Source organism: Fundulus heteroclitus, chromosome 17, assembly GCF_011125445.2.
Source record: "Fundulus heteroclitus isolate FHET01 chromosome 17, MU-UCD_Fhet_4.1, whole genome shotgun sequence".
NCBI classification, from domain to species: Eukaryota; Metazoa; Chordata; class Actinopteri; order Cyprinodontiformes; family Fundulidae; genus Fundulus; species Fundulus heteroclitus.
Window position 1 is genome coordinate 3,062,298 of NC_046377.1, and position 53,040 is coordinate 3,115,337.

The 53,040-nt window shown below is 40.2% G+C and overlaps 1 protein-coding gene and 3 long non-coding RNA genes across 4 annotated transcripts; all 4 read right to left on the reverse strand.

Annotated features, from left to right (window-relative positions):
- Positions 1 to 12,364: 12,364 nt before the first annotated feature.
- On the reverse strand, positions 12,365 to 23,383 carry LOC105929833 (ankyrin repeat and SOCS box protein 13). Its single transcript, XM_012867750.3, has 6 exons — positions 23,234 to 23,383; positions 21,366 to 21,553; positions 19,848 to 20,004; positions 19,610 to 19,744; positions 19,246 to 19,437; positions 12,365 to 16,841 (listed from the first exon to the last, which is right to left on the reverse strand). The coding sequence occupies exons 1-6, from the start codon at positions 23,274 to 23,276 to the stop codon at positions 16,714 to 16,716; spliced, it is 843 nt and encodes a 280-aa protein (XP_012723204.2). The 5' UTR covers positions 23,277 to 23,383; the 3' UTR covers positions 12,365 to 16,713.
- Positions 23,384 to 24,532: 1,149 nt separating this feature from the next.
- LOC105929806 lies at positions 24,533 to 33,456 on the reverse strand. Its single transcript, XR_004933171.1, has 10 exons — positions 33,181 to 33,456; positions 29,676 to 29,751; positions 29,466 to 29,582; positions 29,234 to 29,384; positions 28,958 to 29,098; positions 28,605 to 28,662; positions 28,221 to 28,316; positions 25,183 to 25,268; positions 25,054 to 25,090; positions 24,533 to 24,922 (listed from the first exon to the last, which is right to left on the reverse strand). It is a non-coding gene; the product is annotated as an uncharacterized LOC105929806 (long non-coding RNA).
- A 221-nt stretch (positions 33,457 to 33,677) lies between these two features.
- LOC110367784 lies at positions 33,678 to 34,977 on the reverse strand. The gene is made up of 3 exons (XR_004933159.1): positions 34,239 to 34,977; positions 33,903 to 34,012; positions 33,678 to 33,832 (listed from the first exon to the last, which is right to left on the reverse strand). It is a non-coding gene; the product is annotated as an uncharacterized LOC110367784 (long non-coding RNA).
- A 142-nt stretch (positions 34,978 to 35,119) lies between these two features.
- Positions 35,120 to 36,186, reverse strand: LOC118566632. Its single transcript, XR_004933172.1, has 3 exons — positions 35,990 to 36,186; positions 35,648 to 35,765; positions 35,120 to 35,150 (listed from the first exon to the last, which is right to left on the reverse strand). It is a non-coding gene; the product is annotated as an uncharacterized LOC118566632 (long non-coding RNA).
- Between the last annotated feature and the right edge of the window lie 16,854 nt (positions 36,187 to 53,040).

A 53,040-nucleotide genomic window follows, 5' to 3' on the forward strand; every position in this document is an offset into this window, starting at 1 on the left:
GAAGAGCCACTCCGACTTCCTCCCACAGTCCAAAAACATGACTGTTAGGTTAATTGGCTTCTATAAAATTGTCCTAAGGTGTGAGTGTGTGTGTGAATGGTTGTTTGTCCTGTTTGTCTATGTGTTGCCCTGCAACAGACTGGCAACCTGTCCAGGGTGGACCCCGTCTTTCGCCCAGTGAACGCTGGAGATAGGCACCAGCGACCCCCGCGACCCCATAAAGGATTAAGCGGGTTAGAAAATGGATGGATGGATGGATGGATGGATGGATGGATGGATGGATGGATGGATGGATGGATGGATGGATGGATGGATGGATGGATGGATGCAGAAGAGCCCAGAAGAGGTCTGAAAACCTTCTGAACATCCTGTTACAGGTGAACGTTCTTCAGAATGAGTTCAATAGGCGTGTGAACCCCTGTCTGAGTCCACAGCTGAACAGATAACGTCATTTGATCTCATATAAAACAGATAACTTTATTTCACCCGCCAGCTGAAATCCCGTGAAATTTCTCTCTTCCCAGTTATTCTGGGTTTCAATTCAAAGAATTCTGGAACAGAAAACCCAGAGTTTTAGGTTAATCCGCGTTAACCTACTTCAGTTTAATCTTAACCCACGTCCCTGACTAAAAGGCCACTCAGAGACGAAGAAGCCATTACTCCAAAAGCCACATAAGGTTCCTGAGTTTGCAGCTATCCCTCGTCCCGAGATAAACATGTTCCAACAGACAAGCTTGTAGATGAAAAACAGAGAGCATGTAGTTAGTGTTAGCAACTTATAGCACTTTAGCTGCTTTGCAGGTATTACATGGAAATATTGAAGCAATATTATCTATGTTTATTATTATTATAATCATCTCATTATTATCTATATCTATGTCTAGATATTTCCAAAGACTTTATCCCTCTGTACTTAAAATGGAGACTGGTCTCTCTAACGCTGCTTCCTGTTGGAGGATGAAACGTTTTGACTTTCTTCACCACAACAGACCAGAGTAAGTCCCTCGGCCGCTTGTTGTATGCAGCTGCCATTTAATTAGGCTCAGGTAGGACGCTTCTGACATCGCCTCTGGCTCAGCAGTGGCTTTACACGATGAGCGCGATAGTTGTAAATCATGTCCTGGATCTGCCTGCGTGTGTCGTGGCTCTTGAAGCACTGAGTCCAGTTGCACTCCACACCTTGTGAAGCTCCCGTCAGCTCTTGAACAGGTTTTGATTGTAATTACTCTACATATATAAATAAATGGCTGAAACAAATTAACTTTTCATTATCACAGTGATTTATTTTAGATGCACCTTAATCAGACGACTTAGTTAATGGCCAACGGATGAATATCTGCTACTTTTAGCAGGGCAATGCTCTCTGCTGCACTGAAAAAGTAAAACTTTACAGATCAGTTTACAAAAATGTAGCTGTTGATTTGGAGTCTGAGTTCTCCAGACCTCGGATGTCGTATTGTCACACAAGTGTAATCCACAGATGATGTTGAGCTGACTGAACGACGGATTCGCTGCAGATGGCTTGGTGGTGGGAAGCACACTAGACCCTGGCAGGGCTAACTGAGTTCATCGATCAATCAATTAGGGTGGTTTTATAGTAAAACTGAGCGGGTGATATTTATTTCACTGTGCTCTAATGAAGCAAAGGAGAAAAGAGGCAGGACTCTTGCCCAGTGGCCCGACGTCCTCTTTTGAGATGGAAGTACAATTTGTGCTTCCTTTAGAAATCAAGTTCCCAGGATCTGAAGGAAGGGTGGAGAGGCCTAAATGTGACGTTTCAGTGATGGTCTGTTAGCCGTATCACCGGCTGGTTTAGGTCCACGTTGTTGTTTTTTTTAAAGCCAAAGGAAGTGCAGCCGTCTACTAGAAGAGTTTTGAGCTCTTCATGCTTCCCTCTGCTGAGCAGTTTTATGGAGATGCGGATTTTATTTTCCAGCAGGACTTAGCATATGGCCACATCGCCAAAAGGTGTCAAAATCTACTTTAAAGACCTTGGTATCACCAGGCTTGACTGGCCCTGAAATAAAGCCCACGAAGAATCTATTCATCTGTGTGATTTGCTCTATTCATATAAATCAGGTTATTGATATAAATCCGTGAATGGCTTAGCACCTAAATACATCACAGACTTGTTATCAGTGTATCAACCCTCCAGACCACTAAGGTCTTCTGGCTCCAGCCTACTCTGTATACCTAGAACACGAACCAAACAAGGAGAAGCAGCATTTAGTTCCTATGCTCCACTTATCTGGAACAAACTTCCAGAAAACTGTAAAAGTGCAGAAAGCCTAAGTTCCTTTAAATCAAGATTAAAAACACATTTGTTTAGGACTGCCTTTGACTGTTCTTGTTAAACTGTTCTACTGAAACATCATTAGTTCAACTTTTTTAGTCCAACTGTTTTTAATGTTCTATTTTGTTTCTACATTTTATTCCTGCTTGCTTTTATTCTGTGTTATTTTTCTATATTTTAATCATGTAAAACACTTTGCATTGTCTCTGTACTGAATTGTGCTATACAAATAAATTTGCCTTGCTTTACCTTGCCTTGCCTTGCCTTGCCTTGCCTTGCCTTGCCTTGCCTTATGTGAAGCAAATGCACACAAATATCATCTGAAGGAACTTTACAAAAAAATAAATAAACTAAACTCAGAAGGACATGTGGATCTATGGGCTGTTGTCAAGAGAAAGATGAGAAAGAGCAGAGCCAACAACGTGGATGAGCTGAAGGCTGGGGGACTGGATTTCTCAGGAGTTCGGTTGTTGCAGATGTGACAGAAAACGAAGTGACAGCCATGGAGCGTTTAGTAATCCCATCCTTCCTTCTGCTGCTTCCCCTCGATTTGACAGTACATTAACCCAGAGGATTTCCACTCAGCCCGTAGCTGATCTTTTGAAGTTCGACTCTGAGTCATTAAAGCTGTCCGTTGCAATGGATCCTCAGACATAACCGAAGCATAAAGTATCTGGGGTTATAAACAGGCCACTTTTAGTCGGAGCACCCCTCCCCTTCTGTAAAGAATGAATCAGTGTGCACGGACCTTTGAATCCTCAAGTTAAAGGCTTATTTGCTGCACTAAAGCAGAACAAATTTAGCCATTGTTTTTTCCCAGAAAGGGTTTTATTCAGAGGTCGCACTGCGTATGCGCACGCGTCGGCAGCTGAAGAACCGAGCAAGGAGGGAAAATGTCTGCTTCCTTCATTTACACTGCAGCACCTACGTTTGAGACAGGGGCCGTCTGTTACAGGGGACTCCCTTCAGAAACTCCAACCAGATGTTTTAGTCATCTGGCAGCTTTTGAAGTCCTCCTCTGTCTGTGTGTGTGTGTGTGTGTGTGTTAAAGTGTGCCTAACCATCAGCGTTAAAATCCAGACACACGTGAATGTGATTTTCTCAGACCAAAGCGCCGTGAGTAAGTGTGGGAGTCGACCAGGGGTGGAGGCCACACTCAGAAGCTGAGGATAATTTGGAAGGCTTTCATTTGACTGTGCAATCAATAAATCATCTCTGTGAAAAGGGGTAATCTTCCAAGTCGATGTTCACCGAGGTCTTTCCAGCGATATCTGTGTGCTGTAATTTAGAAGGAAGATCCCAACCTTCTTGGCCTGTGTTTGCTGTGAAGTGAAGCTGCCATGTCGACTTAATGGGAATCTGTGCATGAAAAGGATTTGGTCAGGTTGAGGTGCTTGTTTTCTTTTCCTTGTTGTTGTTTTTTTTTTTTTTACAGAAACCTGTATTAATACTAAGGCTGTCAAAATAACTGATATGTCGATATAATGACATAAAAATTAGTTATTCAGAAATACCCATTTGCATCAAAATCTATATAAACTGTCCCATTCACCTTTGTGCAAATGAATAATAATAAGAAGAAGAAGACATTTAATTTGAAATGCACTTTATATTTATGCAAATCCCAAAGTGCTACATGATAAAACAGGAAAGTGCTAAAATTACAAACACATGGAGAGCATGAAAATAAAAAGATAAAATAAACCAAAATTACAAAGAAAAGGGGCAAGAGTTCAATCAAAAGCTCCCCTAAAAAGGTGGGTCTTAAGGCCACGTTTAAAAGCATCCACTGTCACTGGTGGGTAAGGAGGGAGACATTGTACTCAATCCTGAGTGAGACAGGAAGCCAGTGGAGTGATTTGAGGATGGGGGTGATGTGGTCATATTTGCGCACCCTTTAGCAGAACCCTAGCAGCTCTCTTCTGGATGTACTGCACCTTCTGAAGGCATTCCCAGGGATCCAACCTGGAGGAGACAAAAGCCTGGACAAGCTTGTCCGTATCTGCAGGTGTGAGTGTGGGACGCAGTTTGGCGACGTTCCTGAGGTGGAAGAAGGAGCTCTTGCAGAGACGCTTGACGTGTGCCTCAAAGGTCAGATGAGAGTCCATTGTCTGACGTCTCCCAGCAGCAGCAGCGCTGCAACAACAGGGACACTCAGCCCCTGTCACCTCACCTGACCGTACCAGTGATCTGCTGCTGGAAGTTTTTAAATTCTGCCAACATTGCGAGTGCATCCACGAGAAAAACACATGCAGCCCTCTTTATCGACAAGACAACAACAAAATCATTGTTCCGAGGTAGGCGGACAGGAAACACCAAATGCCAAAGCATGCCATGGGCAAGCTGTCCTAATGTTACAAGCTAGCTCTACAAGTGACACTGACATAAGGTTAAAAGGGCAGGAAAGCTCATGTGTCTGCAGCAGTGAACCTCCCAGACGTCAAAAGTGGTGCAGGAGCAAGGAGTCCATCCGGCAACTGGTAAGATGCCTGTTCGAATTTCCTCTCCAACCTTCTCAGTCTTTGTGTCCTTGGACGAGACACTACACCTGCCTTGCCTGCTGTCGGTGGCCAGTGGGCCCGGTGGTGCTGATTGCATGGCAGCCTTGGTTCTGTCAGTCTGACCCAGGGCAGCTGTGGCTACAACAGCTCACCAGCATGTGAATGACTGAATGCAGTGTAAAGCACTTTGGGGTCCTCGGGACTCAGTGAAGCGCAATACAAGAACAGGCCAGACCGCTATCTATTTAAATATTAGCTTCAGAGACACGGACCTTCCAGTGGCCGTGATTTGTTGGTCTGAGATTGAAATGTGCTTCGCAGGAGCACAGTTGTGCACCATGCAACACTATGTTCTACTGTGGTACGAATGAATGCAGGAAAATGTTCATCAGCTGATGTCTCAGTCAGCTGATATGTTGAAGCAAGATCTCAAACCAGTGCACTCTCCATTATTGTTTCATTTAGTTGTTAAAGCAATTGGACAATAATGTGGCTAATAAGAACAAGTAAATGTTTAAAAATGGTGGAGCCATCCTGAAGCTAATAATCAGAGTAGAAATGATGCAGGGCTGCTGCTGAATACATTTGAGTGCACCAGATTTATCCTGAATAAAAGGTAAAAACGTCCATAAAGGATATTGAGCTTGTCTACTGTTTTGCCAACCAGGGAAGTGAGACTTTAAGATTAAATATTTTTACAAATGAATTGTCCCCTACTTATTGGTATTACCCTAACTGAAGAAGTTAAAATATTGTGATTATTGTAATTCATCATATTTATTTCTCTTAAAGGTATACTATGCAACCGGGGTTGATTTTCTAGCGAGGCTCCCCCCAGAGGGTGAAAGTAAAAGTGCACTGTCATAAAGAAGCTCAGCTGTTCTGGTTTCTCCGTCAAGCCAGGCGCGATTGTTATGAGCTTAGCAGACAGGCGAACGCAACGAAAAGTGGAAAAAATGGCAGTACAGTCAATGACTAACACAGTGAAAGTATGAACATCAGGGTTTCCCGCAGTGCTATCTTGGCGAGGTGGTCGCCTCGCCAAACTCACGCTACCGCCTCGCCAACATTAAAAAAATTAATAAATAAATAATAATAATAATAATAATAATAATAATAATAATAATAAAAACTTGATATGCTTGCATGTTTATTTGACGTTAACACGCGGTTCTTTGTTGTTGCTTTCGCGCGTGCATATAGTGAATGGCAGGGCAAAAACACATGGAGTTCTCGCGGTAAAGCTAGACCGACTCTCGCTGTGTTGCACGAGATTTCTAAGCCTGTGTGTGCGGGCCGAGGGCTCCTGCGTGAGCTCTTGCAATTGCAAGTGCGGTATTTCCCCCACAGACCACCAGGGCGGCCGAGAAAACCTTTGTTTGACCTGAAATGACTCATTTAATCATCCAAAACGGTATGGAACACATTAATTAACTGAAAAATGTTGCATAGTATGCCTTTAACTAGAAAGAATCCTGTGCCTTTAAAAGTAATTACCACAATTTTGAAAATGGTATCTGTTTGTTAGAAAAATATGCCTGTGAGACATTTGTGATAAAGCTTTGATTCATGGAGGTCTTTTTATAATTACTTTATGAAAAGGAAAACATATCAAGATAAATATTGAATATTAGCATTGAGCCTGAAAATATCGCAATATTGGTTTTGGTCCATACTGCCAATCCCTAGTAGATACCATTATAAAACTAAGAAGATTAATACCCCTATGTTAAAATGCTTTTTCACAGAAACCCCTTTCTTCAGCCAATATGTTTAAGAGTGAAATAGTCTGAATTAGTGGGCTTATTATTGTCCCTGTTAAAACAGATAAAATGAAATGAAATATTGTAAAACTCCAAAACCTGAGTTGTCTGAGAACACAGCCATGAGAAACACCATATGTTATCTCCGTTTGCTCAGATTTAAAACTGCCAAATGACACAAAGTAGTCCCAGCCTGCAAAGTAAGATGGAAACCAACTCAGCAAAGCATCCGGCACTCCCGCAGCCCTCTTAGAGATGGGCTGGAATTTTATAACTAAACCAGTAATTAGCTTTCCTGTCTGACATTAAACTGAGCGGTTTCAGACCAAAAACACTGCTGTTTCCTGATCACCGAGATTAAAGGCAAGCAGAATACATTATCCTCAATTACTGTTGCTATTTTTCTGGGGTTTTTTGTTTGTTTTTTTACTTTATACAAAGTGAGGGTCCTATGTTGTTGCCTTTTTCTGGAAGATTGTTGATCCCAAGAGAAAACAAAGAAGTTTTTTTTTTTTTTTTTTAGATAGAGACAGCTGTTATAGCATGTTGTTCTCACCTCCTTTAACCTCTTTTTAATTATTTTAATGGACTCTAAACCGCATTGAAGTAACCTGAAACCATTTTTAAAGTAAATCGTATACCATAAAACAGACTTATAGGCCTCTACGCATCATGTCTTAATTGATGGGTGGAACCCACCCTTGATCTGCAGCTCGTTTCAGGGGTCTTTTTGCAGCTGGTGTGTCTAATGGGGGAGCATGGCACTGGACCATCACACCATCCAGCTCTATGTTTATCTGTCATTTTCAAACAGGAGCCTCCTACTTCCTGCCTCAAATGCACAGCCTCCCCTCTATTTGCCCAGCCACCCCAGCAATCCCATCACATTGAAACAACTAACACCTGATTCTCAGGAGGTAGATGAGTGATGAGAGGAAGGATGCATGGTCAGGTTAATTATCTACAAAGTGAAAAGAGTTGCGGAGGCTTATTTACTTTGGGCCTGAATACAAAACGGGGAGGAAAACTGAGCCTTTGGAAGTTCCTCCAAAGCAAATGTGGACAGTAGATGATTTCTTTATTTCTGGCACCACCTAGTGGAAGCAGTGTGGAACTGAGCTGAAACTGAAAAACTGTTACTTTCTTAGATATTTTAATAAATTCCTGCAGAATGTGTTCATTCAAACGAGTGAGAAGTTGGGTGTACACAGATGGTTTTAGCCAAGTGTTATTATGGAAGGATGAGTGGAAGGAAAGCTGTGGTAGAAAAAATAAAAAGGTGCACAGAAAACAGGGAAAACTGTGAGCCTTCAACGGATTATAATGCAAAGAGCTTTAAAAGGTTTGTGGGAGATTTATAAGGTGTACCGCAGCTGGAGTCTGACTTTCACAAGTCGCAACAGTCAGCCAAACCCAGGATCCACGAGCAACAACCGTCACATTCCCAGTGTGACGCTCTTACCTGGACTATTGCGTCATCTTTTCAGATGAAAGTACTTTTCTTTTTATTTGAAAGTCAACGTTCTAGATTGTGAAGGAAGGAGAGACACACAACCCAACTTGATTGAAGTCCCATGCAAAACGTTCCCCCAGTCAGTGATGGTTTTGGCTGCGAAACTCAAATCTGTAATCCATACCCACTGTGTTTAACTAAAACCAAATGTTTTAACATAACTATGTGTGAAATGAAGATATACAATATGAGTTCCCTATTTGGAATGATTTTCCTACCGCTTTATAATTATACACCACTATGAATTGGTTTGTTACACAGAATAGTAGGAAAAGTTTAGTCTTGCGTGGCACTGTGCTCATTTGAGGGGTTTAATAGTTTTTTGTGGTGTTGTGAGAAAGGCTCAGACTTGGCATTCATCTGTGTTTTTCATATGTTAGAATTCAAATTTAAACCAAATGAATCCCTTTCCTGTTACTTCAAAGTATTACCCCTGTAACCTGTAACTAAACTAGGGACATTCTTTCCTACGTTCCCTTCAGGGTTTTTATTTCATTCCCCACTTTAGCCTGAGGTGTTTTTAAACAGAGCATGTTTTCCACATGATTATTTTCAGATCTGCTTTGGATCAGACATTTTATTCATCTTTAAAGGGCCCCAGATCACCATTTACAGCCTGAGGTTTATTGACTTGGACCATTTTCTGAGAATGACTAATAGTCAAAGTATTTTAAAATGGGAAAAACTTCCATAAATTAAAGATTGGATGAATCAAACTGGCCCGACTTACAGGTAAAGTGCGGCAGACATAGTCGGGCCAGCAGATCTGTGCAGCTCAGGCACGTTTCGGCCCACAGCCACATGAGAGGGGTGAACCTAGGGGTTTGGACAGCAATCAGAGACTAGGAGTGACAGGCTTTGGAAGCTTGGTGCGGGTTTGTCATGCAGAACGTTCAAACCCAGGTGCAGCTCTGAAGGAGAGCTCTCAGACAAGCTGATGCTCAGCCTGTGCAGCGTTATCCTGTACGCTTTTGGCTCCAGCTTGGAAGACTAAACTTCAAACGCGAAAGAAGTCTGGAGGCGAACTCAGTGGACTTATATAAAAAAAGAGACAAAAGATATCAAACATTCTGGCTTTTTGTGCTTTGCTTTTAGCATTGTCCCTTTTGGTAATTACTTAGTTCATTGGGCAATTAAATAAATAATTAAAAAAGCTTCATTCATTTATTTAAAATAAACATAAATCCAGATGCACTTTTATTCGTTTTAAATAAAATGCACCTGCTCACTTAATTCTATTTTACTTATTTTTTATTTATAGATCTACGCAATGGGGTTTTTACTTTGGGCCACCCTTCTATTGGAGGGTGGCATGAATGTCAACAAAAATTCTGCTAAGTCTGACTCCTAGGGGAGTTTCAGCTTGTATGTCTAGTTAGTGGAGGTAAAGTTAATGAGTTAAAGTAAATGGACTGAAGTTATATAGCGCTGACCACCCAAAGTGCTGTACACTATAGTCACATTCACACAATTGCTCTCACTAACTAATTCATACACTGAGATGCAGCTCGGTAGGCAACTTGGGTTAAAGTGCCTTGCCCAGGGGCACATTGACATATGGCAAGGGGAAGCTGGAATTGAACCCACAACCTTTTATTACCAGACAACTACTCAACCCATCAAGCATTGCACAGTCACCCCAGTTAAGTCCACAACCATTCCATTGTAACCATTGTAAATAATTTTCATCCGATCAAATCGTTTGTTTCTGGTAGAAAATAAAACAAGCATCTCTGAAAAGATAAGTCTGAACTGATCAATTTAAAAAAAATTTATGTTTTTAGATTTATTTTATTTAAAACAATGACAGTAGAAAATTATTTATACCCTTTCTAATAACCAAGGCATGCTTCCAACAAGGTACAAACTTAAAGGAGCACTTTGCTTGTGTTTCCAGGAGGAGGATGCTGCTACCAGTGGTGAAGATGGCTTCATGGAGGGCATCCGCTGTAAACTTCCCATTGCCATCCAACCCCAAACGTTTTGAATCCAATTTAGATCAGGGGAACTCACGGTGGTCCAAAAGAGAGATGCTATTTCTCTGGAAGAAGTCCTTTGTCAGGCGGGTATTGTGAATTGCAGCATAATCCTGTTGAAAACCAAGACATTACCACACAGACAATGGTCATGAGGGATGCCCCCCAAAACATCCCCACATCGCCAGCAGCCCTTTGATGCCTCTTGCCAACCTGAAGCTCCATTGTTCTATTGAAGAACAAAAAAAGAAAAAAACAGTTCATGATGGCACCACCTCCGCTGTGTTGTGTAGAAAACATCTCAGGTGGGATCTCCTTGTCATACCAGCAACGTTGGAACTTAACCACCAGGACTGTCAGGGTTAAATTTTTTTTTCTCATCAGAGAATAAAACTTTCTTCCACCTTGTAATGTCCCATGTTTGGTGCACACTCCAAACAGGCAATTTGTGGCGTTGAAGGAGAAGAGGCCTTTGAAGATGTTTTTGGTTCCTAAAACCCTTCATTCGCAGATGCCGTCTGATGATTATGGGACTGCAGTTGGCACCAGTGACAAGCTTACTTTGGACCGAGGATCGTCTCGTGTCTTGACGGACAGCCAATTCCTCCGGCTCAGGGCCGGTGAAATTCTTTTGGGTCTACCGCTTGACATTTTATTTCCATAACCCTCAGGATCTTTTAAGAAATTGAAAATGACAGTCTTTCTGCGTCCAACCTCAGCAGCAATGGCTCGCTGCAAGAGGCCTTACTTATGCAGGCAAGCAAACCGACCACGTTCAAAGAGAATGTTTTTTCTTTTGCCTCGAATGAGTGTGAATGGCTGACAGAAAATGACACCGAACCCACATTTTTTAGAAATTCACAATATTCAAATGTTCTGAGCTGTTGACTCCAGCAATGCTTTGTTCATCCACTGCAGGACATTATGTTACTATAACAGATACATTTCAACAAATTGTAACATCAGAGTCATTGACTCTCTCCACAAGGAGGGGAAACCACAAAAGGTCATTGCTGAAGAAGCCGGTTGTTTACACAGTGCTGCATCCAAGCATTTTGAAAACTGAGTGGAAGGAGAAAGTGTGGTAGAAAAAGCTGCACTAGTTACAGGGATAACCACAGCCTTGAGAGGTTTGTTAAGCAAAATCCATTCAAGAACTTGGGTAAGTTTCACAAGGAGCGAACAGGGGCTGGACTCACCACAAGAACAACCACACACAGTTGAATCAAACACACGGGCTACCAGCATCTTACCTGGGCTGAGGAGAAACAGAACCAGACAGTTACTCAGTGGTGCAAAGTACCTTATTTCCAGAATAAGGTTTGCATTTAATTTGGAAATCAAGGTCCCAGTGTCTGAGGGAAGAGTGGAGAGAACCAGAATCCGCATTCCTTGAACTCCAGTGTAACGTTTCCAGAGTCGGTGATTTGCGATGTCATCATCCGCTGGTTTTGGTCCACTGGATTTTCTGGAGTCCACAGCCAACAATCAGGTCATTTTAGAACCCGTTATACTTCCTTTAGCTAACCATGGTGATGGGCCAGCAAACTGGCAAGACCTGAACCCGATGGAGTATTGCCAAGAGGAAGATGAGAGACACCAGACCCAACGGTGCAGATGAACCGAAGGCTGCTATTGTAGGTGAATAGAAGGGATGTTATTGTAAAAGCTTACAGAGGTTTAATGTTCTTTTAAAACTGCTCAAAGACAGCGCTATTATGGTTGATAGATAATATGCTTCCTTTTAGGTCGCTTTAACCAACATAACTGTTATGATTTCTACATATCTGTAGACTACCCGATAAACAACTAATCAAGCCAGCGGACTGACGCCAGACACAGACTGGCCTGTGATTGGTCAAAATGTTTCACATACACAACTGTTTCCAATCATTTGTGCCTTTTTGTATTCCGTTGTTGGACATAAGATGTTGTGTATGATTTCCCGTACGCTAAATGGATCTCTTTGGTCCGCTGGGTCTGGAGTCTTTGGCTGAGTTGTCTTTGATAATATATATTTTTAGAAGAGATTTTTCTGTACCTTTCCATCCTCTTCCTTCACACTATCAAAGCAACCTGGACCTCCTGAACACTTCAGCAGAACCACAGGCTGATTGCCTCCATTGTTGCAGTAATTCTTCCAAAAGGAGGCCCAACCAAGTATTGAGTGAATAGAAAAGAACATACTTTTATGATATTTCAGTTTAAAATATCCTTTTTTAATTGATCTTGCATAATATTAAATTTTTTGATACACTGAATTTGGGGTTTTCAAATTTACAAAAATGAAGGCTTAAAATAAAGCATTCCACTCTATGTTTAATGAAACTTTACAAATTTTACTTTGTAAAATGAATGACAAAATATAGTAAACATTTGCACAATATTCACATCTTTTGAGATGTTCCTGTAGCTCCTCCAAAAAGAAGTCCCTACAAAGCATTGGGTCCAAATGCTGTTCAGTACATGAACATATTTTCAGGAACTCCACAACTCTATATTAAAAACAAATAATATTTATTAGTCTTACACAATACAGACATTTTCTGAAAGACAGAATTTTGGATTTTCATTAGCTATAAGCCACAATAACTAAGTTAAGTTTTGTGAGATGTGGCCTAGAGGCTGACCATTACGTCTGACATCTTAACATTCTTTTTCCAATGTTAAAATTACTTATTTCCCAGCATTCAATTTCATACTGATTACTGGATTAAAAAGTGCTAGAATTATGTATACAGACCGTGTTTTAAAGCAATCTGGTAATGATATAAAATACCAAAAGTTGTGGTGAATTAATCTCACTGATATTTTGATATACTACGATCACTGGATTAAAGACCCTAAAATCCTTTAAATATTGCCATTAGAGATGACATTCAAACATTTTAAATTCCTCTGGCAAAAACTATAAACATTTTTCAAAAACAAAGTGACAAAAATGTATTGAGGCCTAACATTTCCTTTTAGGTAGAGGTTGCTCAATATAAATGCTGCCTACCTCTGCATTATGCAAAGATGGTCAAGAAACATCCCTTATATTTTAATATAAGGGATGTTTTTAATACTGCAAACAGATTTAATCTAAATAATGGTTTCCTAAAACAGTTTTAAATGCAAAAGAGAAAACATATGGGTAAAGTTCCAGGAAACAGTCTTTTTTTAAAGGACTTTTTCCTGCCATGTGGGGAGCTGACCTAAGTGCAATTATAAATAATTAGAAAGCGTACTTGTCTCTTTCAGATATTTAAGTTGAGTTCTCAAACTAACACGATCCCTTTTGGAAATTGCTCATACATAATGACTACTACAGCATCTGCATAACAAACAGAAAACATGACTTAAGACATATTGCTAATGTGCATTTAACTTCATTTAAGAAGAGACGTACGAATGTAAATCTTCTCTGCACAAAACCTTCAATTTCATATCCAAATCCCCAAAAATGCATTTACTGTGTAAATGCAGTGTAAAAGCTCAGTGCTGAACTGAAGCAGAAACGCTTGGAAAGTACAAAGCGGCAGAAATATTAGAAAAGCAAGAACTGTAGAAGAAATCTGTTGAAAATTAGGGTAGAAACTAGAGTTGCACCGATCCAGTTTTTTCCAATCCGATACCTGAGCTGAGCGTATTGGCCGATACCCGATATCGATCTGATACTACTGTTGAATGAATGAACTCTTTACCTTGCCGTGTTTGTGGTGTTGAATTTACCAACTTTATCACCACCCATCGCAGTTTTCACGTTGCAGATATTGCATGCTACAGTCGGACTTGTTGGCGTATCAAGTTTCAAATGTTTCCAAATAGCAGACTTGGCTCGGTCCGGCACTTGCTTCATCTTGCTCTGTTTGCTCATGACTAGCTGCTGTGTGTTCTCTGCGTGACGACATAACCAGAGTTGCAAACATAGAATTGAAGTAACTAGATCATCATAAATGTATTGCTGTGTATGATATTAATTAAAAAAAAAAAAGAAAGAAAGAAAAGAACTGGATCGGAATGGCGGATCGGTGTCATTCATCCAATATTCGATCCAGGTAATTAGTCGATATCGGAGCCAATATCTGATCCGGGTATCGGACAGGTGCATCTCTAGTTGAAACACACAAATAACGGGGCTAAAGTAGAAACACTTGTTAAATAGTACAAACTGACAGAACCTAGCGTGAAAAGTGCAAACTGCTTTAAGCAAACAAATCGATGAACTACTGTACACACAAATGACCTAGCAGAAGCTCAATCAAAGCAGGCGACCTTTTTAAAGCTGATCTGTTAAAAGCGGTTTTAGAGCAGAAGGAGCATCAGCGACATAGTAGAAAAACTACCTACTTCAAGGTTAAACCTGTCAGAGAAGCAACTGGTAGTACATCCAGAAGAAGTTAAAAATCTGAGCTTGAGGAGAAAACCAACACGTAAATGTAGTTTAGCATGCTAATAGTAGTACTTCAGCTAAAAGTAGGTAGGACTAGCTACTGTTACAGTTTTTCCCAAGCGCTTTGGTACATTTCTCAGATCCAGATTAAAATTCTCTAAACTGATTAATCTTCAAATCATTGTGTCAGTTGTGCATACCAAAAAAAGCACTTTGTCATTTCTTTGAACCAGCTACAAATGCTTCGGTAAATCCATGCCAATGATTACGTACAATTGTCTGCTGTCTCCTACATTATCAATTCCTCATGTAATAATGCATCAAAGTGTTGAGTAGTCTCTGTTGAACAGTCTCAAGGAGAAAAGAGAGGCAGAGGAGATAGGAGCCAAAACAGAGGAAGACAGTCCTGTTCCACACCTGAACAGGAGGCTATTTGCACCGTGCTTGTAGAAAACAATGCCATAAGACTAAGAGAGATAAAGAGTGCCATTAAAAAAGACAAGCAGCATCTTTGGCAACATCCAAACAGTAAGCATCTGAACCACTGACCACTGAAAAAACAACAAATTAATATGAAACAGCTGTACACTGTTCTATTTAAAAGAAACTGTGAAAGGGTGAAGCAACTGTCCGTCCAGTATGTAAAGGTAAAACATGTATGAGCATGCAGTAACTGTACGTCGTTTAGTGATATATGGTAAAGTGTGACCTTCACGTATTTGCTAAGGCTGTTGAAAAGAAGATGCAATATGTGCTGCATACATTTGATGCAAAATGTCTTGACCAAATTTAAAATTTTAAAATGTAATTAAATGAGACTCATTTAGTGTCTTCTGGAACCACTGCACAACTTCATCTCCATGGATGAGGCTGGCTCCAACTTGCCATAACACAGAAGGCGTGGTTGAAATATCATTGGCCACAGAGTCGCAGCTGATGCGCCAGGCCAACGGGGTGGGAACATAACAAGCGGCATGGGGACTGCCATCTTTGAGAACAGTGTGCTAACACATTCTGAGTGCCTTGTCACCTTTTAGGACATTCTGCACAGGGATCTAATCCCTGAACAACGGAGGGGTCTGATTAGAGATGACTTGCCAAAATATGTGATGATTTGGGACAGTGTAAGTTTCCATTGCTCCAACATCAAGAGGAATTTCTTTCAGCAAGGAGATGAAAAGTATATGATTGCCACCATGGATGTGGTGTATGACGACATCACAGAAGATGCTGGCAGAGGTTGGATAAGACACTCCAAAAACTTCTTTCCACACTCTCTTGCAAGAGAAGATCTCCGTTTTGACGGGGATGAGAACTGTAGCCTAATAGACGGGAACGTCAGGAGGTGTAGGAAGACTGCACTGTAATTCCTGTAGAACTGCATGGACAGTGTTTCTTTCTGTATCACAATGAAATGGTCTGTCAACAAATTACAGTACAAAAAGGCAATAGCATACATGTGAATCTTGCCCAGTTTCTTGCAATCAATCTCCCACATATACCAAGGTGTAACTAATAATTTACAATAAATGTCGCGAATACTTTAGCCATAGTTTACATCCCTCCAGAGTACACTGTTATACTAACAAGACTAAGCAATTTGACTGTCTTATCCGTACACAATGACAGAAGGAGTTCTCCTTCTGTTGGCACAGACATGTTCATTGACAAATATATTTGAGAATTTAATTTGGAAAGGCAATTTTGAGCATGAGACAGGCTTTTGCTGTTATTCCGTGGTATCCTCTATTTGTACGAATTATTTTGAGAAATGCAGTTACTGTTCTGCAAATGTCCAGGAGGATTTGAGAAACAAAGCGACAGAGAAAAACTGTAATAGCATGTACCAGCGTTAGCTATAATGCTATGGTCAGTTAAGATGCTAACTTTAGCATGGATGACCGCCACAATGACAAGAGCAGCTTACATACTTCCATTGGGAAAATTCAAACATTAGCTAATATGGTAATTTTAGTACATTAGCTAGCTAACATTAACTAACAATATGCTACTCTAACAGCATCTGTTACCACCTAATGCTGCTAGCAAAGAGTTAGTTAATTTTAGCTAACTGCACCACGTAGGCCATCTTTTGCTAAAATGCTATCATTAACTAACATGGTTATATTAGCATTACGCTTAGAGCATTCACACAATAACAAAGTGCAGTATTGGACAGAAGAAATTGTTGATGTGATGATTGGCACCGTGTTTGTCAGTGTACGATTACATCTTTGCTGCTTTCTAGACAGTAGTTTGAACTGGCACCCACTCTTGAAGCCGGTGTGACAGTCACTGATAGCAGAGGTAGCTGATGATTAGCTTTGGCATGTCGAGTTGAGCTATGACGTTCAGAGCCGTGGTTCCCAACTTCCTCCTCACTGCCAACCTGCTGAGCTGCTGCAGAGTCAATGGAGTGGCTACGGCCAGAGTAAAAAGAAGAAGAAGGGAAAGCTTCATGAGTTTACAGCACGAACACAAAAGATAAAAAGCGGCTACACAGATTTCAGAGCTGCGCTAAATGGGTCCCACTTGTTAATCCTCTTTCTTGTTAGAGAATGATGGACCCAAATGCCGTCCCCATGTTGATGAGCAACAACACTTAAATTTAATCTGCTTCTAAACAAGGTAATTCCTCATTTTTACCTCCTGATATTGTGTTAACATGGAGTATTCTAATTTGCTTGAATTAGCAGGCTGTTAGCGATTCAGCTAGTTTTCACACACTCATTCTGTATTTTAGCTTGTGTTTTTTTAGGCCATTGCTGTATTTAACTTTTTTAAAACAAATAGAAAATGTAAACCTTAGAATTAAGGAAAGTATTAAGCTATGCTTAACAGTGACGTGCACTCAGGGGAAGCAGGCGAGGCAATGCCTCACCCGTCATCATGACAAGTAAAATACTAACACTGCTCAGGTAAAAATATATTTGTCCACATGACTGTTCTATAAATGTATTTATTTTTAGAATGAGTTCAACATTTTTCAAAAAGCTCTGAATTTATGCGTTCCTTGTTCAAATTACATGGAAGAATGAGGTGAGGCAGTAAGGATCTATGCCTCCACTCTGACGGCGCTGTGTATGGGTAATCGCACCAAAATGTTTAACAATACACTCGTTTAAATTTGTTCCCACAAAATTGAAGATCTAACATCTCTAAAGTAACGGATTTTTCTAAACTGGACCTTCAGTGGAAACAAGATGTATTAAAGGATGGCAGCGAGCTCCAGACCGCAAAGATCTGCTTCAAACAAGTGAGAGGAAGGTTGCCTACTGTTTTCAATCGGAGGGCTACACCTGAAAAGACTGGATGTATTACAAGACAACACCCTTGTCTGCTTTACATGCCTTTTATTTTCATATTTCATTTCCATTTATTTTTTTCACGCACTTAAAAAGACTGAAAACAGCCATTTGGGACAGGAGCAGTCCAGGATGAATCTCCTTGGTGATTGTTTCCATGAAGCAGCCAGACTTTTAAAGACGAAGGCAAACAAGGACAATTTTTGCAGCCTAGTAATAGAGATATTCGTGGAGGATAGGCGCATTACCTTTTTACACGAATAAAGGTAAATCATGTAATGCCTCACCTTATATTAGATTCGGACTTAAAAATGCAATAAAACTGCACCGTGTTTTGCATGTACTGATGATCAGCACGAGTTCTGCATATTCATGAAGGGAAACGTGCTAAAAGGATTGCTCCTGCTATTTTGCTCATGTTGCTGACAGTCCTGGTTGCACCTGGTCTGTACATCAGATTTTTTTTGTTTTTACTTTCAAGTTTGCATGCAAACATGATGAAGCTTAGGCCTTACATTACCAAAAGTTTGGCATTTCTTGAACAGAGATTCACAGATTTAAATGTTTAGGATCCAACAGGACAGTTATGTATTGATAAGGATGAGCAGAGACTGGTTTTGTGATCGTTTATTGCATAATGCTCTACATCAGGGATGTCTGAACTTTTTAGTTTCTAGTATTCAAGGGGCCAAAATTATTATTATTATTATTATTATTCAAAAAAGCTGCTATCTTCATCAACCATCTGTGCTGGTGGGCCAAACCTTTCTTGAAATGACATCGGGGGCCGCACAGAATCACTCCAGGGGCCACAATTGGCCCACGGGCCGCACTTTGTACACCCCTGCTACATCATTATTTATTTTGAAATACATTTTGCTGCGTAAACTAAAACACAATGCATTCATGGATTTTTTTCATTTTCATTTTGCAGCAGTTTTAGTGACATTTTATGTCATTTTGAAGTCCGAATTTATTACATTATATAAACCGGAGTTACAGATAGGCTAAAAAAAAAAAGAAATTTTAAAAGATCGAATTTGAAATTATATCAAATATTTAGTTTTTCTTGCTATTGTATTGTTGAAAAGTATTGACTGGGATTAAAGGATAATTAAAAGTGTCTTAAACAACTAAATGGTTAAATGAAGGTCAAAATTAAAATATACGATTTATATAGTTGTACATCCCACTTCATTATGTGCCTCACCAGTCATGACCCTCACCGCAGGTCGCTGAAAAACTGCCCTCAGACAATAATAAACCTGAGTACATTTTGGATTAATAAAGATGCTTTTCAACTTAATGCCGTGAAACTATGAGGCAAAAATTAACACCATCTTAATAATTTTACAGGCTTTAAGTTCGATCTTAAGCTGAGATTTCTACACTGTGTTCATCAGTCTGCAGTGGGTGACCCATCTTAGCCTGCCATCTTCTGGTGATTCCCTGGTACTGAAACATTTCTAGAACTTGCTTTGTTTTCCCACGCGCCCCTCGATCATTGATTAACACTCACTCTCATAAAACCGCAGACAGGCTTCAGGAGGAGAGCCAGGTGTGGTGTAGTCCACCGGCTTCCTGTTGTGCTGATCTCTGGCGTAGATGTTGGCCCCAAACTCCACCAGGATCTCAATCATCTCAACTCTCGTGTGTTTGGCTGCGTGGTGCAGGGGAGTCTCATGTAGCCTTGCGGCGTTGACTTTAGCGCCTACAATCGAAAGGACCACCAAAGTCAAAGTATTTCTCTAGTCTGCTCGTTAAAAAAAAAAAAAACACTTTTGCTTTTCTAAACATTTAGAAATATCCAAAATATTGCCCATTATACTTTTTTCCCCACATCCATATTTAAAAAAAAAAATCTCTTTTGCAGTGACACTCACCTGCATTAAGCAGAACTTTAACACAGTCCGTGTGCGCATTAACACAAGCTACGTGCAGCGGAGTGCCGTAGTAAAGGTCGTATGCCTCCAGGCAAGCGCCCATGGCGATCAGCAGCTTCACACAGTCCGAGTTACCTGTGACAAAAATGGGAACCCCACCTTAAAACATCCTTCGCTTGGGTTAATACAAAAAAAAAACAATATTATACATGTAAAGAATGCAAATGAAGATTTTTGCCTCCCATGCAGGCTTCATGAAGTGGAGAGGCCGTGCGGGAGGTGAGGGCAGGGTTGGCCATGGCGCCACGCTCCAGCAGCAGCTTCACGCACTCCAAACTACCAGCTGAACAGGCGTCGCACAGCGGGGTGCTTCCGTCCACGTTCCTGGCATCCACCTGAGGTCAAACGTGGGACGCACAATTTGATCACTAGAAAATAAAAAAATCCACCCGCAGCCATTTTCATTCCAGTCATTTCCAGGGACCGGTACTATCGTTTCCCGCGTACTGTGACCTCATACCTGGTGAAATTAGGTTTTTTATTCAACGTAGATTACGTATATTCACGCCCCTAAGAAATGATTAAGACTGTCTGTTGATCTGTTGCAAAATATCTGGGAGATTTTTGGCTTTTTTTGTGAAGTGCCTTGTGAATTACTGCTATAAAAATAAACTGAATTAGGAACCGAATGAAACTATTCCACTCACACTGCAAAAAGAGAACTAAAAATAAGTAAAATTTTCTTAAAATGAATGTATTTCTCCTTGATTTGAGCAGGTAAATAAGATTATCTGCCAATGGAATGAGTAATTCTACCCTTAAAATAAGATAATTAGACATACTGCACTTGAAATAAGATGATAGAGATGAATTGTTCCTATTTTAAGTGTAAAAAATCTTATTCCATTGGCAAATAATCTTATTTACCTGCTCAAATCAAAGAAAAATACTCTCATTTCAAGAAAAAGTTCCTTATTTTTAGTTCTATTTTTGCAGTGCAAGCTCTGGCTGAGTGTTTAGGGTTACTGTCCTGCTGCAAGGTCAACCTCTGTCCAATTCTCAAGATGGCCAGCTCTCCCTTGGGAAATAGGTTTTAATCTCCAATTGTATATTACCTGGTTGAATAAGGATTAAATAATCCTCGCAGGATTAGGCTGCATTTAGCTCCATCCTATAAACTCTCTTCAGTTTTGGTGGCCCAACTGAAGAAAAGCGTCCCCACACCATGACGCTACCACTACCCTGTTTCACGGTTGAGGCGGTGTGTTCAGGGTGACGTCTAAAGTTAGTTTTCTGACACAGACATGGTTGTGCATGTAGGCCAGAAAGGTCATGTTGGCATAATCTGACCAGAGCCACTTATTCCTGGATTTAGATTAGATCATCTCATCTAAATAGTGGCTTCTTTTATGCCATTCTTCTGCAAAGGTCGCATTTGAAGAGCCTTCCGGTGGGTTTTCCTACCCGACCTAGAGATCGATGCAGATCTAGCCATGTCTCCATAGGTCTCTGCAGCTGGTCGATCCTCCTTGGCGTTTCCAGACGACGGCTAAAACAGAACTCTGGAAGACGTTCAAATCTTGGGACATTTTATACTCTATCCCTGCTTTAAACCTTGCCACAGCCTTCTCACTAAGGTTTGTTCTTTGTAATGTGATGGAGCTTGAACAAGTTCGAAGGGTGTGAATACCTTTTGTCATAAATTAAATGATAACACTGTCCTGGATATGGTGTAACCCCCCCATCCCAAGGTCACCTGGGCTCCCGCGTCCAGCAGTAGCTGCACACACTGCGCCTGGCCACGGAGGCAGGCCTCGTGCAGCGGCGTGATGGAGTCCACAGCCACCATGTTGACCGACGCTCCGCTTTGTATGAGGCGCCGCAGCTGAGCGGCGTGCCCGAGGGACGCCGCCTTGTGCACTTCTGTTCTCTCAGCCCAGCAGCCTTAAGACACAGATTGAAGCATGCTTCATTTTAACATTACAAACAAACAAAAAAAAAAAATGCCCCATCTACATAACCACTTATTACACTAACAAAAAAAAAACACAGTACTCCTACTTAACACCAAAATGTCCATACATTCTCAAGTCGGTGTAAGCTCTTAATGTCAGCCTACTTTATCCATGCGTGTTTGAGATCACTGTCCTGCTGATATTCCTTTTTTTTATTTTATTTCCCCCATTGTGGGGCAATTAAGGAATTTCTTATCTTATCCTCCAAGATTTTAAACTGTTTAGTTGGTGATTTCAGGTGTGTTGAAGGATTTGGGGGTAGTCCTACTCAGTCCTTATTTCTAACATGTTGGCCGATGCACCACTAGCACTGAAGCAGACCACAGCATGATCCTGCCTCCACCGTGCTCCGAGGTTCCACCACTGCGCTTTTAGCTTGGAAAGCCTTACCTTTAGTCCTTCAAACCTAGCTCTGGCTCGGTCTTGTCAGATCATAAAGCTGGTTTTCCACCAATCATTTTGCCAGCTGTAAATTTCATTAACTTATAGATTCTGATGTTGGAGCAGGGGCTTCTTTCTTTGTCGACACCTGGGTTTGTTGCTGCACCATAACAACTAGGGTCCACAGTCTGGGTCTTCTTCCAGACCTCGGATGGTGGTGTCCCCTTTAAATAACAGGTACTGACATGCAATTGTTTGAACTGGAGATCTTGGAATGTGTGAAGCAAGAACTGTGCAACCTTTTTAACCCAAACTTTTTAACCCAACCTTTTTAACCCAAAAAGCCATTTTCACCCTTCTACCAAAAAGTACAAATTATTTAGCACCAATTATAAGGGAAAAAAATGCAGAAACTTGACACAGTTAATAAACGCACACTATATAAAATCAAGTTTTTCTTTAAATTGACAGAATCAAATTTGTTATTTAATTTGTTTTAAGATATATGTAATTTAGGTAGTCCACCTAAAAACATCTAAAACGCACACTGAAAGTTGAAGCAAACCACCAAGTATTTATATATATATATATATATATATATATATATATATATGTGTGAAAATGAACTGAAAATGAAAATGAATGAGTGGCTGTGTTTTGAAACATACATACATCCTGTCAGAATATTCTATTACTTTTAACCCCACTAAGATTATTTAAACGCACTGGACCATTTGTTATAATAGCTATAGTTTTAAAGTTTTAAGCAAAAACAAAAAAAACAACAACGAGAAAATTACTTCAATATTCAACGAGTTACAGTTGATAAGAATTGATTCTGCCTGGTCAACACATTACACTGAGCTGAGCTGTCGACCGCCCCAAGATGGCGCCTCCAAATCCCGTCAGCGCCTATAGGCGAAAGCGGTCGATGCGGGGTCTACTCTTATATTATGTCTATGGTGTAAATCCTCCAGAAGTCAATACCCAATCCCAGACATGATTTACATAGGAACCGGAACATTTCCAGAGCGATTAATATCCAGCGTGAATTATAAAAGTATGACCTGATCTTCCGCCAGTGACGACGGCTCAGGCGACCTGCTAGCAGCGCAGTGACTGACCCAGTACTTCTGAGCTAGCTAGCAACACACGTCGGAATTTAAACCGGGTCAAGGCTCGGAACGTGCGGCCGTCTCTCCAGCCCCGCTGTGCGTCCCACACTCACCGATGTCCCCCACGTAGTAGGGCTGAGAAACCTCTATCTCCATGCTGCTGCTTCGCTTCCTTTAGCCGGTGGAGCGGCGCTAATGGACACCCAGCTGCGCTTGTTTGTAAACAGCCGCGTCTTCGCCGCTCGCGTGCTGCAGCAGTCACGTGACCCATGGCTGCGCGACGACGAGCAAGCTGGTACTTGTAGTTTTTGGAAACACTTCCCGAAAAAATATAGGTTTTGATATCAGACGATGGAAACATTTAACTGGTCAGGATATATATATTTATTTAATTCCCTAAATAAGAAGGTATCTTTCTCTACCTTCTTAAAATATGACGAATATAGCTTGGGATGGCCAGCGACGACCTCTACACATCCTATTAATTTGAGTAACTACATAATTGTCATTATTTTTATTCTTTTTTTTATGTCTGGTAGCACAATTGCAGTTCAAGTCAACTTTACTGCCAGTGTGATAAAAAAAAAAAAAAAATCACCCGTAATTTACCTTGGTGTTAGTCAACGTAGACAGGGTAATCCATGTTACACAAACATTCTCTATCATCAAAATGACAGCATGAGACATTTCTTAATAACCAACAGATAAAAACAGTGCAGTGCCATAGAAAAGACTCAGATGAGGGATGGGTACACGAGATTTGAGGAGTAGTCAGTACCTGAGGATATGTGCTGTTGTGGAGATGGATCATTTTCTATCTCTCATAAAATTTTAAAAAGATGTAACTAATGTGTGTCATCTATGTCTTAGGAAGTTATTGGCCAATAATTCTGTATGCTCCTCTGATGGCCTTGTTTAGTGCTGACTTCTCAGATGTTTGCCAACTGGACTGCTGTCAATACTTTGTTTAACTCATTTTAGCCAACAGGACAGTATTTGTCATATTCTCTGTAACATTTCACACAGTTACATACAGTTGGGGTGGGGGGGTTACTTCAGCTTCCTCACAGGTCTTCAACTGGCTTTAGGTCTGACCAGTCTCTCCTCTCCTGGAACCTGACACTTGTCAGTAAAATACTCTTTTCAAACCATGATATTGCTTATTAACATGTGTAAAACCTTTAATGATGTGGCTGCATTTACTTTGGAAGCAATGGCGTAAATAGTGTTTTCTATGTATTTAATATGCTGCAAGGAAAGAGGCATTCCACACACTGATGTGTTGCACAGAATAGTTAGTATGACATACATAGCCATTCTGAAAGCACCTGGCCATGAGGGTGTCAGAGAACACTGTGAGTTGACATCGTTCCACAGAATACTGGAGGGTGAAAATCAGGTCAGGTTGTAGTAGTTGTACCCAAATTCTATGCTGATTAGTATGTGTCTCTCCTTAAATCTATCTAAAATCCAGATAGGCTGCAGCAATGAAGATATATGGTTACTTGTAAAAGTCTTTATTTACCAAAGTTCTTCAAATCTTGCAAAAACTTTTAGTTTTTTTACATCTACAATGTACAAACAGAACTTCTATAGTCCTCCTTCTTTTCAAAAACAAAAGTAAAATGCTCTGCTGGAGAATATTCATTATAGTCTTCATCCCATGTCTTGAGGGCTTCGAGAGCTTCTGCTTGTTCTAGCTCGTCCATATCCAGAACAACAGGAAGTGTTATTCTTCCACTAAATTGTTGTTCTCTGCACCAGTCAGCTGCAGCCTGACTATCGACAATGAACGGGCTTCCCTGCAGAAAATCATAGGAGATTAGTTACAGATTGCTAATTTAGCCTACATCAAGGGATCATATTTCCTTTTACGTTTGACAAAAACAGATTACATTCAAATAGCTATGTAGTTTAACCCTTTTCTGTTAACCTTTTCTGTGGCTTCTTCTTCCTGGGCTTCCGAAAGTCTGGAAATAAATGAACAAAAAGAGAGGAGGGGGGTACGGTATCCTTTAATGACTGCAGTATATGTAGTTGTGCACACACAATTGTTATTTACCCCTCATTTTCCTTCACGGTATTTATGAGCATCATCTTGGCTTGGTAGCGGCAAAGGTTGTTATTTTGCAGCCACTGGCTGACAACCTAAAAAAAATACAACTCATGTACAGCAGTTGTAAAACACTAAATCAGTCACAAATAGAAAAAAAGGAGGTCCAAGGCACTCTTCTTCAAAAATATAAAAAGCCTTTATTTAACTGGCTTATTCATAATAGAACGTTTTAAAAACATGAGGAGAAGCAACCCACGCGTAGCGGCACAAGCAGCCTTCTTCAAGGTGTACTTCAAAAACAAACAGTTTCACCTGTTGTAGGCAAATTTGAAACAACTGAGTGATATGGTTGATTACCACATGAAACATGTCAGAACTGTCCACTAGGTGGCTGACTATAGATGTTCACATACAAAAAAGACAAAAAAGTGAAAACAAAAAATAATCCACTAGGTGGCTGTACATCGTAAATATAAGCCTCCAGAGAGAGTACAAAGTATAGAAAAGGACTGTTACCAGTTAAGCCTAAGCAAATACATACAGAAAAAAGATGATCACAAAAAAGGACTGAAATCTATTTCTTCATTCAACCCAGGCTAAACTGTGACCTGTAAATTGTATGTGTAGAATGTTTCTCTTTGTAAAAGTAATTTTAAATCGGTCACCACCCCGAATGTTACTTTTAATTGTTTCTAAACCCTCTACCATGAGGCCTTCTGGATTGCAGTTATGCACATTTTGGAAGTGTTTTGCCATAGGATAATCTAAATTAGCTTTTCTAATGGCGTTTTTGTGCTCACATACTCTGTCTTTAAGGCGTCTCTTGGTTCTACCAATATAAAAGCATCCACATTTGCATGATAGCCTATATACCACAAAAGTAGTATTGCAATTAATGAATGTTTTTATATTTTATGCGTCTTGTTTGTCTTGAAATCACAAAATTGTTTGCATTCTTTAATGTTGGCACAATGACTGCAAGATCCACATCTGTAGGTACCTTTTAACTGTCTATGAAGCCAAATAACCTGTTTTTAGCAAGGAGATGACTTGGTACTAGCCTATCACGTAGTGTGGGAGCTCTCCTAAAGCTGATTTTTGGTGGTGCAGAGAACACTTCTCTGAGTACCAGGTCACTCTCGATGAGATTCCAATTTGAGTGTATTATCCTTTTTATAGGATTAGCTAAAGAGCTATATTTTGTAAAAAAAAAAAATAAGCCTGTTTTTTGTTTTTTTTCTCCAGAGGTCCGCCTTTTCTTTTTCTGGAGTAGCTCTGATCTAGGAATGGATTGTGCTTTCCTATAGGCATTTTGTATAGTTTCTGTGTGGTAGCCCCTGTGTAAAAATCGGCTAGACATTATATTTGCTTGCACTTCATATTCATTATCAGTATCACAAATTCGTCTAAGACATTGGAACTGACCAAAAGGTATACTATTTTTAAGCCAATTTGGATGGAAGCTATCTGCTTTCAACGTGGTGTTCCTATCTGTAGTTTTACGATATACAGTAGTATGGAGCTTACCATCATTACCACTAGAGGTGGTTAGATCTAAAAAAACGTATTGTAGTTTTGGAATGTTCCATACACAATTTTACATTTCTGTTATTGTTGTTCAGAGGATCATAAAACAGCAACAGTTCTTCATAAGAGCCACCCCATATCAAAAAAATATCATCGATATACCTCCCCCACCATTTTATCTTGTCACTGTATTCGTTTGAATAGACAAAATCCCCTCTCCCATAAACCTAAAAACAGGTTAGCATAATTAGGGGCAAAGCACGCACCCATTGCTGTACCCCGAACCTGAATGTATAAAAGGTCTTGGAAAAGGAAAACATTGTTTTTTAATGTCCATTCGGTGAGCTGGATAATAAATTCAGAGGGAGGCAAAGAGTCTGTAGGCCTATTCTTCAGAAAATGCTGTAGGGCTTTCAGTCCATCGTCATGAGCAATATTAGTGTAAAGAGACTCCACATCTAACGTGACTAAGAAACAGTTGTCTGGAACATTCAAATCACTTAAAACCTTCAACACATGAGTAGTATCTTGTATGTAGGAAGGAAGCTGTTGGGCCAGCGGCTTGATGTGAAAGTCTATGAATTGCGAGGCTGGCTCTGTAAGAGATCCATTGGACGATATGATAGGTCCAATAAATCAGTTACATTTCCATGTTCAAATTTAGTTTTATATAATGGATACTCTTATTATCACACAATTTTAGTATTGGTTATTATTCCCCAACACCATTTATAGATGATACATAATTTAAGTTAAGGGCATTGCATCAGGACAAATATTTTAATGTGTGTCCACTGTAATATTTGTCAATTGTCTATTTACATTTGCTTTGTTTTTAAAGTTTGTTTTGGTTATGCAGACCAGAAATCACCTGGAGGTGTTGGAAGCCATTGTAAAATTGGTACCTATTTTTACAGAAAGACTCAAGAGGGAGACATTGTTCAAGTTCAGTTGTTATTCAAGTTGTTGCTGTCACTGAAATATTACATTTTTTGTGCCAAGTTATTTTTGGTAATGTTTTCTGCTTTGTTGTGTTATTACTCCATCGTATGATCTGTTCAGTTGTCTCCATCTCAATCAAATCAGCATTTGTTGTCTGTCTGCAGGTCATTTTGTGTTCAGTTAATGTTCAGATGAGTACATAAAGAATCAAACCCCTATGTAAAACTCAAATGTTACCCATTTCACATTATAAAATCCTTCTTTAACGCTTTCTGAACATTTCTCATCCTTGATAGTTTTTGGTCCACTAAAAATAAAAGATGGACATATTCTTTCCAAAAATGTTCCAAGCTTTTATACTAGTGGACAAAAAATGCCTTTTTATTGCTTAGATAACATGGAAATTAAACTGAAAGCCTTTGTAAAGGGGAGTCGATGATCTGGATGACTGATAATCTTCACCAGCACAGATGGACATATAAAAGTGTTGTTTTGTCACCAAGCCCATTTACACTTACAAACCTATGCCATTAGTAATTGCTTTGTCTTTTTCAGTTTTAGGGACTGATGCTCACCTCAGGCAGAATCACCTCTGTGACCATGTGTTGGTCAACAACTCCACTGCCAGGGACATACAGAATGTTTTCAAGCCGTGTGATGAGAACCTTTGTCTGTAACAACAAGGCAAGGCAAATTTATTTATATAGCACAATTCAGTACAGGGACAATGCAAAGTGCTTTACATGATTAAAATATAGCAAATTAAAACAGAATAAAAGCAAGTAGGAATAAAATGTAGATAGAAATTAGAACAAAGAAGTGGTGATTCAGTTAACTAGAACAGTTGAAGGCAATCCTAAACAAATGTGTTTTTAATCTTGATTGAAAGTTAAATTCACAATTTTATTTAATTTCCTGAAAAATATGATTGTCTTCTACATAATAATAAATGTCATCACCTTAATCTCAGAATCAGTAAGAATATCTTCTGCTTTGACGGACTGCAGAATGTTGTCGCTGTTAAAGAAAAAAAATTAAAATGTTGCTTAGGTATTAAGCAGAACTAAGCTTCCTTCACTTTCTTGCATTTTTCTCTCCATATAATGTCCTAAAAAAAATAAAATCACATTATGGTCAATTTCCTAAAAGCAAATTTCTTGTATTTTTATTAAAATTCATGTAGACCATAGGACACCAAAAGGCTTTACACTGCACTCAGTCATTAAAGCACACACTCAAAGGAACAACTACAGTAATTTAAGTTTGTTCTAACTACTGTTTTGAAATTCAATAATTCTTAAGCAATTCTTACATATCAGGGTTTAAACTGCATCTACAAAAGAAGTCCTTTTCATTCCAGTCTTCTGGCAGACCAGCACACTGAAAATGTAGCCTGTTTTTACAGGTTGTGCATTGAACCCACTGGTATTTTCTTATAAGTTCGTGGAAAAGGCTGAGAAATGAAACAGACAGAATAGATTAAATGCAGTTTAAAAGTACCACGAAACAAATTTTCCCATATCAAATAACCTATTACTTCCCAAAGTTTACAGCATGTGCCGCAAGACTGAATTTATGCAATACATACAACGTTTTCCCTGTTTCTCGCTGAAACAAGCATGCCCTGACCTTCCAGGCCAGGCAATGGATGCTGGATTCTTTGTTCTTTAGATCAGTTTCTTGAATATTTTTTCCTTGTCTTTCATTGCTGTAGTTTCTTGTAAAGTACGTGGAAAGTCCTATTTGTCAAAGAAAAAAAGTGTTTCCACACAACATTTTCCTTTATTGTGCATTTAAAACAAGAGATGTAATGAACTAACCTCAGGATCAATGTTACTGATCATTTGGCTGGCATGATGTACATGAAGAGTCCTGCATTGATTAAGCGTCAAAGGCTCTGCAGTGACACTATACTTTTGGACTTCATTTTCTACAGCCTAGTGACAATACCAAAAAAAGGCTTTGTTTAACCCACAGACATAACATGTTACAAACAGTAACATAAATATTCCAGAAGTAGGTCAACTCACGGAGACTTGCTGCTTCCATTGTGGAGGATATGTTACAGTCCAATCTTGAAGACCACCAGAGGATCTGAAGACATTTCTGCAAAACAAAAAGTTATACTAAAAGGCCCGTTTACACTACACTTTTTTAACCGACCCGAGCTGAGACCAGTCCGAGCTTGGATCAGTTAACCAAGCCGAGACGACCGTTTACACACCACACTATCCCGGTTCCTTGGTTGCTCCTCGCCTCCTAGTGACAATCTGCGGTACTGCTGCTCTCTGGGATTGAAGGCGGGACCGAGCATACAAAACGGCGGTGCCCGTAACATTCAGTATGTTATGGTTAGACAGAGGCGGCTTTTGGGACATGGATAAGTCAAACAAACGTCTAATAAGGATTTACAGACGCAGGAAACAACAACAGACGCTGAGGTTCATCACACTGCTAAGCAGAATCATCTCTGGAAATCGTGTGGTACGGTAAGGAAGCTAGTATTATTATGAATGTCTGAAATTTGTCTGAATGGCATGTGAATCGGGACGTGCAGCCAGACACGGCGGAAAAACCGCGTACAGTCAGCTGACTGTAAGGGGACGATGCGGTCTGCTCATGCGCTCTTCGTTGTCAGGTAACCGGGATAAAGAAAAACAGTCCGAGACCTACTAAGGAACTGGTCTGCAGTTAGCGCGGTCCAGTTATGTCTAGCGTTGTCCAGTTCAGTCTGCTGACCATTTATCTCGGTTACCGAGCTCGGACTGGTCTCAGCTCGGTTACAGTTTTTCTCAAATGCTAAAACACATTTCACAAACGTTACGTCCATGTTCTCCAATGTCTAAACACAACACCCTTTTCTAAAGCTACATAAACACAACCACACCTTCTCCCTTCAAAACTAAAACTTTCACACCCAAAGAGCATCTCGAAGCTTTCAAAAATGTAAACACTATACACATCATTACACACTACAGCAAAACAATTGAAAACACAATGCTCTATTTGTGAGAAGGTTCTTTGTTTCTTTACTGCCAATGCATATTTTTAGAAACTTTACAATTCTGGATCTTCTTAGAGTTCTGCAGAGGATTGGGCATTTAGATTTGTGAGTTTCATATGAAGGGTATAAATCTATAGTAAATTCTGTACACTACTGGAACACAACTCACTGCAAAAGCAGAATCTATTGCACACAACAGTACTCTTGAAAACATGATCAGGGTGTGAAGTTTTTTTTATTCATTTTACAGTATTTACACCACAATCACTGTGCGGCATCATGTCGCTGAGCTGCATCAGGCCACATCACCTCATCCACATCACAGGCTATATTGTCTCTTGCCAGGCACCATGGGAAAAACGCCCTGGAATGGCGGATCCATCCTTGGAAGTTCTCCACTGGGATGTCAACACACGCCAGCTCCATTGCCCTTAGGAGGTTTTCTCTAGTGTATGGTTGTCTGTCATAAACCTTCCATCTCCACGATGAGAAGAACTCCTCTATAGGGTTCAGGAAAGGGGAGTAGGGTGGCAGACAGACGTTTAAAAAGTGGTTACTGTTGGTGGTGAACCACTCACTGATTTGGTTTGTTGTGTGCATGCGTACATTGTCCCAAATGATCACATAAATGGGATGTTCGGGCCCAGGATGGTGTTGTTGGCGGTCCAGGAGGATATCTTTTAGCTCCTCTAGGAAGGTTAGGAGAAGTTGGGTGTTGTAAGACCCAAGGACAGCCTGCCGGTGGACAAGCCCCTCCAAACCCATAGCCGCACAAAGAGTAATATTACCCCCCGTTGGCCAGGAACCTCAGTGATGGCTCTTTGGCCAATGATGTTACGGCCTCTTTGCCTTCGTTTGTGCAGGTTGAAGCCAGCCTCATCCAGGAAGAGGTACTCATGAGGTCTGGCCATCGCGCCCAACTGTAATATCCTCTGTGAAAATGTGAAAGTGCACAGGTGTTCAGAACAACAGTCAATCAGGTAGCATATTACTGTATTGTCCAGAAGTAATGTAGGCCACTGAGCAACACAGTATGTTTACTAACTGTACTGTGAACATGGATGTATACTTACTTGCACATACTCGTAACATAGGTCTTTGTGTCGTGCAGAGTTTCGCTCAAAGGGAACCCTATAGACTTGTTTCATCTGCATCTTTTGGCGCTGGAGAACTCAGTCTATTGTGGCCAAGCTGACATCATCAATGCCCTCAAAGTTCACATTACAGTATCGTCAATGACTTTGTCTCTGATCTCCTGGAGTCTAATGAGGTTGTTCTCATGAACCATATCCACAATGGGGGTTTCTTGTGCCGCTGTAAATATGGCAACCCGCCCACCTCTATGTGGCATTCTTTCAACTCTAAAGAAAGAAACGTGTCGTCAATCGACATGTTTTACAATACAGTAACAACTGATTTGAAACTACTGTAATAGACTACTTTCACAGGCTTGTAAAATTGTATTGTGACAAAGAAAGCAATAGAGTACAATACCTGTTGTGTTGTCTGAATACCCTGATAATGGTGGCCACGGTGAACATACTCAGGTTTGGACGGACTCTTAGTCCTGCTTCAGCCATTGTCATGCCATGGACAATGACATGGTCAATGACTGTTGCTCGCATCTCGTCCGTAATGATGGTACGAGGTTGTCTTGCTCTCCCTCCTGGACCTTCTCTCCCTTGTTGGCCTGCTCCTCTTACCATGGCCTGCTCTTCTCCCACCTCGCACGCGATTACCTCTTCCCCTGACTCTGCCTTCATCCATTGTGTTTGTTTGGAATCTTCAGCAAACTGTGCACTCTGAACTTGCTTTTATACATGTGGTCACAGCATTAGCAACAGGTGTTTTCAATTTTGAGTCGTTGTGTGTAATGAATGAAGCCAGGTGTGTTCATTTTGTTCAAATATTGCTGACTGTGGCAAGCATTTTGCATCACATGAGCTTTCATTTGAGAATATGATCAGAGTTCTTTTGCAACTTGTGTTTTAGCAAGGAAAAATGTGTTAAGATTTATGTGAATGGAGGATTGTGTTTTGTGAATTGTGTCTTCATGTGAAATGTGTTTATGATATTGGAAAATGATGGCTAGATTTAGTAAATGTGTTTAGACAACTGGTCATTTGGTTTAGAGGATTGGCTTTTGTGTTTTAGCATTTGAGAAAAACTGTAAAAAAGTGTCAACGGGCCTTATCGTTTCATTGAGTTACGCATGAAATATATGCATATGTGATCCTGTACCTGAGGAGAGCCATGTCATTATCGCTAATAGTCCTGTGTAGTGATAGGGAGTCATATATCCAAATCTCTTTTAAAGTGAAGTCAAAAACCGAAAAAGGAAGAGCATACTGTAATCCACTGGTTTTGAGATTTGAGACTACATTGGCAAAGTTGGCTTGCAATTATTGCAATTATGTTATGTAATTTGTTTTTTGGAAGTAGTGTTGGTAATCAAAACAGTCTTTGTTCTAACATGTCATTACTTGTAAAATTATGAACAACACAAATGACACCACTTTCTTGTTGCTCACCCAAAGAATGAAGTGATTCCCTGTCTCAGGAGAGGAATGAGCCACAATCCTTGGAAGGAATATTTTTTCTCACAGCTGTAAGAAATATTTCAGTTTGAGAAATTATTGTACTTTAAAAATTTAAGTTTAAAGCCTTATCTGTGCTAAAATTAAATATAAACACTTGCTGGTATGGTCTTGAGAAGTTGGTCTTTGACAGTTCCACTTTTTGTCCACTCACGGTGCCATAGGATGAAATCAAATGTACCCAAGGAAGTACACTGCAAAAGTATAAACAATGCATGTTTATACTTTATTTGTAGGGTTTATAAAATATACACATATGTAATATGTGTATATTTTATAAACCCTACAAATAAATTTTATACATACCATACTTTCTTGGACCAGTTGATAGTTGACAGCCTAAAATTAAAAATATTATACATCTTTTATTAAAGATTAAACCCAGGGAGTTTTCATGATATCACTAGAAAAATTAAGCGACACTTGCATCATATGTCAACCATGACATAACCAAAGACAACTTTTCCAACAGTTCTCGGGGGCACACACTTGCTATGTCTTTTATCGACACAGGAAACCGTCTCGTAGCATGTGCAAAGGCTTGGTTTTCATCCCGATGTCCAGACAACAAAGTCTTGAGTTTTTCCTTGTTACATGGATTACGACAGACATGTTAGATTTTTTTTATCAAGACAAAACATAAGAAAGTTAAATACCTTGCTTTTATCATCAACAGTGTAACGCTGGTCCACAAAGCTGTATGTTACATTGCTGTCAGGGTTGTTGTTTGGGGTAGAATGTGGAGATATGGTGGTTTTCATCCACTCTGAAAAAACAAAAGATAAATTTGATTTTTTAACCCATTTATTTATTTTGTTTATTAAGTTTAAAGCTGTACTGCAATGCAAGAAAGCATTCAGAATTGTTTTACATGATACTTACAAGGCAAAAAATGCAACAAAACAGCAGGGACCACAGTTTACTGTGCAGTAGGAGCCAATGAGAAACGGAAAAAAATGTTGAGCTTAAATATTGTTGCAAATCAAACTTACCAGGAGGCTGAAGTCCCAGCATCCCATGAAGTCCAACAGACAGCTGGGCATTGCACATCTCCATTTCTTTTTTAAAGTGGCTGTTTATCTTGTCATTATGCAGATGAATCAAGACCCTCAAAGTCTGTTTAAAATGGGTTTCTGTCATTTGGCACAGCGAGTATCTAACAGAAGCAAGCTCTCGATTGAACTGTTCTGCAACAGCAGAGTTGACCTCTTTTCTAAGGTCAGGGCAAACGTTGAGACCTCTCAGCTTCTCTTCTAGTCTTTTCTGATTTTTTTGGTGAAATTGATCATACAGAGAGTATCTTTCACATGTCCCTGTGATTGCATGTTGTACTGTAATTCGATCAACACTGTTGCTTGTATGCTGTGGCAATGGAGACCTCAGCTTCTTTACTCACTCCAACTGAATGTTTAACTCCTTCTGGGTCGCTTTCTCTACATTTTCTGGTGTCGGAGAACAAAGTCTTCCATCATGTGATTGTAAAAAAACGCTGTTTGGTCCGGTTGTTGGTGTGGCGAGCAACCTGTCCTGCTATATCAGATATGTAGCAGGTAGGCAGATACTTGAAGCTCAACAGCCCATCGCCATGATCTCTTGCGGACTCCATCCAAAACAGAACGTTAACATAGTACACAACACCATGCATACAAGAGAAGTGAAGAACACCACCTACAAATAAAGAAATATTTTATCAGAAAATGTTCTTTATCTTAATAATTAACATCAATAAAAAATTCAACTTCTGAAAAAATTGAAGAAGGCGCCCGCCTGGTGGTGCGCATAACCGTCAAAGGCAAAGCTTCCGTGTTCCTTGGTCGTAGGCTTTTATTGCTTGGGGATTTTAAATCAAATCTTCTGAGTGAAAAGAGATTTGTCTTCATCAAAACCAGCCGACAGGAGAAGGTCTGAATCAAAGCAGCATGGAAAATTGGTGTTATTAAAACAAGATTAAATACTTCAATGTAGTATGAAAAAATGAAATATGAAACAAGTTCCAGAATAATGTCTTCATGTATTCGTTTTGTGAGCTGTGTTGTGTGATCTGGTTTCTTTTTCAAAGCCTATTTCACTTCTGTTTTGGGAAGAATATTTCCCACTTGAGTGTGCTGCCCCATCCAGGGTGCCAAAGTTGAGTGACGAGTGGATGTGGAGTATGGGTTAGCAACAGTTGTTCCTTCAAGTAAAATGTGTACCATTAAATTTCTTTTCAAATGTATTCTAAAATGCTTTATTGATCTCAAATGAAAATTTTATGTGTAAATTAAATGTAGAAAAAAAAAAGGTCAATCTAACTTTTTCTAAAGCATGACTTTTGTTCAAATAAAATCTGTTATGAATCTGATACTATAATATGGTGACGTTATACACAGCAAAAAAAAAAAAAAAAAAAAAAAACACATACCTGATATGAGGCCTTCTGCTACAACAGATTTGTCTAAATCTGACCATGCCTTAACTATGTCAATTTAAAGATCTTCGTCAGATATGGTATCTGGATCCGGTCTTTTAAAAGGTCCCAACTGCAAACAAAGATGTCACTCATAACACATGCAAATCTACCAAATAAACATCAAAATTACACGAGGGTACAATTAATGCTAAAAATTCAAAACAAATATCACATTAGGGTTCCTGTCTTTGATAATAAGAAGTCCTTAATGTAGTCAAATATTTGCACGTTTCACATCAGTGCATTTAAAGATTTTGCATGTATTAATTACAGATTCCAAACCAAATGTCTTACGTGGTATATCAAAGGCCAGTTTCCAGTTGGCGTCAGCTATTATCACAGATGGGTGGTGTCCACACTGATAACATGAGAAGTCAAAGTCGAAGTCTGTCAGTGACAAAAAATGATGAAAGGCTTTTCTAACTGTTTGATGATGGTAGCGGTTGTCATTGAAGAGGGCTAACGTCTCCAGCATCCGTCCACTGGTTGTCTTGTTCTGGAAGTGAACCAAGAAAATTTACACAAATTACTTTAAGTTTAAACACATTCATAAACGCTTTTTATCTAGTAATCTAATAGAATATCTGGAGTTGCCTTATCACCAACCCTGACAGCAGAAGCTCACAATAGCAGCGTAAGCAGGACATCGTTGTTGAAATTGTGGAAACCACAACGATATTCTTGGAATCTCACAATATTACCAGATCTTGGGCATTCTTTTTCAGCAACCGATATACCTACAAAATATATGTTGTGTTAGTGTTCTGGCAATATTAAGCATAGCTGAATACATATATACATACATATAGAAATCTTTGCAATGACAACCTAATCCCAAAGAAAGAAAAACATGTATCCAAAAAACAGAAATCAGCATGATTTATAGAGGCTCACCTTTCTTGACATAGGTAATCCCATACAACATGGCTTGTGTGGTCACTACTTTGGAGTGACTGAGTTCTGGGTAAGTGGGCCCTGGACAGTAGGGACAGGTGTTTTCAGTAGGACAAAAGCAAGGTGGTGGGGGGGGGGGGTCGTCCTGTGTTCGGAGCTTGAAAGGCAAGTCCTGTAGGAAAGGGATCCGCTTATGTGTGTAGATGTAATTAGTCATTGCAAAGATTTTTTGAGTGTTCATATTTTGTAGAACAGAAGAGATGCCACCGTCCACCATGTGACTTTCTAAGTCATCAATGTCCTCTACCTACACATCAGACATGGCCATGACTGTGCTCGGCGACTCCTGGAAAATCCACCACATTGCCATCATGCGATGAATACAGCGATGTGTTTTTCCACTTCCCTTACATTGACAGTTCCACTTTCCAGCCAATGTGTCAAAAGTCACTCTTGTCCTTCCAAACTGCCAAACTGACACCAACTTTCTGTTTCATTTGTGAAAACGGGGGGGGGGGGGAATAAAATAAAACAAAAAAAACACCGTTGAGGTAATCCTTTGCCTCCAAAAACACAGGAAAAACACTGTCAACTCCACAGGTTTTGGCTGCAATGTCCATTTTCTCACATTTTCCACCCCAGTCAGAAGATATCAGCCCTTTGCTAAGCATGTCTTCAAGTGAAGCAGATTAGAGTACTGCTGGTTTTAAATACTGTTTAGCATGTTTTGTCCTTTCAAGGTGAACACATTCTTTTCCTGGATTCCCTGATGACCATGCTATCTGCATGAACTTCTGACAATTTCCCACCTCACAGTCAATTTTAGGTGGGTTTGTTGATTTCACCACATGAATTGGAAAAATTGGACTGTGTTCATGCTTTTGGAGTGACAGAGTCCATTTACAACGGCCATACAAATCATAGGGATGGTTTCAATTGAATGCACATCCCTAATATGCCTTTGTAAGTTTTTGTAAGAACTTAGCAAAGCTTTGCAGTGTGGACAGTCAAATTGGTCTGGTTTTGAGTCCCGATTGTCTAGGTCAGGGATGTCAAAGTCAAATACACCGAGAAATTTGCTACAAGCCGAGGGCCGGACTGGTTCAACGTTTATTAAACATATTGAAATAATTACACATAACCTACTGAACCAAGACCTAACACAGTGTATATTATTTAATAATTAAATTAGTAAAGCAACATTTTCTAATGGATCTGTCAGTAATTTCAAGTGAAACAATTTTCAACAGCAAAAGCAAACTTCCTTCAAAACGAAGAAAAAAATTGCATGTTCTGTACAATAAAAGAATAAAGCAATATTTTGTTATGGTTCTGTCAGTAAACAATTTAATTGTTTTTAAAAACAAAATAGTAATGATCTGAGTGGGGATGAACCCGGTATTCAGCCAGACACGGTCTCCATGCATTTTATGGAGGGAAACAGATGGGTGAACAGAATCCAACAGATCGTAAGGCAGACATCCGGACAACAAACTGGCAGCAAACAGAACTGGGCAGAACAGACAGGACATGTTAAGAACAGACAGGATCAAGGTGCTGAGGGTTCTTACCAAAAGGAACCAGACTGAGGCAACAAATGAATGGATGACAAGAGACAAACCGACGGGGAGCAGAGAACTAAAGCAGGCTTAAATAGGCGGACAGACAGGTGAGCGGAAGGAAACTAATCAAGGACAGGTGGGAGTGATTAAGGGAGCAGACAGGAGGACACTAGAAAATAAACCTAAGACCTAAGGTAAAACCGAACAAACCAAGCACAGAAATAAAATCAGAGCTAAACAGGGCTGACTAACACAAAAAAGAGGCTAAACTAGAATCCAAAACAGAAATAAACCTAGAGGCTGGAAAGAGCTACTTAATCAAATAAGAAACATAAACCAGAACAGAACATGACAAAATTCTTAATATCAAGAAAAATACATAAATAAAAGTGCATGCATCATAAACTGAAAATGCATTATTGTGCTGCTCCATGATCCTACCCATCACTGCTTTCAAATAGTAAAATAAGAAAAAAAGAATCAAATCAGTTGTTTTACGGCTCTAATCTGCAATTTTCCCTGAGTCCACTTAACAGAAAAATAAATATGAATAAAGACAAAGAAAAAAATTCAAAGAAAAATCCTGTCTTGTTGAAAGAAATGTAAAAATTTAACTGATTAAAAACTAAAACATACGTGACTGCTCTGTGATGCTCACTTGTCTGAGGCAGAGCCTGATACTTGGTGGTGTCTGATCTTTTGTACAGTATATTAATGTTCAGGGTTAGACTGTGAGTTGCGGAAATCCTCAGGATTGAGTGAAGGTGATTATCAGACGGCTTCTGTGTGATGTTTTGTTTAACTTCATTAAAGAGAAAGGTTGTTCACACAGGTATGTGCTGCTAAACATAGAAAGCGTCCCAGCAGCTTGGATGTGCAACTGAGGCAATTGTGTCGGGGATGAAACGTTTTTGTGCTTTTCATGTTTGGATTTTTTTTCTCCCTTTAACAATCCAACACACTGGGCTGAAATCGGTTGTCTAAGGCGGAGCGCACTGATTGCGCTCCACAACTGCTGCGCGCAGGTGTTAGCAGAGGCTGATTGACACCAAAATAAAATGAGCCTGGATGGAAGGAGAGGGGAGCTGGATGGCAGAAGCTGTGGGAAGAAGATAGAACTGGAAGATGGCTTTATAGTATTCAAAGGAAAGTTGGTGCAATGAGGATAACAGGAAGGAATAGAAAAGAGGAAACAATTATATCTAGATTACGTTTCGGACATACAGGGTTAAATGGAAACCTATTTAAAATGAGGAAACATCCAACAGGAGTTTGTGACTTTTGTTATCAAGAGGAGACGGTGGAGCATGTTTTGTTGGTTTGTCATAAATATTCTATGGAGAGAAGAGAATTATTACGTCAATTACAAGAAAATAAATTACAGTTAAATTTAAAAGATATTTTGGGAAACATTTCTAATTCTGAATATTTTGGTTATTTGATAAGCTACCTTAAGAAAACAAAATTGATAGAAAGGATATAAGTATATTTATGTAATTATTATTATCAATATATTTATATGTATTTATTTATCTAGTTATTTTTTTTTTTGTGGGAGAATATATATACATAGCATCCCGATCCACACTCCACTCTAGTAGATGGCGGTAATGCACATCATTAAGTTGCTTGCCAACCGCCATAAAACAAGAAGAAGAAGAAGAAGAAGAGAGGGGAGCTGATCCTGCAGGTGAGAGAGACAGACACGCTGCCGAGCGAGGGGCAGGTGGGAATCCGCACGCCAGACACAGAATACCGGGAGGTCCGCCCCTCTGCCCGCACCTGAAAATAGCGCTCCGTCTCGATCAGAGTATCGGCAGGATATTCCGACGGGGTGTTGGTGCGAGGATGCTGGAGTTTTCCTGCTTCTTTCTTTTAGCTGGATCGGTCTGAAAAGCGGCGTGGCACGCCGAAGAGTGGAACAGTGCTGGGGTGCCGCAGAATCAGCTGTTGATCAGCAACAGGGTGCGCTGTTGTGGACGGATTGCCTCCACCAGAAGGATCCGCGCGTTGCATTGTGGGACGTGGCGGCCATGTTGATGGCAACGCGAGCGTTAAAATACCTCTGACATAACGTTGTTGAACGAAGAGACGTAAAAGTAGAGTTGAGAAAGAATAGATAGAAAAAAGATGTTTAAATCCCGAAAAGGATCTGAAATTTACCGGGACACATTAAATAGAGAAGCCAGGGACCGGTATGTTGACAAAATCAGCATTATTATGGAGCACCGACAACGACTCGTTGCCACTGTTTTGCATATCAGACGTCTTCGGCTACCTAGTTTGTGGTGTGAGCGCCTATACTTCAGAACAGTTCCGAAGCTACAAGTCCTTGGAGTCTCATGTGCAGTTTACGAATGGATGGGTTCAGGAGCTGCAGATCATAAAGCCAGCAAACAGTGGGAACACAGTAATTCACACAAAGGTAAGCTGCGCTCAGACGAGCTCTGGCACCTGCTAACCGTCAGTGCTAACAACCACTCACGCATGTAATGTACTTTTAACTAGCTGCTATGTGTTTCAAAGGTTTAGTTAGCAGTGATGGGCAGTAGCGCCGCTACATGTAGCGAAGCTATTAGTTAAACTACATTTTCCAGTAGCTTGACCGTAGCGTCGCTGCTTTATGAATCAAGTAACTTTCCTGTAGTGACGTTATTTTTTTTATCAAGTAGCAACGTAGCGTCCACAAACGCTACAAAATCCAGGACATAACTAAGAAATGAAACCAGGTTTGCTATTTTGAAACAACATTCAGAGTGAACAATCAATCTGAGTTGTTGGTTGGACATGTTCATGCGCGAGCTTCTACATTGCCTCTCCTGTCTGTATCTATAGAAACATGCGCATTCATACGGCAGTGGAACTTATGGCAAGCCGATTAGGCAAATTATCGTCCGTACAATAACGTGCAGTTCCAACCCGTATTTTACGCGAGCACGCGTCATGGCCGGAAACGCCCGGTGACGTAAAAAACGCGCGCTAGCGTAAAATACATGCGGTGGCGTTAATAACGTTTGGTGGCGTTTTTTGCATATTATATTATCAGGAGGTTGTCTTTTATGTGCTCAGCCACTAGATTTAAAGGTGTTTTACCCAATAAGAACACTGCAGCACCAGACACAACCAGGAGGTCCCTGATCGTTGGGGAAAGGGAGAAAGAAGATGCACCTTCCTTTCTGATCCTGTCTAAATCCTGCTTAGTTCAATAATAAAGTCTGATATTACACAAAACTCACTCTGCTTGTTCTCCCTACTTATGCCCTTGGTGCAGAAGATAAATTAAATCTTTAACAGAAATGTTATTATTAATTCTGAAAATATTATCATGTGAATATAAATACAAAGCATACAGAAAATGCAGCTTTATTAAGTGACCTGGTTTATATTATTTAGCTTTTAATTTATTTTCAACATTTAGTTCTACTACTTGGCTTGTGCTTTGGTAGTTTCATGTTTAAAATGACAAAAGAAATATGAAAAAGCTTATGGTGCATCTTCTTGATGCACCATAAGCCTAGTACGTGGCACCGCACGTACTAGGCCAATAACTTTTTTGTTTTATTTCTAGCCAGTGGCGGCTGGTGCTAAAAAAACTGAGGGGGGCGCACACAAACAAACAAATGAAAAACAAACAAAACTTAAAAAATAGCACTATTTATACATGAATTTTGCCCTCCTTTCCTTCTGCCCTGCAAATTTTTCAATTACATTCTTGTTAAAGTCAGTCATCTCTGTGACTAGTCTTTTCTCCATAGACAACATGGCCAATGCATTCAGCCTGTCCTGAGTCATTGAGTTTCTCAGAAAAGTCTTGATTCTTTTCAGAGTTGAAAAGCACCTTTCAGCTTCTGCTGTGGTCATGGGTGTGGTGATGAGGATCTTCAAGAGCTTGACAGTTTCTGAAAAGACTTCTTCTAGATTGTTTTCCATAAACAGCTGGAGTAGGCCCACAGCACCACAACAGGCTTGGAACTCTTCCTTGCTGTAGATGAGAGTAAGCTCTGTCTTCAGCTTACCTCGATTGAGCACTGGATAGGCTTTTAAGGTGTTGCTCAGTGCATCTTCAGGAAATGCTGTGTTGTATTGTTCAAATCTGTCCCCCTGCAGGAGTGTGGCACTAACAAGGTGGTTTGTGAAAGAAAAGCGCTCCCTGGTGTGTTCCAGTATGATATCACAGACCTTAAGAGAAGGACAAACATGAAGATCATGATTTTATAAATCACATTTTTCATTCTAAATATGAAATGCTATTTTGTCCTTTCTATTAAGTCATAGAAAGAAGGAACACATTTTATTTATAAACTTACTGATTTTAATAACATTTGCTGCCATTTTTAAGGCTGTGTTATGAAATGTGTTACAGCATTTTTGTGGGACAAGATTATACAAAATTCAGTAACCAAATGTTTTATTCCCCATTACCCATAAACTTCAGTACAACTTAAATAATAAAATATCTTGCTGACAAACATTGCAGCAACATACCTACACAGCATAGACACAACTAAAGGTATCTCTAACTACAACGCACATCTTCCTAATATATTAAATAACATTACTATAAACCAGTGTAACAGTGATTTTCCACAACAACTCACCTCTGCAGCAATCCTTTCATGGTCTTCTACACTGAGTGTCCGACGCTTCTTCGCTGGCTGACTACTGCTTTGTCCAACCATGGAGTGGAGAGAATTTCTGCCAAAGAGAAATACTTACAATATTATAATAATGAAGAAGAAGAAGAAAAATCAGCTATTTAAACAAATTACCTGATCTTTTGAATGTCCTGCTGGAACTGTTGGATGCTCTCCTGGATACAGACTGAATCTATGACCTTCTTCTGGAGTTTGGCATAGAGAAGGTCCACATGAGGCATAATATGGTGGAAAAGTTGCAGAAAGAACTTAAAATCCTGATCCTCCAGTAGCATGGCAAATGCTCCAGCCTCTCTGACGGTAATGGGGTCAAAGTCACCAGAGTCTTGTATGCTTTCGAAACAGCGGATGAGGTCCTCTCTGTGCTCAAACACAGTATTGATGGCACGGCTGTGAAAGTTCCATCTGACATTGCTGGATGCTGGTAGTCTGTGGGCCACAACTTTATCAAGAACGCTTGTGCGCTTGGATGATCTGGAGAAAAAGCTGGAAAATCCACTAAGGTTAGAAAAAAAAATTCTAACTTTGGTTATGCGAGAAGTAGCCTGTTGCATTATTAGATTGAGCTGATGAGCATAGCAGTGGATGTAGTGGGCATTTGGGTACACATCTTGTATCTTCTTCTGAACACCTGCAGTGGCACCTCGCATCACGCTGGCTCCATCATATGCCTGACAGATTAGTTTAGCTTTTTGATCCTCAGGAAGAATAGTTCCAAGACGTTCTTTTAGGGCTGTAGCGATGGAATCAGCTGTAGCCGACTGCAGAGGGATAAACTCAAAAAACCTTTCCTTGCACAGTGTTTTTGGCATCGATATAGCGTAGTACAAGCACAAGCTGGCACTGCGTGGCAACATCCACAGTCTCGTCTGCCTGGATTGAAAGAAAATCACTGCTCTGTGCTTCTTTGATTATATGCTCCTTCAGAACAGAAAACATACACTCCAGTAGCTCATTCTGCACAGTTTTCGAAGTTCCCTTAAACACAGTAGCATTCTCAAGGTGCTCTTTTAGTACTCCATCAAGAGAAGCAACAAAATCAACCAACCCACGAAAGATCCCGGGATTTTCAGAGCTCTTACTTTCGTCATGACCACGCAAGGCCAGCTCAAAGGCTCCACAAAACTTAACACAGTCTATTATTCTAGAAAGGATGTGCCGATTTTTTGTCACCTCTTCATTGTGTCGTCTAACAGCAATCCTGTAGCCTTCATCTAGCTGTTGAGCAATGCTAAGTTTCCCCCAAAAACTTAGCTTCATTGCATTGTCCAGGTGGCTGCGGCTGTTTTCGTGCCGTTTGCATTTTTCTGAAAGATGTTTTAAGTCTCTTACCCCAGTTGTTGTCCACATTGCCTCCGTGCCAGAACTTTGAAATAACAAACACGGAAAGCAGTAAAAGGCATTGCTTACATCACATCCAGCTAGCCAACTCCGCTTGTCATAAGAAGAGCTGGAAAAAGCCCTCGTGTAGGATCGTCCACGATCACCTGCCTGCTGCTGAATTTTTAAATTGGGACGATCCGGTCCAAGCTCCTTTATCCTGTTTTTTTCTTCATCTGAACGCTTTGTAAAAGCATTTTTTTGTAAAGAAAAAACAGAATTTTCTCTCATTTTGAAATGACTCCACTTGCACTTTGCAAACGTAAATCAACCTAACGAACTGCAGCTGCGCTGAGTCGAATCGGGGATTGTCCAATCACACAATGTTTTAAAAAAAATTAGCCAGTACTGACACTCTACCAGTAATGACACAACAGAATGGGTGTGTCCGGGACGCAGAGCGGTGCGCCCCTATGCAAAACCCTAGATAACCAATTAAAAGTCAGCCTCAGATCACCTGCTTGCCAAAGTTGACGCGGCTACATTCACTCCCATTAGACCGGCGCCCTGCACATAGGAAGTGTGCACAATGTGAGCAATTAAATAGAATTATGTATTTAATATTTTAATAAATTCTAACATGTCTATTGGACACACAGTATGAATAAATACATTTCTAAGTATTTTGCAGTTCAGAAATAATTTATTATCTAAACAATTTAAAGGGGGCGGCGCCCGAGCGCCCCCTACTGGCCAGCCGCCACTGTTTCTAGCAGTAATTACTTCAGTTTGTATTTTATTATGCTGCTCATAAAGCAATGTCTACACTGTGTTAGGTCATTGGCTGATCTTTAATAAATGTTTTAACCAGTGTATCAGACTCATTTTGAATGGGGTACCACGCATGTGACGTCACTGTCTCAAGAGCAACGCCCCTTTTGCCGCTTAGGTAGGGCATACAGGTAGAGAACGCCCGTAGCAACCAGCTATTACAAGCGCAACAGAACCAGCGATATGACCGACTTTGCAGCCATTAAACTTTCCCAAGACGATGTTCCAGGCGCACGGATTACTGGTCGAACTGTCGAAGAACACACCAACGTTCAGCTCAAACGATGGCTTGAGTGTCGAGGGCTTAAAAAGACTGGATAACGAACCGAGTTGATGAACGGTAAGCTTTGTTTTTTTTTCCTGCGCGGCGATCATGGCGGCGTCGGCCGTGTTTGTTTTTTTTTGTTTGCAATCACCGTCCAGGAATCGGTATATGTTTAATGTTTGTCTCATTTGAAATGTTTTTGAGTAGGCTATCCTGGTAGCAGGGTATCATGTTAGCGCCTGCTACCATGATAGCCTATATGCTGTCATGGTAGCAGGCGCTTCTTTATTAACATGTCTGTCACCAAAATACTCTTACCTTGACTTGATGTCGCTGGAATTGGGTCAGGATGTTCTTCAGTTGGGCCCTTTCCTCCGACAAAATGCTTGCTACATATGTAGGCCGACCACACCGGTGGACCAAGCGCACACATTTCTCCTTGGCACTCTTGAATTTCGGGAAAGTAATGAACAAAACATCCTTCATATGCGGCCGATCAGCGTACCTCGAGTTGCTGTTGCACGTTCCATAGCAATAATGTTTAAAAACCATGGTCTTAGATTTGGAAAAAGCAGTCGTTTTAACGAGTAAAACCTAGGCTAACGCACGTCTCATTTAAAGCAAAACAGCGGCGGGTTTCCGGAGTTTGCCCCACTGCGTACCACGTGATGTGACGTCATCGTGACGTTACGTTTCTAAAAATAGCTCGTTCGCGGTACCCCATTGATCTGACATTAGGTTGGTACAACGTTAAGTAGCTTCTGATGTAGTTATGCTACTTTTAACACATTTGTGTAACTTAGCTTGCTATATTTCTATAGGTGGTAGCTTTTGTGTAGTGAAGCTTAATTTATTGTTGAGTAACTGATAGCTTAGCTCACTACACTGGACAAGTAGCTTGCCCAACACTGGTAGTTAGTAACATTAACTGCCAACCCTCCCTAAGCCCTCCGGGTTTCTCACGTATTTGAGCCTTTTCCCGCTGCCGTTTTAGTATTTATGTGCATGTATGTGGTGTCGCGGTACCCCGAAAAACCTCCTACTTGGTCCTCCACCCCCTATTCCCATGGACAAACATCCATCACTTTCAAACCTCGCAAATCCAAGAGTACCAGTAGGGGGCATCACAGGGCGGGCTGAGTCTTCAGCAGAAAAAAACATCTCTCTAAGAAATAGTAAAAAACTGATGGAACCCAGTCTAGGGCACTCCCACTCTGGGCCAATCTGAGTGAGAAGACACCCTGTATTGAATTTAAAAATTAGCCTTACCGAGTAATTTATGGATCTGTGATAGCCATCAGATGCTGGTTCTCTATATAACAAAGCAAAAAGATTGCAAGAACTGTAGGTCTTGGTGTGTGTGTCTGTAACAGAGAGTTTCCATTCTTAATCATAAAACCATAACAATCAACTTAATGCAACATCACAGTATAAACATCATAACAGATAAAATCAAACATGGAAGTCAGTGCAAAAGAGAAAAAATCAGTTTTGTGATAGAAAAAGAATCTGTATGTCAATAACACAAGCAAAAAAAAAAAAAGTCAGGCCAGTCTGAGTACGTGGCAGGCATGAATGTATTCGCGCATAAGTGGTCAGCTCAGGGTTCTCAGGCTGCTCCTTCGTTGCAAAAAGAAAAAATATTTTTTTTTTTAAAAAAAATCATAGTTCTCTGGCATGTTACTCCCAAACTTCGTAAGTCCTTTTCTTGTTCCTCAGCATGGACAAAAACGATTTAGAGTTCTGTGCTGGCTCGGGCAATAAGCATTTTATCCCCAGTAAAATGCTCTGTGAAGATGGTTGTCAGACACCAGGCCTTGTTTACTGTTGAAGAACAGAAACAAGGTGTAATTAGTGTTCTTATCAAGACTCCCAATCTTGTGTCATTTACCTTCTTCAAACACTTTCACATCCAGATATTTCCATTCACAATTAGTGTGCTCTTAGCTTAACCTCCTTTACTGTAATCAGTAGATCTTGCATTGCTCTTACATGAAAGGAGAAATCTGAAAGTTCATCTTTATCTGCAGCAGCATTTCTCTATAATTCTTAACCAAAATCTTTCCCATGTGTGTCTCACCTTACAATGTCCAACAGTTGAAAAATCTCTGCAACAGAAATTTGTCATCGTATGTTTCATGGCTACTGTGTCACGGTTCATCTCAACCCATTTAGCACACAAGGAATAGACCCCTTGCAACCACGTGACTCCGTTACCCAGAACCCCTTGCGTGGCGGCCATATTGGTTGGCACGCCATTTGACGAAATGACGAGTTGTCCAGGTATTTTTCTTCTTTAGATAACGTATCACAAGATCGTTTTAAGAGTAAGTTGATGGTTGATGGTATCAGATTGACAGATCCACACAGCAAAAGCCTGAAGGGACGGAGCGAGTCTGTGAAATGCTGGCCAAGGGTTTCGTACCGCGACAAAGCTGCTTTATAAACACGCAGGCCAGTACGGACAAGAGAGCACGAAAGCCCCTGAAACCACTGGACGGATGCAATTATTTTATATCAGGAAAAAGGCTCCAGCAACGCCCGCGACGCCATGAGGGATTAAGCGGTCAGAAAATGGATGGATGTTCAGACATGTTTGTGTAACAGCACAAAGCAGAGAGGAAGACCCGCCCGGTAGGTTAAAAAAACATCACTCACTACGGATTATTTAGGTGTTTTTGTCTTGTTAAAATGGGTCGGGGTGTCGGCGACATTGCAGCGTAAACACAGAAGTACTAGCGCCCATGAACGGGCGCAGGGGAGGTGGTGATCGCTACACTGGCCGGAGAGCCGCCGCTGTCTGGAGCAGCAGGAAGCGGGTGCTGCTCCAGACAGCGGCGGCTACAGCAGCAACAGCGGCTCTCCGGCCCGTGTAGCGATCGCTACACGGGCCGGAGGTGGATGTGGTGGAGCGAACAGCTTTCGCCATAGTGCTCCGCTTGATTTATGCATGTAAATAGCTTTATTGTGATTCCTGCAGGGAGAATTTCAAATTATATGGACACTACAATGGGAGAGTAAAGGAAGAACAAGAAGAGAGAGGCAAAAAAAGAGGTGAAAGAAAGAAGAGATAAAAGGGAGAGAGTGATAAAACATTCTCCATCTGCCTCATCACCTGGAAAGAGAGATGCAAAAAGAACAGCACAACCAACAGACATAAAGCAACAGATACAACCGAATAACACCTAGATGCTATTGCTAAATCATATGTATTATTATTTAAGCTGACATGTGTAATGTCAAAAAAAAAAGAAAGTGTTAAAAAGAAAGTGAAAGAACATAAATAAATAAATTACAGGCTTTCTGTATATAAGTGAACACTTCATACCTGGAATCCTGCACCTGTGGGAGTTTGTGAGAGTGCACTAGTTTAGGTGAAAATTATCCAGAAGAAAATAGCTCGATAGTGGTTGTGGAGAACCAAAGGCCCGCCTTCCCCGAGCACAGAGGCAGGAGTCAGGGGACCCATAACCCCGGACTCCCAAAGGGGCCCCTACAGCAGGGCGCCCAGGGGCCCCCAGGTGGGGGCCCCGGCCGCCCCCCGGGGGGGCCAGGCCCCGCGAAGCCACCGCCGGGAGTGGGCCGGCGCACGCCCGGGCACCCGCCCCAAATCCGAGGCCCACCAATGCGCCAGAGGGCCAAGGCGCCTGCCAGTGCAGCGGAGGAGGGCAGGACGTGGGGGGTGGGCTCCGCACCTAGCGGAGACTTGGGATGTTCTTGGGAGAGGGAGCGGACCACATCCATACCTGGAGAAAAAAAAAAACCTCATTCACACCATCCCTCCCTTGTGTCCCACTCACCACACACAAATAAAAAAAAAAAGACGATGTACACACATTCCCACATAACACTCGCATCCAACACTGACAAGAGGGGGGTTCACCCCAAATCAACTATACGACTGCTTGTGCCCGACCCCCGGCCCCGCCCCCAGACCAGACGCCCCCCCGGCCCAGGCCCCCCAAAGAGGGGGGGCCAACACAACCCGTACGGGCCACCCAGCCAGAACCCCCCTCCAGTGACGTGCGGTCAGGTGAGGCAGTGCCTCACCAGCCATCATGGAAAGAAAGAAAATATATAATCATAAAGTAATTTAAATTGTTATATTCATCCGGTGGTTTGTACTAAAAAATATTTATTTTTCATGTAGCTTCACCAATTTCGATTTTTATTTGTTCAAAATCGCTGAATTTTCTTATTTTCCCATTCAAATGCTTGGAAGCGATGCCGGTGAGGCAGCAGCGAGCTCTGCCTCACCTTGGATTGCGCAACCTCTGGCTCTGCGCTGGCTGCTAAGTGGAGAGAGCATGTTGCTGTACGGCGTCAATAAAATGGTTTAAACAAATTTAATATGTGAACTTATTTCCAATAATTTAGCTTATGTATATAATGTACAGTGCTTTTCGTCACCAACTGTGTTTGTGTAACGAGTTTCGTGTGATGAGCGATTATAAACGGCAGAGAACAGGTTCGAGGTGAGGCAGGCAGTTCTCTTGCCTCATGGCTGGGGGCGCTCAAGATCCCAGACGTTCGTCTTGTTCACTCCTCAACTGCCGAGTAAGTGACAGCGAGCTAGGCTAAACGATTCGGGAAGCAAGTCAAGTGCAGCGATAGATTATAATAGAGATAGTGATTTTTTTTCCTCTCTTGCATTCATCCCTCAAAAACGGTGAGGGATGAATGCAAGTCTCCTGGACAGCTTCTCAACTTTTTGGCCGAGAAGGCTCTTGTTGTAACTGTTCCTGAGGCGACAAAGTTGCTCCAGCTCGTGCTCACGGTGCCAGCTACTACAGCGTGAGTGGAGCGGTCATTCTCAGCCCTGAAGAGGCTGAAAACTTACAGCAGGAACAGGACGGATCAAGGAAGGCTTTCTTCCCTGGCAGTGATCTCCATTGAGACAGAGAGAATGTTAAAACTGAAGGAAGATAAGGAGGACTTCTATCGCAAAGTGACGGATGTTTTTGTGCAGAAGGAGCGACGCATGGACTTCATTTATAAGTAAAGGTAAGACAGTAATAACATTTAATTTGTTTTGTTTTTTAAGGAAATGTGTGTTTTGTGAGCTACAGTTTGTATGTGTAAGGATGCAGAAGTGAAACATAACATGTAAACTGCTGTCAATCTATGCATCTATTTGCAAATCTGATTCTGATGACGTCAGTGCCTCACCAGCTATGAACCTCACCGCACGTCACTGAAACTGTGGTATGATAAATGCTATCCCTACCCTATTAGCTGTGTTTTTTATGCATCTGTGTATATTTGTATATAATTATAATATTTATTTAAGTGTTCTTGTACTATATATTTATTCATAATATGATATTTATCTTTTTCCTTCTTTTCTAATAATGAAAGATCAACTTTAGCATCAGGAAGTATCCAAGGTGGTATTGCTGTTAACGGAACTCTCTGACATATATCTAACTGATTTAAATTAATTTCATTAACTTTATTTTTTATTACCTATCCAAAGCTCTTAATTTGTTTCTTTTCCTTTTCCCATCCAGGTTTAAGCACCTCTAATGTTGGATGATCCTTCCTTTGTCCCTGTAAATTTGACCAGTAGTTTTATGATAATTGATCCCTTCTAACTTTAAGAGGCATTTTTCCCATTTCAACTTGTAATGCTGCTGTTGACGATGTTTTAAAAGCTCCAGTACATATTCTTATAGCTCGATGTTGAATAATATTTAACTTATGGAGGTTTGTATCTGCTGCTGAGTTATAGACTATACATCCATAGTCAGGTACTGACCTGATTAACCCAGTATAAATTTCTTTTAATGATTTTCTATCAGCTCCCCACTCTGTTCCAACTAAACACCTCATTATATTTAGTACCTTTCTACATTTATCGATTATTTTCTTAACGTGCACACCCCATGTCATTCTTTCATCAAACCACATCCCAAGAAATTTAAATTGTTTAACTCTTTCCAAATCCTGACCATATAATTTTAAGTTAGTTTTTCCATCAACTCTTTTCCTTGTAAAAAACATTATTTTAGTTTTCTCTACAGAAAATTTGAATCCCCATTTAAATTGACCATTTTTCTACAACTGCAATTGCTCCCTGAAGTTTCTTAACAATAAATTCAAAATTTCTTCCTCTTTTCCACATTGCTCCATCATCTGCAAACAATGAGAATCCCATTCCACCCTCTATTTCTTTAAACATATCATTAACTATCACTGAAAATAATAACGGACTTACTATACTTCCCTGTGGTGTCCCGTTTTCTATTTTCAAACTCTCAGAATAATCCTTCCCTATCCTCACTTGTATTTGTCTTTCTTCTAGAAAATTTTTAATCCATCTATACATATGACCATTTATACCCATTCTTCTAATTTTAATTAATAACCCTTCCCTCCACATCATATCATATGCTCTCTCAATATCAAAAAATACTGCCACAACACTCTCTTTATTCACCTGTGCCTTTCTGATTTCATGCTCTAAGCATAAAACTGGATCCATTGTACCTCTACCTCTCCTGAAACCACTCTGATAAGATGATATAAGTTCCTTACTCTCCATAAAATATATTAATCTTTCATTTATCATTCTCTCCATTATTTTACATAAGTTGGATGTTAAAGCTATCGGACGATAATTTCCTGGTTTTGTCTCATTTTTCCCTGGTTTTCTAATTGGAACAATCACGGCTTCCTTCCAACTCTTTGGCAATTCCCCATCTTCCCATACCCTATTATACATTTCTAATAAAATATTTTTAGAAGTTTCACTTAAATTACTAATCATAACATTATAAATGTGATCTTTTCCTGGAGCTGATAATTTATATTTTTTAAAAGCCCTATTCAGTTCTGTTATTGTAAACGACATGTTCAACGGTTCGTTTGTATCTTCTATTTGCTGTAATAAATACTTGTTTTCTAAAATAGTCTTTTCTCTTCCTTTTTTTCCTTCTTAACTAATATTTTCAGAGCTATGCATTTTAACAAAAGTATTTACTAACATTTTTGCCTTTTCTCTGTCAGTAACTGCTGTTATTTCTCCATCATCTAATATTGGATATCCACTCACTATTTTAATCCCATTCATCCTTTTAATTGTTGCCCACACCTTAGAAATATCTGTCTCCCTTCCTACTAAATTACAGAAACTCCTCCAATACTCTCTTTTTGCATTTTTAATAATTCTTCTTACATTTGCTTGTAATTTCTTGTAGTTATTCAGATTCTGAAAGTTGTGATTTCTTTTCAATAATTTCGAAAGCTTTATTTCGTTTCTTGATAATCTCCTTGCATTCTGATGTCCACCAGGGCACCAACCTTCTTTCCCTTCCCCCACCTTTCTTCCTTATAGCCTGATTAGCAGCTTCTAAAATAACATTACATATAGAAAAAATTATTTCATCAATACTACTGCTCATATCCACTTTTAACATTTTCATTTCACTAACTGTTCCTAAATGTTTCCCAATCTGCTGACTTAAAACGCCATTTCTTTACACCTTTTATACAATACCTTTCTATATTTAACTTTATTTCAATCATAATAGGATAATGATCACTTCTTATAGTTGTTTTATTAATTACTTGCCATAAACAAACACCTGCTATAGAATTTGAAACTAATGTTAAATCAATTGCTGACTCTGTATTATCTCTAAAATTAATTCTTGTTCCACTTCCATCATTTAGACAAACCAAATTTTTAACATCCATTATTTCTTCTATTATTTCCCCATTTTAATCATTATGATGACCCCATAGTGTACTATGCCCATTAAAGTCCCCACACCATATAACCTTACCCTCTAAATACACCCCAAGCTCCTGCATTAA

Bases quoted from the DNA above. Each gene is read 5' to 3' on its own strand.
- LOC105929833 (XM_012867750.3), bottom strand. From the start codon at position 23,276: ATGGAGATAGAGGTTTCTCAGCCCTACTACGTGGGGGACATCG. The intron at 21,554-23,233 runs GTGAGTGTGGGA...CTGTGTCTTAAG, and splicing joins CTACTACGTGGGGGACATCG to GCTGCTGGGCTGAGAGAACA. The intron at 16,842-19,245 runs GTGAGTGTTAAT...CTCTGGCCGTAG, and splicing joins CTGTCTGCGGTTTTATGAGA to CCACTCCATTGACTCTGCAG.